Source organism: Podarcis bocagei, assembly GCF_964188305.1.
Source record: "Podarcis bocagei genome assembly, chromosome: 3".
NCBI lineage: Eukaryota > Metazoa > Chordata > Lepidosauria > Squamata > Lacertidae > Podarcis > Podarcis bocagei.
The window spans coordinates 25371614-25443702 of record NC_138127.1 but is presented as its reverse complement, the minus strand read 5'-3'; the positions used below and the strand labels follow the sequence as shown (position 1 = coordinate 25443702).

Genomic DNA, 72089 nt, shown 5'->3' with positions numbered 1-72089 from the left:
AACCTCTCCCCTGAAAGATGTTGGGCTCTCTTCTATGTGTGCATGATGTCCACGTAAGAATGCCCCCTCATTAAGGTGACTGTTCATAGGATTAAAACAGTAAACTTAAATGGTTTCTTGGATCATACTATTGCTCAAAAGCATTGCACAACTAAGCTCTTAGATTTTGTGCCCCATATTGCACGATTCATTTTAATGAACATTTAAATTTTTAATATCAGAGCTCATTTTGTTTATTCAGGATATTAAAGACAAAGTTGCTCAGATTCCTGCCACACAAAGAAGCACAATGCTGCCAGATGCCTGCCCAAGTAATTTTTTGCTACCAAAATGAGGAAACTGCATTGCCGTTGGATGTCATATTGCCTTTCAGTGGTGAACCTTGCTCAGTCGCTGCCTGCCTCCCACTGAGCTCCATCATGAATTGCTACAAAGCAAAACAGCTTCTTTCACCAGTTTGTATTTGTGCTGTATTCAGAGGAGTGCCTGGTCACCATAAACAAATTCAGAACAAGGGGAAATCATCGGAGAGGTGAAAAATAGCTTGCTCAAGTTTCTGGAGAAACATATTCTCCTCTTATTTACCAGAGCTCAAAGTGACAGCATTCCCCTTTTCAGTCCCTGCTTTGAGATGCTGTTCCAAAGCTATACACTGAAATAAAGTATTTTTGCATTGTCTATTGTACTTGGCTTGAATCGACGAAGAAGCCCCCGCAAAGTCAAGACAGCATCATCAGTGTAAACTGTTTTGAGGGTTTTTTTAAAAAAGAAAAAGACACAATCAAGTAGCATGTAAATTGTATGACTGAATAAATTTATCAATCAAATATTGGTGTGCCCAGTAGCTTACAAGAAAGGGACGAGACTTGGTTCATACACGTTACTTGGTCTCTCATTATTCAGCACTGGGTGATTCATAGCTGAATGTGTGAAGAGTTTCAGGTGATAATAATAAGCTCTGCCTTTGATGTTTGATCTATGATGTCACTCACAGATGGATGTTGCCACTCGATGCTGGTGAAAAATATGAATAGATGAAATAGCCCTAAGAGAACTTGTGCTCAGTGTTTGCTCTGGGGTTATTTTTTTTTGGTTGAAGGGCACAAACTTTCTTTAAAACAACTAAATAAAGAATGTGCTAATTATTTTGTTTTTGTTTTTTTTAAAAAACACACTGATTCGGAGTAGACAGGGCATAACAGATAGATGAAAGGGATTCTATAGAAAATGCAACATATCTTGGGATGCTTTGGGATAGGGGGTGTTAATTTTCACTGAGATATTGCAAGCAGTTTGTTGGCAGCAGGTTCTTTAAAATATTATTTATAGGATACATGCCCAAAAGTTTAAATCTGGATTAAAGGGGGGAGGGGTATAGTCTTAGGATTTGGGAAGATCCCACATCAATAGTTCGGCCACCAATAACAGTGGATTAGTAGTGGATTTATTTTCCTTTATTCTGTAACGCTTCCCCAATGCTACTATGTTATCGCTGTCTGGAGGGGCTGTTTGGGAAAGGAAAGTGGCACGAAAATAAACCAAAAAAGTTGGTACAAAAAGTTGCAGGATATCGTCAGGAGGTAACACAATAGGAACTGACTAGAAAGGAATCAGTGTGACTTCTCCTAAGGTGCAAACAGTCTTGAAAGGAGATTGCATGTGACTGTGTTGATAGCATTATGAGCAAAAACAACCATCACGAAACTGCATTAAAAAGAGTAGCCCATAGAGATACACTCACGGGCTGCACACCTGACTCTGGAGCTCTAGACAAGTGCGGTTTTCAGCCGATTGCTCTGCTTAGGTCCTGCTCATTTTACTGGCACTTCCACAGGTCTTTGTTCCCCTCTCACGTTTAAAGTACCACTTAATAATTGCAAAGAAATTGCTCGAGTACTCAGACATTTCCTTCCTCATAGAAACTGAGCAGACATGGCACCATTTTATTCAATGTAAGGTACAGACTCCGCAGCTGCTTGGCCGTAATAATGAACATTCATTCAGACCCTGCAGCAAAAATGTGAGTGGATATTGAGGCATGACATGCTGCCACTCACACTTGCCAAAGAAAGCATCAAGAAGCTACAGGTTTGAGTAGGAAAAGAGTTTGCTTAACTCTTTCCACTCTGGCTGTTTTCTTGTTTGAAATCTCCTCCCTCCACCAAGGGAAAATATATGGGTAGCAGCATAACAACCATGGTAGGTTGGATGAACCAAGTTCCATGCCACCATTTCCTTTTATTTCCAGGCTCTTTTGAACCACATGCCTAAGTTGCAAATGCAGTGGCATAGCGTGGGGGGTGCAGGGGGGGCCAGCCGCACCGGGCGCAACATCTGGGGGGGGGGCGCACTCACGCTCTCAGCTCTCTGCCCCTACCTGGCTCACTCACTCTCTCTCACTGCAGTGCTGGCTGTGCGAATCCGATCCGAGCCGCCGGGTCGCCGCCCACTGTGGAGGGGGTGGGTGCCAGGCGTGCGGTGCGGAGAGAGAGTGAGGGACTATCTGGGGGAGGGACAGTGCAGTGGCCGCCCAGCGCAGCGCTGAGCGCGGGAGAGAACCACACCAGACCACTCCAGGCAGCAGCAAGAAGAAGCTGGCAGCGGCAGCAGGTTAGGGGGCGCAAATTACTTGCCTTGCCCCGGGTGCTGACAACCCGCGCTACGCCACTGTGCAAATGCAATGCTTGAATTTACCCTAAAGGCTGTCTTTGAGATGCTTTCTTTAAAATTTAGGGTGTCAATGTGGTTTCCAATGGGGGTCAAAGGTGACAACTTATTGTTAAATGGGACAATTGCTAGAATTTATACATTTCTGTTAACAGTACATGGTACCTCGGGTTACATATGCTTCAGGTTACATACACTTCAGGTTACAGATTCCCCTAACCCAGAAATAGTACCTCGGGTTAAGAACTTTGCTTCAGGATGAGAACAGAAATTGTGCAGCGGCGGTGCAGCGGCAGCAGGAGGCCCCATTAGCTAAAGTGGTGCTTCAGGTTAAGAACAGATTCAGGTTAAGAACGGACCTCCAGAACGAATTAAGTACGTAACCAGAGGTACCACTGTATGCTTGTGTATTTCAATTACACACTCGTGTGTTAGAATATTTATCAAAAGATAACAAGAAAATATATAGCATATATGTTTGAATAGAAATATGTTTCAAAATGCTTACGCTTCTTATAGGAAGCTCCTTATCTCGGTTTATCCTATATGAGTTTGTGCATACTCATTTGTATTATGACCCATAAATGAATGTTTCAATCTACCTTGATACCTTCTCCTTGTTAAATAATAACCAAGTACAATTAATAGCATTTCTTAAACACCTAAAAACAAAATTTTGGTCATGTAATTAATGTTAAAACCCTGCCTCCAGGCTAGAAATCGAAACATCATTAAAAACTTCTTCATGGTGACTTTCTTCTTATGATGACTACAATTTACAAATTAGAAATTGGTTCGGTATCAGTCAAGTACACATTACAGTATCTATACCCTTTTAAACATATTCATATTCTTGTAATTGTACCTTATAATCTTTTTTAATCCTGCTACATATTCTTGTAGGAGGACACTGTAACAGTAATAGGAACTTGGGAAGAACAATCAAAGCCCATGGAAATTCAGTAGGACCAGACAAAGCAAATAATGGGGAAATGTTGTAAAATGTTCTCTTTCACCATGATGCCCCCTTTTGACAGTGTAAAATGCCCATGATGGAAGTAAATAAATAAATGAGCAAGACCTGATCTTTGAAGTTTTTATATCCAAACACATCAACGCCTACCCACCCAGGCAAAAGTCAAGGGATAGATTATAAAACAAAAGTTATGGAGGAGGCTTGCTGCCTGCCCAACCATAGACAAACGAGAAGCTAAATAAAAATTGCCCAGAGCATTATCACAGGCTGCTCAGCCAAGGCATAGAAAAATGTTCTAAAGTAGCATGAAATGCAATCTCTACAAATAGAAGCAGCAAACCCCATCAGGACTCAATGGAAAAAGAAAACCTGCCTGAATCTAAGGCCAAATATAGTATGTCAAGAGAGAGAGACTATTCAATGAGTGTAAGACTGAGTTGTGATGGAGGGATAAGCTCATAGCTCATGTACTTAAATACAACACTAAATAAACTCAAAGTTGAACTGGAAACCAACATTTTATTCATTTCCTTTGACTGGGTCCTGAATCTTTTATCACAGAGGTGTGTATTTATAAAAATGAATAATTTGGGGGGGGGGGGAGGGGGGGTTGCAAAATCCTGCCTTGTGGTAGCCTCTCATTCTAGCAGTATATCATATCAACTCTCTTTTAATTTCCCGAAACACTCCTGCATTAACAAAGTCAATCTTAGATTCTTGGTCCACGTAATATACACATCCAGTTTAACTAGTATGAAGAAGAGCCTTTTAATTAATTTATCATTTATACACTTTGTATTTGAGACCTTACTAAGTATCACCAGCTAGGTTGCTTTTCCATTAAGATTTACTTCATGGAAAATGGTCTCTCTTCGTTCTAACAGATAATTTTGGGGTAAAAGCACAATTTAGTTCCTTAATTTGTTGCCAAGAAACAGGAAAATGCAGCATAATGTGTCTGTTTTCCAGTTCTTGGAAGAGCTTAATAGAACATATGGAGAAGGATCTCTCAGCATATCAGCTCCAGACTTGAAACCATGAACTGACAGCTTTCAGATATGATAGAAAATACAGAATATTTTCAGATTTAGTCCTTAGCTAAAGAGATGGCTACTGCAGCAAGATAAGCATTATGGCAGAAAAAGATCTACAGAGTCTTGCAGCACCTAAAGGATTAGTTCATTTATCGTAGCATGAGTTATCATTGGAAAAGTATCACCCTCAGGCAATCCTACATGTTTGTATGATTTCCAAGGGTACTAAGGGTTTAGTCGTGGGCATAGGCAATCTCGTCCCTCCAGCTGTTTTGGGACTACAACTCCCATAATCCCTAGCTAACAGGACCAGTGGTCAGGGATGATGGGAGTTGTAGTCCCAAAACATCTGGAGGGACGAGTTTGCCTATGTCTGGTTTAGTGGATATTCCTCCAAAGTATTTCCCACGACCCCATTTGCTCTCTCAGCTGTCAATCACAGTTTATTAAGGTTTTAGAGTGATGTGGTTCAAACGCTCCCTTCCCCAGTAATGGTTTTTGCCTCTCCTTCATTTCCCAGAGCCAGTCTTTTGTGGAACAGCTGCTTTGGGTGCAAAACAATAAGTGTGTAAGTGACAATTGCCAATCTGAAATAGATGGGGCTGGTATGGCATTGACAAAAGACTTCCAACCTGAAGTCCAACCCCCTCCCCCCACATGCCTGCTATGGCATGCTCTAGGAGTTATCCAGCATCGAGGACCCAAAGTGTTGCAAAACTAAAACAGGGAGCAGAAATTTCATTTTGCTGTGAGAGAACATCGTCTCCTGAAACAACAAGAGAGTCTTAAGTTTCTGAGATGATAAACAGTTTGAAGGAGGTTTCATTGTCAAACGTGACCAAGTGCAAATAGCTATCATATTTTAGAGCAAAAGGGGCATTTCAGGCCTGAAAGGAGCATATTTCTTTAATCTGGGGGAGCGGGGTTGTATCACCCTGGGGAAATTGCTTTTAGTGTATTCCTCCACCCCCACCCCCTGCCTCCGTGTTAAACCACCAAGTAGGAAGACTGGCAAATAAATTGAGTGATTCTTGCTTGTTCTGTTTACTCATTGATTATGAACACTTCATTTCTACATTTGAAGTTGCTTGATCTGATTCTTCGCAAAAGAACAGGTTTAGACAGATTCTCTATATGATACAGAGAAAAGATTAAATAAGGGAAAGTATCTGGTAAATCTCCCACACAGCTTCTCAGTCACACTTCAAAAACTGTTTGTCATGGCACATATTGCAAAATAACATTGGCTGAGGCAGCCAAACTAATTGTCAACAAAAATGATAGTGTAAATGAATAAAGAATGGAACCATGCCAGTACAGTTACAGTGGCCATCTTTCAAGCATTTCCCATTTTTCACTTAGCAGCTGCTGCACCCGGTATGGCTGCCACAGGGAGACGGCTTTCCATTGTTCCATGCAGCATGGCAAATTCTTCCCATGTAAACTGAAAATGCTATACAGTGGTACCTCTGGTTACGTACTTCATTTGTTCCGGAGGTCCATTCTTAACCTGAAATTGTTCTTAACCTGAAGCACCAATTTAGCTAATGGGGCCTCCTGCTGCTCCTGGAGCACGATTTCTGTTCTCATCCTGAAGCAAAGTTCTTAACCCGAGGTACTATTTCTGGGTTAGCGGAGTCTGTAACCTGAAGCGTATGTAACCTGAGGTACCACTGTACTGGCTCATTGCTTGGTGTCAGCTTGAAATGAGGATATTTAAAGCAGTCTCTATTTGCAGGCCATATTGCAGGGGTAACCAACATGGTACCCTCCAGGTATGGGTTCATCCCTTGCCCAAATAATGCATTCAGATGTGTCCTCTCAGATTTATCGCTCTAGTCGACAGTGGTAATCTGTTTGATAATGGGGAACTATGTGGCAAGGGATGCAGTCAGGCAGGAGACATAAGAAAAGGGGACAGACCTGCGAGTATAGGGAGGCATACAAACAAACAAACAAACAAACAAACAAACATACTTAATAGTTGCATCCAACCAAACATTCCTTTTATGGTGACAGCATTACTGTATTGTGCTACGGCATGGCCCAGATATAATCACACACCTGTTTCATGACTACACAGATAATAGTTTGTTGTCAACTGTAAAGGCTGGCATGAAAAAAAAAGACTATTTACTATTTTTGCCGCAGTGGCAGTTGCAGCCTGGCCTGGCGAAGCTGAGGGCAGCGAAATTCCTTCCCGCGTGACCAGCCGACAATGTCATCAGCCTCAGCCAGTCAGTGGGACTATCAGGGATTTCCCACAATTTTAATTTTAATGGACCAATCACAGCCTAAGAAGGCGGGACTTGGGAGTGGACTGGGATGGAGCCTCCAACTTACATAAGCCAACTGCACTTGGAGTCAGCTCCATCGGCTACGGACATCCCACTCACCCTGTATAGTTTGACCTTACCTGAAGGCAAGCAGGCAACTAATGTGCATGTCCTTGCTATGGAATTAATCAGTCACCATATTAGGGACCAGGGAGGAATTTGCTAGTTTGGGGTTTTTGCCTATGTTATAGGAACCATCAGAACTTGCTGGCAGAACAAGGCATTGGGTTGGATCTTTAGTCTAAACAAAAGGGGGTGGGAAGAAGCACTACCTCCCCTCTTCATAAACTAAGTATCTGGGTACCCTAGTAAAGGGGTCCAAGGGGAAGGTTCTGACCAAATGCCCATATGGGGGCTAACAGACTTCTGGCGGTTCCCTCCCTGCAAGAAGTGAGGTTACAGGGAACCAGGCAGAGGGCCTTCTCGGTAGTGGCGCCCGCCCTGTGGGAACGTCCTCCCATCAGATGTCAAGGACATAAACAACTATCTGACTGTCAGGGGACTGCCATCGGAGGAACAGGTGGTGAAGGGGCTCAGGGAGGAAGAAAGAGACTCAACAGCTGAAGCAGGAACCAGCAGGGGGAGGAGTGGATCTCTGAGGGAATGCGAGCAGGAGGGAGGGCTCAGAGACGCTTCCAGCGAGAACAGTGGGGAGGTATCTGAGGCTCCCATAGGGAGACCCACGCCTCGCCGGAAACTGTCACGCCGTGAGTCCAGGAGACGCGTTTCCGTTAAGGAGCTTCTTTGCTGGAAGCGCTTCCGCAGACAGCCACTGTCAGACTCTACGAGTGACTAGAGCAGACATGTTTGAGGAGCTCTGTCACACACAGAGGTTTGTGGAGACGCACAAACTCTGAGGGAGCACGATTTTACGCACAAGCAGCTAATCATCCCATTACAGCAGTCTGACAGTCTCTGTACGCTGCCTGTGCAGGAGAAAGCATCATGAGCGACCCAGCCGGAACCGGAGGAGCAGGGGTTGGAGCTGGTCCAAGCTTGGAAGAAAGATACCGAGCGTTGGAAGTCCAACTTGCGCTGCAGACGGCGAGGCTTGAGGAGAGAAGGGCTCAGGATGCAGACAAGAAGGGGAGAGCCACTCAGTTCCCCAGAAAGGTACCAGGATTGGTGCAGAAGTTTGGGGGGGACCCCAAGGATTACCATGCCTTTAGGACAGAGATGCAATATGCCCTTAATGTGCAGTTTGATGAGTTCCCTGATGAGGAATCGCGAGTTGCTTTCGTAATTGGGCATCTTGAGAAAGGGGCGCGGGACTGGGTTCGACCCCTAATGGCAACGCACAATGACGTACTAAAGGACACGATGAAGTTCTTTCGTGCAATGGATATCATGTTTTCCAGCGATATTGAGGAAGGGGTGGTGCGCAGACAGCTAATGGCTTGCAAGCAGGGAAGCCGATCTGTCCGTGAGTACTGGACTGAGTTTACCATGCTGGTTCACAGATTGGGGTGGGATTTATCGGCGGCACCCATTCAGATGCTATTTGAAGAAGGTCTTTCTTCGGCTGTGAAAGACGAACTGTCCCGGAGCCCCAGGGCGGTGTCTATGGATCAGCTGACCAAATCTGCGCTGACCATAGGAGCGCGCCAGGAGGCAAGAGCCTTGGAGAGGCGGGAAGGGAGAGGGGAACGTTGGAAGGAGTTCCGCATTCCAGACATTCCTGAGCCAGCTTTCCCGCCGGCAGAGCCGATGGAAATCGGAACAGCGCGCGCGCGCGCATTTTCAAAGCCCAGTGAGGGGGCTAAGAAGGAGGGAAAGGGCGCCCGGAAATGCTATCTCTGCCAACAGCCAGGCCACTTTGCCAGAGTCTGCCCCCAGAGGAAGGAATGGCAAGGGATGGTGGGAGCTGTTGAGGGAGGAGAGCAGGGAGAAACAGAGCAGGTAAAAGCCAACGCCTGGTTGCCACAGTCTGGGCACTGCAGCCAGGCCAAAGAGCAGTGAAAGTGCCCGTGCCAGAAGCTCCTCAACCTGCTCTAGTGATTGAAGTGTCGCTAGAGCTGCAAAATGGACACCCCCTAAAAATAAAGGCGCTGTTGGACTCAGGCAGCTCCTGCAATTTTATGAGCAAGGAGTTTGCTGCTGAACACCAGATACAGACGATCCCTTTAAGCAACCCCCTGCAGGTGACCACGATCGATGGCAGGGAGTTGTTGGGAGGAGGAGTCAGCTTGCAGACCGTCCCAATGATAATGAGGGTGGCAAGGCACACAGAACTGATAGCGTTTAATGTGGCCACCTTGGGAGGCGCTCCCATTATTTTGGGAATGAGCTGGCTAGCGCTACATGATCCGCTGGTGGGCTGGCATCAAAGAGTGGTTTCCTTTGGTTCAGCACATTGCTTAGAACACTGCAAAGGGGAAAAGGGTTCAGCAGGGGCCCAAGCCACCCTAGCAGGGACTGAAGTAATGGAGAAGGTGAAGGTACCACCACAGTATGCAGATCTCAGCGACGTGTTCAGCGAGAAGGAAGCTGACCAACTACCCCCGCATAGGCCCTTTGATTGCCAGATCAATTTACTCCCTGGAGCACAGCTTCCTGTAGGCAAGTTGTATGCCATGTCAGACAGAGAAATGCAGGAGTTGCGAGAGTTCATTGACAAGAACCTGAAGAGAGGCTTCATCAGAGAGTCCAAAGCAGCGGGGGGTAGCCCAGTGTTTTTTGTGGATAAAAAGCACACGGACAAGCCGAGACTTGTATGTGATTTCAGGCGGTTAAATGCAGTGACAGAACCAGTGGCTTTCCCTATGCCCAGGATTGGTGATATTTTGACCAGGGTGCGGAAGGGAAAGATTTTTACAAAGCTGGATCTAAGGGGGGCGTACAACCTGATACGTATAAGGAAAGGGGATGAATGGAAAACCACCATGTTCACCCCTTTGGGGGCATTTGAATATCTCGTTATGCCTTTTGGATTACAAGCAGGCTCAGCGTGCTTTCAATCTTTTATGAACCACGTACTGGGTCCTTTGCTCTACAAGAATTGTGTGGCCTTCCTGGATGATGTGTTGGTGTATTCGGAGAATGAGGAGCAACATGTGAGAGACGTCAGAGAAGTGTTGAGCAGGCTGCAAGCCAACAGGCTGTGGGTGAAACTGGAGAAGTGTCAGTTTCATACCAAGGAGGTGGAATTCCTGGGGTACCGCCTGTCAGACAAGGGATTGGCCATGGATCCCGGCAAGGTTCAGGCAGTGCTGGAATGGAAAACACCCAAAACCAAGAAGGATGTGCAGAGGTTCCTAGGGTTTGGAAACTTTTATCGTAAGTTCATCAGAAACTTCGCCCACCTGACGGCGCCCATTACGGACTGTCTCAGCAGTAAAAAGAAGTTTGTTTGGACGGCGGAGGCGGAGCGAGCGTTTGAGGAACTGAAAAGGGCCTTCGCCTCTGAAGGACAACTTCTGCATGTGGATTTACAAAAAAAGCTGAGGGTCGAAACAGACGCATCTGACAGAGCCATAGGGGCGGTGCTTCTTCTTCTGCAGCCGGGGAAGGAGGAGTCAGAGTGGCGACCGTGTGCCTTCTTTTCGCGAAAGCTGAACAAATCCGAGAGGAACTACACGGTGTACGACCGGGAACTTCTTGCTATTCATGAGGCTTTCCGGAGATGGAGGCACCTGCTAATTGGTGCACAACATAAGGTGCAAGTGTGCACGGACCATAAGAATCTAGAGTATTGGAGAACTGCGCGAGTGCTCAACCAACGGCAGTTGAGATGGGCCCAGGAGTTCTCCAAATTTAACTTTGAGATTTGTTACGTGCCAGGCCCAGAGAACGTTAGGGCGGACGCTCTCTCACGCAAACCTGAATATTTGGAGGGGGAGGGAGCACCCGAAGAGACCCATGTCATCCCAGAGGACCGCTGGGTGTGTGGGGCGGCATTGGTGGGGCAAAGGGAATTGGTAGAGGGAACGGTGCATGATGAATACGCCCAGGACAAACTCAGGGGTCTCAGGAGGGAGGGAGACAAACCCGGGGGTTTTGAGGAGAGAAACGGGGCGTTGTACTACAAGGGAGCGTTATATATACCTGAAGGGGAATTGAGGGAGAAGGTACTCAAGCAAATGCACGATAGCCCCACAGCAGGGCATTTTGGGCAACACAAAACCATGTGGCTAGTTACCAGGGAATTTTGGTGGCCCAAGGTCAGGGAAGATGTGCGGGAGTATGTGAGAGGGTGTGACCAATGCCAACGAGCCAAGGGGGAGAGGCGGGCACCGGCAGGTTTATTAGAACCACTACCCACACCTGAAAGACCATGGGAAACAGTGGCAATAGATTTCATGACTGATCTGCCAAGGTCTAGAGGGAAAACAGCCATCATGGTTGTGGTAGACCTGTTAACTAAAATGGCCCACTTTATAGCCTGCTCACATGCGGTCACAGCAGAAGAAACCGCTAAATTGTTTGTAGAAAATGTGTTTAGGTTGCATGGCGCCCCCTTGAGGGTGGTTTCAGACCGAGGGAAACAATTTACTTCCAGGTTCTGGAGGAAGCTCATGAGCTTACTGCATGTAGAGGTTAATTTCTCAACTGCCCGTCATCCAGAAACCAACGGGCAGGCGGAAAGAGCTAATGGTGTCCTCCAGCAATATTTGAGGTGTTATGTGAATGACAGAGAAAATGATTGGGTGGAGAAGCTGGCGTTGGCAGAATTTGCCTACAACAATGCAGAGAACGTGTCCACGGGGATGAGCCCCTTTTTGGCTAATCACGGGTGCCATCCCCGAGCCTTCCCAGGGGGGGAAGGGGAGAACTGGAGCGTTCCAGCTGCAGAACAGTTCGTTGAAGAAATGGAAGCGATCCATCGCCGGCTCCAACTTAACTTAAACAGGGCTAAGGAGGAATATAAGAGGCAGGCAGACAAAAACAGAAGGGAAGGTGAAGGCATTAGGGTGGGGGACCAGGTGTGGCTGTCAACCCAAGGGTTACCATTCAAAGGGGGTTGTAAGAAGTTAAGACCCAAAAGGCTGGGCCCATTTGAAGTCACGCAGCAGGTCAACCCAGTGGCTTTCAGACTCCGGTTACCGAACCACATGAAGCTGCACCCAGTTTTCCACAGGTCGTTGCTGTCACCGTATAAAGGGGACAGAGAAGGGAGGGTCAATAGGGGACCAGCAATGGAGGAGAAGGAACACAGCTACCATGTAGCGGAGATCATCGATTCCAGGTGGAAGGGAGATCAAGTAGAGTATTTGGTAATGTGGGAAGGGGAACCGGAGTCGGAAAACACCTGGGTTAGGGCAGAGGATGTCAATGACGAAGTTTTAATAGAAACTTTTCATCAGAGGTTCCCACGTAAACCTCAGCCTGTAGCGAGGTTCCGGAGGGAATACTTTGCCACCACCGACGAAGAAGAGGAGTTGGAGGGGTTCACAGATTCCGAGGAGGAGGAGGATTCAGCGAGCCAGGACGGCGATCGATGGAGGGAATTGTTCGAGACGTCTGAAGATGAAGAAGATTCTTTTCGGGGTTTTACCTCTTCACCTCCCAGAGGAGAGGAAATGGGAGGGGGTGAGGGGGGCCCTGGAGGGGAGGTGGATGTCAGGGGACTGCCATCGGAGGAACAGGTGGTGAAGGGGCTCAGGGAGGAAGAAAGAGACTCAACAGCTGAAGCAGGAACCAGCAGGGGGAGGAGTGGATCTCTGAGGGAATGCGAGCAGGAGGGAGGGCTCAGAGACGCTTCCAGCGAGAACAGTGGGGAGGTATCTGAGGCTCCCATAGGGAGACCCACGCCTCGCCGGAAACTGTCACGCCGTGAGTCCAGGAGACGCGTTTCCGTTAAGGAGCTTCTTTGCTGGAAGCGCTTCCGCAGACAGCCACTGTCAGACTCTACGAGTGACTAGAGCAGACATGTTTGAGGAGCTCTGTCACACACAGAGGTTTGTGGAGACGCACAAACTCTGAGGGAGCACGATTTTACGCACAAGCAGCTAATCATCCCATTACACTGACTTTTAGAAGACATATGAAGGCAGCCCTGTTTAGGGAAGTTTTTAATGTTTGATGTTTTATCGTGTTTTTAATATTCTGTTGGGAGCCGCCCAGAGTGGCTGGGGAAACCTAGCCAGATGGGCAGGGTATAAATAATAAGTTGTTGTTGTACTCCCCAAAGTAGGTCCTTGAGGAATCACCCTATTTGATGTGTGCCATGTGGAATCCTTAACCCAGGATCAATCCTGATGACATAATCAGTCAGTAATTGAGCTGGTCAATTCAGGATACATATTCAATACCTTTGCCAATGTCTACTGACACCTGTAATCAATAAAGTTGTGGCCATTTGAATCCCAAGATGTTGCCATGTTGTTTTTGGTGCTTCCTGCTTCATGGGCCTGCAAATGAATATGAAATGTTGGGATAATTCTCACCACAAAAATAGAATCATAGAGTTAGAAGTGACCCCAAGGGACTTCTAGTCCAACCCCCTGCCAAGCAGGAATCCCAACTAGATCATACATGACAGATGGCCATCCAACCTCGGCTTACAAACCTCCAGTGAAGTAGAGTCCACAACCATCTGAGAATGTTCCACTGTCAAGCAACTCTTACATAGAAAAGATATCCATACCAGCAAATGTGCTTTCCCTGTCCCACCCGCTGTGTATGCAGATGAATGCACAAAAGCAATAACTTATTTTCAGTCTCTGTTGCAAATACTGTGCAATATGAGCAGGAGATAATAGTCATCCATTTCATTAATTCAGATTATTAAGATCTCTTTAAACGACAACCTGGTGAAATCTCATTTACAAAGGAATAGCTAAGTAGGAAAAAGAAGTCATGTTTATATTTTCATCATCACCAGACTAGAAATTTATGAACCAATCATTCTACATTTTATGGTAGCTGATATTTGAGGGCAATGGATGAAATATGTATTTCATACGTCAGTTCTGAAGACATATTGAATCACCTTAAAATAAATATAATGGACTGTCAGGTCTGACAGTTTATTATTTTTAAAGGGATTTGATGTATATCTTCAAAAACGATGTATGAAATACATATTTTATGTCAGAAAACTGAGCTATAAAACAGTTTGCTGCACAAATTGCACCTCAGAATGAACCACAGAGGAATTTATTTTTTAAAAAATGATGATTATTTCAGACAGGGCCATACCATAGAATGGTCCATAGAATGAAGGAGCAGAGCGGGGAAAATAGTTTCTACCAACTTTCCCACTTCTTCCTTCTCAGGAATGTTTTTGCTAGTGATCACCTCTATTTAAAACCATTCCTTCTACCAATGTACTGAGCTAAAATCACTGAGGGAAATTCTTTCACAATGCAAAATAAAAAGACAGCATTTCCAAAATCAAAAGAAATCTAGTCATAGGATACATGACTCCATATGGCGTGAACCCTTTTAAAGGAATTGCTGAGGCTTCTTAATGGTCTGTGTGCAACCATATGAGTTCTGTACCTGTGTGGAGCCTCATTTGGGTGCTGCAGTCTGGAGTTCCCCCTCACCAGTGGACCAGACTGGAAGCCTGCCGCTCCAGTGAAGCTCTGCCCAACAAGCTGCCCGTGATTAGGCAGTTCAAACTATGATATTTGGCACACATCCCATCACAAAGCGTGCACTATTCTTGATTCAATGTGCTGCCCGCTTCTTCGTCATTTCTCGCCTAAATATTCAGAATCATCTCTTTGTAACCTCTTTGTACAGATGTTTATGTTTTGGAAATCAGAAAACCAAGGGCATTTGGCGTCTCTCTAAAAAGAGGCACGATTTGCAGCAAGCATCTTATTCATTTAATGCAGGAAAGAAAAATAACAGAAAGCCAGTGTAATCAAAACAAGTTTTTCATCCTTGCCCTGGGGAAAACAGAGTAGAACACAGGATAAATTTCATGTTTGTTCAGCCTTTTCTTTGACTTTGGGGTTAGATTTTGAGGCAGTGGGAGGGAAATGTTTGCTTTTTCTACATCGAGGTGGGGGCCAATAGCAGTCCTCCGGGGCTCTCTGTCTGGTCCTCAGGATTCCTCCTAGGTCTTGCTCTCCCCCAAGCATTGCCCCATCTCCACTGGGCATACCAGACCTGCTCAAAGCCTTCCTAAAGTGCTTTTGCACCTGTGATAGTGTCATGTGCATGCCCTGATGGAAGGTAGAGATCATATGTGTGCATGAGCAAAAACCTTTCATTTTGCTGGAATGTAGCCTACTACACAAAGATAGCAGCCTTATTCATTGGCCCACCCACTAAAAGGTAAAGGGACCCATGACCATTAGGTCTAGTCGTGACCGACTCTGGGGTTGCGGCGCTCATCTCGCTTTATTGGCCGAGGGAGCTGGTGTACAGCTTCCGGGTCATGTGACCAGCATGACTAAGCCGCTTCTGGCAAACCAGAGCAGCACATGGAAACGCCGTTTACCTTCCTGCCGGAGCGGTACCTATTTATCTACTTGCACTTTGACGTGCTTTCGAACTGCCAGGTTGGCAGGGACCGAACAATGGGAGCTCACCCCGTTGTGGGGATTCGAACCGCCGACCTTCTGATCGGCAAGTCCTAGGCTGTGTGGTTTAACCCACAGTGCCACCCGCGTCCCTTGGCCCACCCACTACCCCTGAGCTAAAAAGGGTTCCTCAGCCCTGATCTTCATCCTTGCCATAGACAGCAAACCCATTCCTCACAGGAACCAACTGCTAATTCAAACGCTACTAAAAATAAATTTGCAAAAAATAAATCAATCAAATCCAGTCAAAACCTTACAAGCAGAGCCCCAAATGGGAAAGTGGAAAAAAAAATTAACTTGATGTCAATTAAATCAAGCTGTGCTGCTTTCTTGTTTCGTTCATGCAGACGTTAGATACTGCAGAAGTCTCCAGGGAACAAACCTTGTGAGCATGGAAAATCAAATTCTGAACAGAATATTAAGATTCTAAGTGAAATGACAGGCATCTGAGATATATGTGGGGTCGGTGGGGGTGAATAAATGGATTGAAATTCCTCAGAGGTGCAGCAGTCCAGGAAGCTATACCAAACCGTATAGTTCAGAGTAGCTGAGAAATATTTTGCCAAATAAAATATGCAAGCAATTACTTCTTTTACTTCAAAAGGACATTGAGAAAAACTCAAATAGATTTTCCTAATCTAATTTCAAACCTGAATTGATTTGGTTGGTGATGGGGGCTAGGAGTGGAGAACCTTTCCTTCTTCTATTTCTCTATTAATTGGTTCATTGCTGATCCTGCAGCTCTCAAATATATATAAGAAAGACCTGCATGCTTTTAATTCTTTCATATTAGCCTACCTTAAAAGTACAAATTCAAGGTGCATCAAGGGTCAGCCTCATTAAAAACTTGCAGTCTTATACTTGGAAATATTTCACCGGCCTTGGTAGTTCTAACTACAGGGTATGTAGTTTAGGGATTAGAATAAAATTCCCCTCGCCTTTCTTGAAGGATAAGTGGCTTAACATTTCTCTCATTTACTGGCTAATCTGGGAGAACAATGTTCAAAACAACATAACCTATAATGTTGTGCAAAACTGTGGTGCTGCTCTGGTCCAATTATATTTTGAGAACTGGAGTTAATTACGTTAATGTGGCATCGAAAGCAGTAAATTTCAGAATGTAATAACTCAGAAGGGAGTTCTAGGCAGTACAAGAAAAACAACAGCTCAATAGTTCCCTTGCGCTGCTTGCCTTTCATTAAATACACCTAGCTACAGCGGACATATACACAGTCATACCTTGGTTCTCGAACGCCTTTGTACTCGTACGTTTTGGCTCCAGAACACCGCAAACCCAGAAGTAAGTGTTCCAGTTTGTGAACATTTTTTGGAAGCTGACTGTCCCACACGGCTTCTGCTTGAGTGCAGGAAGCTTCTGCAGCCAATCGGAAGCTGCACCTTGGTTTTTGAATGGTTTCGGGAGTCGAACAGACTCCGGGAATGGATTAAGTTTGAGAACCAAGGTGCCACTGTACTTGGGTATCTATTTTGAAAAGCTCATCAGTGTAGCATTTACAGTATACAGCATCTTGGCTGTTGAATCTCTTTGCGGTGGTGGAACCAGCACAGGCACCCACAGATACACAGACCACACACTCTGTGATAAAATAATTTAGTGTGTACCGGTGTACATACTATTTTGCAAGAGGGTAAGAACTACACCTGCAATTAAACCTTCAAAGTCCTTGCTTCACATGTTGTTCTGCATCTGTGGTGGAGCGGACAAGCCTTCCTCCTTCTCGTGTACAAAGGGCTTCAATGGGCTGGAACCAGCCCGGGGCAAAGTTGCCAAGCGTCTTCCAGAATATATGAAGGAAGAAAGTGTTAGCTAAACTTTGGAAGAGGAGAACCAGGCTCTCTCACAGATGTTTAAGCAAAGAAATCTCTGCACCTCCTTTTGCTAGTGTTCCTTACTTGCTCCAAGTAATTAAGCATGGAAATTATAAAACAACAAAAAATACTTAAATGATGAAATATGCAAATGGTGAAGCTCTCTCTCGTAATTACACATTGACTTTGCCAGTCATTGTTCATTTGCTATAATTTGCTATTTTATATCAAACATTGCAAAGGGAAATGCAGCTCATGCTACTCAATAAGATTCTTCCATTTGTGGAGCATAATTAAAACGTCTTTTGACACTACAGCTTGAAGGACCAAGTATGTATAGTCCATGAACTCTATATTAGTACCGTTAAAAAGAAGTCAGTGCAGCACACCTCCATGTCTACTGCTGAATGTGTGTACATCAGGCATAGGCAAACTCAGCCCTCCAGCTGTTTTGGGACTACAACTCCCATCATTCCTAGCTAACTGGACCAGTGGTCAGGGATGATGGGAATTGTAGTCCCAAAACATCTGGAGGGCCGAGTTTGCCTATGCCTGGTGTAGATGAACAAGTGCTGTACACACGATATGTGACTGAGCTGTACATCCTTTTGGGACCAGAGAGTCTGTTCTCCCTTACAAAAGTAATCCCATTTCATTCAAAGATGGTGAAGAAAACTTTGGAGTCTGCATATATCAGAAGCATTATCTATTTGAAAACTAACCTGCCAATTCCACATGCAGATAATTGACATTTTTTGCCTCTTAAAGCAATTACCTTCTTCAGGTTGGGAGCTGGATTCTCCCCAGCTGAGCAGCTTGGATGTCAAGACCCCCTTGTATGGAGGCAGGTGAGGTGCCAATTATAAAGAAATAATTTGAGATGCTACCTCTGCACTGGAGTGACTTTAAAAAATACATGGAAGTAATCCTCCTTATGGCATATTTTTTAAAGATAACGAGCAAAGACACAAGTTACTAACCATGGGTTATGATTGCCATAAGGTATTATCCTAACATGTTGAAACGTAGCAGAGGAAATATGGGAGTGATTCATCACAGGAAATACGAGTGTAGGTTAGACGTTGCCAACCTAGTGCCCTCCGGATGTTGCAGAAATACAATTCCCATCATCCCTGACCATTCGCTATGCTAGTTGGGGCTGATTGCTGTACAGTGGTACCTCAGGTTAAGAACTTAATTCATTCTGGAGGTCTGTTCTTAACCTGAAACTGTTCTTAACCTGAGGTACCACTTTGGCTAATGGGGCCTCCCACTGCCGCTGCGTGATTTCTGTTCTTATCCTGAAGCAAAGTTCTTAACCTTAGGTACTATTTCTGGGTTAGTGGAGTCTGTAACCTGAAGTGTCTGTAACGCTTCATGAAGTTGGGGAAGGGTGGTGCAGATTCTAAGGAGACTATACAATATCACTGCATGCCCTCCAACATTCCTCAGATGAAAATAGAGACATTTCCCCCTCCCCCCCACAACTGACCCTCCTTGACCACCCAATCTCTTATCAGATTTCTTATCTACACACCAACAAATTAATTTTAGAAAAGGGCAAGATTCGATGCAGATGCACAAAGCATTTAAAAAACAAGAAGAAGACTCCTTGCACTTTGTTCCCCCTTTATTCATGCCCAGGGCAGCTCTGCCCTTGGCCTGCATCTCATAGCCAGTGCATCACATGGGACTGGGCGTTGGCAGAAGTCTCTCCTCTTCTTTGCCTGTTCTCCAGCAGCTGTTAGGAGCTGTCCAAGGGATGAGGCCGGCAGCAGTGGCGATGGAGAGGTCATAGAGATGCAACAGGATGCTTTCTTGCCACGGCCACTTGGGACAAGCACTGGCTCATCCTCCTCCCAGCAGCAGGGAACAGGGACATTCTGGGATCAAATCAGAAACTGGGATAGCTTTTGTAATTCTGGGACTGTCCCTGGAAATCAGGACACTTGGAGGGTATGTCAGTGGCTGGCATGCCTTTGCTCCAAGGAACAATACATTTACACATCCTCTGACTTTTCCATATTTGTAGAGCTATGAGATAAATAATAAAACAACCCCCTCTCCGAAACTGTGTGTTGTTTTTCAGGAGAGAAACAAATGCTCTTTTCAATTCACCCCCCCCCCCCGCCGCCCTCAATAATCCTGCAAATATCACTTGAAACCTCCAGTTATTCCTCACTGACTTGCTCACTGTCACACAAACTTAACTCACCAACCCAGCAGCTGGGCTGCAGGATGTTCTAGGCTGATGCTGTGATTGACCCTGGCCTGCATGACAGATGTCCCAAAATGACCCGAGTTGTGGCAAAGAGTGATCCTTTATTTGTCAATTGGAGAGCGGAGAACGTGCTCTGGCGAAGTCTGCTAAGCAAGTGAGATCACTGGCCAACTTAGTGTTAACAGGGAAAATTTGACAGGGAAAAAAAGAACGCCCCCATATTTTTTTATTATGGATAAAAAGACTAGATGACAATGAATATATTCGTTACTTAGTGGTAAATAGCAGAAGCTTCTTAACGATAATAGTGCATCACATTTTTGCATTGTGAGGCTTTTTGAACAGAGGAAGTGAGGTATGAAGTGCCAAATTTCCACTTGCTGCCCTGGAAATTGTGCTTGAGATTTTCCTGGTGAGCAACGGCCACAGCAGTGATAGAAAACAGTAAGCGAAGATTATTTATTCACTTCTTATTTAAAGTTTTTCTATGTTCATTATCCAATATCACTACCATAAAATCAAATAGAAAAGGACATTGAACTTCTTCCAAATCTGAAACAGGCACTATATGTTCTTCTGTTCTTCTGTTTCAATACACTTTTCATTTCTTCTACTAATTGCTTTATGTTTTTGGCAGCTGGTTCATTTTATTGCCATTATCATTTGTTTCTATATCAAACAATCAAATTGAAATACAGCTGATCTAGATATTGTTTGTCATATTTTTAAATTATGAATAGTTATAACAAGTTCAAGTAACCCTTGCCTCAAGTATTTCCACTAAAAATGGCACTGCAATAAAGGTACGCTTGGTGTACAATACTGTATTGTTGAAGCAGAGAATTTCAGGATAATTTTTCCCATTTATCCCCAATTAAAATTCTATACTCCGGATCTAAAGCAAACTCATCCAGCTAAAAGCCATAAAATCTTATACTCATTAATGTGCAATCAAGACTTTCTATCTTTTTATTCTGTGTGGAAAACTACAGCAGTCGCAACATCGGCAGGGAGTCCTATAACGCAACTGTAGAATATTTTAGAATGATTAATCTATTGCAGCAGTAAAAGTCTCCAAAAGGTTATTAATTAAAAGAACTAATCTTGCATTTTGGGACTGCACAAATAATTGCTAGTAAATCCAATACCTCGGCTCACCAATGGGAGTTTACTTTAAATAACCTCTGAAAAGTATCTGACAAAGTTAATTGTGGTTCAGAATTTCCAATTTATGTAGAAGTAGCTAATAAAAAAGAATTTGTGTTATTTATCACCGCTGTCTTAAAGCTGTATTAAAATCCTATCCACAGCCAGTGTTTAGAACTTTTTTCTGTCATTCTTATGTACAGAAGTGGTTTGCACCTGTTCTATTCAGTTACCGTATTTTTCGCACTATAGGACGCACTTTTTCCCCTCCAAAAATGAAGGGGAAATGTGTGTGCGTCCTATGGTGCGAATGCAGGCTTTTGCTGAAGCCTGGAGAGCGAGAGGGGTCCGTGCGCACCGACCCCTCTCGCTCTCCAGGCTTCAGGAAGCTATCCCAAGTCTTGCAAGCCCGGCGGGATGTCCCGCGGGCTCGCAAGGCTTGCGGGCAGCAGCCTGCACCCAAAAGCTGGGGACAGCGGGGAGGCGCAGAGCCGCCACCCCGCTATTCCCCGACCTGATCTGGAGGCTGGCGGGGGGAGAAGCAAGCCTGCTTCTCCCCCCCACCATCCCCACAACCTCCAGATCAGGTCGTGGAAAAGCGGGATGGCGGCGCTCCGCTATCCCGCTTTTCCCCGACCTGATCGGGAGGCTGGCGGGGGGAGAAGCAAGCCTGCTTCTCCCCCCCACCAGCCCCACAACCTCCAGATCAGGTCGTGGAAAAGCGGGATGGCGGCGCTCCGCTATCCCGCTTTTCCCCGACCTGATCGGGAGGCTGGGGGAGGGAGAAGCAAGCCTGCTTCTCCCCCCCACCAGCCCCACAACCTCCAGATCAGGTCGGGGGAAAGCGGGATGGCGGCGCTCCGCTATCCCGCTTTTCCCCGACCTGATCGGGAGGCTGGGGGAGGGAGAAGCAAGCCTGCTTCTCCCCCCCACCAGCCCCACAACCTCCAGATCAGGTCGGGGGAAAGCGGGATGGCGGCGCTCCGCTATCCCGCTTTTCCCCGACCTGATCGGGAGGCTGGGGGAGGGAGAAGCAAGCCTGCTTCTCCCCCCCACCAGCCCCACAACCTCCAGATCAGGTCGGGGGAAAGCGGGATGGCGGCGCTCCGCTATCCCGCTTTTCCCCGACCTGATCGGGAGGCTGGGGGAGGGAGAAGCAAGCCTGCTTCTCCCCCCCACCAGCCCCACAACCTCCAGATCAGGTCGGGGGAAAGCGGGATGGCGGCGCTCCGCTATCCCGCTTTTCCCCGACCTGATCGGGAGGCTGGGGGAGGGAGAAGCAAGCCTGCTTCTCCCCCCCACCAGCCCCACAACCTCCAGATCAGGTCGTGGAAAAGCGGGATGGCGGCGCTCCGCTATCCCGCTTTTCCCCGACCTGATCGGGAGGCTGGGGGAGGGAGAAGCAAGCCTGCTTCTCCCCCCCACCAGCCCCACAACCTCCAGATCAGGTCGTGGAAAAGCGGGATGGCGGCGCTCCGCTATCCCGCTTTTCCCCGACCTGATCGGGAGGCTGGGGGAGGGAGAAGCAAGCCTGCTTCTCCCCCCCCCACATCCCCACAACCTCCAGATCAGGTCGGGGGAAAGCGGGATGGCGGCGCTCCGCTATCCCGCTTTTCCCCGACCTGATCGGGAGGCTGGGGGAGGGAGAAGCAAGCCTGCTTCTCCCCCCCACCAGCCCCACAACCTCCAGATCAGGTCGTGGAAAAGCGGGATGGCGGCGCTCCGCTATCCCGCTTTTCCCCGACCTGATCGGGAGGCTGGGGGAGGGAGAAGCAAGCCTGCTTCTCCCCCCCCACATCCCCACAACCTCCAGATCAGGTCGGGGGAAAGCGGGATGGCGGCGCTCCGCTATCCCGCTTTTCCCCGACCTGATCGGGAGGCTGGGGGAGGGAGAAGCAAGCCTGCTTCTCCCCCCCCACCATCCCCACAACCTCCAGATCAGGTCGGGGGAAAGCGGGATGGCGGCGCTCCGCTATCCCGCTTTTCCCCGACCTGATCGGGAGGCTGGGGGAGGGAGAAGCAAGCCTGCTTCTCCCCCCCCACCATCCCCACAACCTCCCGGCTTCAGGAGAGCCCCACCGCCAGCCCCACAAGCTCGGGGGACAGCGGGAGAGGCGCAGCGCGCCATCCCGCTGTCTCCCGACATGGTTTGGAGGTTGGCGGAAGGCTTCCTCCTCCCCCAGCCCCGCAAGTTCCCAGAGCGATGCCAAAGCATGGCTCTGGGTCCCGTTCTGGGGGAGGGGGAAGCTCGGGCTTCCCCGCCCCAGCCCCGCGCCTGGGGGGGGGGATAATTTTTTTTTGCCTTTATTTCCCCCCCCCCAATCTAGGTGCGTCCTATGGACCGGTGCGTCCAATAGTCCGAAAAATACGGTACCACTGGTTTTTCCATCTTTCCTTTAGTCCATAGGCACCAGCTCCTAGGGGCTGAAGCACTGTCGGGGACCCCAATGTATGTGTGTGTGTGTGTGTTTTTAGGGGGCCAGGCCCCCAGAGGTGTAGCAAGGTCAGGTGGTACCCGATGCATAATTTTTTTGTCACCCCCCACCCATGTCTCCTTGGCTGTCAGCCAAGCAACCCCCCTTCTCCCAGCTTGCTGTAGGCTTGGGAGTCACAGGCGGGGGGCGCACCGAATGTCACCCTGCTTCAGAGAAGACACCTGTCCTCTCCCCTGCCTGCCTGTTTGCCTGCCTCCTCCACCAGGGAGCCTGGGCAGTGTGGCAACCCCCCGCCCGTGACTCCCAAGCCTACAGTGAGCCAGGGCAGAAGGATGGAGCTTTGCTGCTTTGCCGGTGGCCCTGACGGCCCATCAGGGCCGCCGCTTGCCATAGGCTTGGGAGTCATGGGCGGAGATGTGTGCTGAATGTCACCCCCATTCAGGATGACACCTGGTGTGGCCTGCCCCCACAGCACCCCCATTGCTCCGCCCCTGCAGGCCCCCTCAGTGTTCAGAGGGTGTTAGGCTCTGGTTGAATGCTGTGGGTCTGCATTGGAAAATAGGAAAGGAAAGGGGCAATATTCTCAGGGCTAAGAACAAATACAGTGGTACCTCGGGTTACAGACACTTCAGGTTACAGGTGCTTCAGGTTACAGATTCCGCTAACCCAGAAATAGTACCTCAGGTTAAGAACTTTCCTTCAGGATGAGAACAAAAATTGTGCGGCGGTGGCGCAGTGGCGGCGGGAGGCCCCATTAGCTAAACTGGTACCTCAGGTTAAGAACAGTTTCAGTTTAAGAACTGACCTCCAAAACGAATTAAGTTCTTAATCCGAGGTACCACTGTACAGTACACACACACACACACACACACACACACACACACACACACACACACCCCACTGCCCCTTACAAATCACCAAAACCTGCTAGTTTTCACTTGCCCTTATACGGAACTAGATTTTCTTCTCCCTCACCTGTTTTAAGCTTTTCTCTTCCCCTCAATGCCTCATGGCCACCTTAAAACAGTAGAATGTGGAACAAGAGCCAGAGGTAAACACTCTGAAGCCTAACATTCCTCCAGGGCTGACTTGAACATTCTCAAAGACTTCAAACGAATCTTGCTTTCATATATAATATAAAAAAGTTGCACTACGTTCTACAGTTGAACCTTGTCAATCTCTTTTGCTTTCCAGGCAGGCAAGGTGAACCAGTTGCTGATGGCGCGGCTGCCACATGTAACCTTGCTTTGTTTCCTGCAAATCAACACACATCTGTGCCTCTGAATCACAGTCCATTTATCTGAAGCAAAGGAAATGTTCTGCTGAGACTTTGATATGCAAGTCTTTTCTGCAGCATTTTTGACAATTACTTTTATGATTTAAAATGAAACAAAGGCCAGAAAGCGAGGGGGAACTTTGGGTGTTGGTTCTGCAGCTTCTTCTTTGGGGAACGGAGAAAACGATCACTTTTCAGCAGCTGACTGTTTATATATTCCCCCTAGTTTGCCAGTTTCACTTGCATTATTGCAGGGAGAGGAGTTGGTTCTTCTGCAATTCTTAGATGAATAATTATGACTATGGTTGTATACGCACAAAACTCTGGAACTGTAATCATTCCCTGGTTGACTGGCAGAAGGAAAATTCCCCAAGGGACAACCTCAGCCTGGAAATTACCTCCCATCTCAAAAGCATCTAAACTCTTAAACCGTTTGGATGTAATGATGATTTCAAACAATAATTTCTGAGGCAAGGCTCTTTGCAAATAATTTCCAGGAGCAAAATGCACCAGGAGAATTGCAGTGCAACAGGCTTAATCTATGGAACAATTGTAGTGATTGTTATTTAGGAAACAAATGAAGACTGTTCATGTAAGACAGACTACCAATGTAGCGATAAGTTATCTGAAAGTTCTGATGAAATGTTTCACTTGGCTCTGGGCTCCAAGAGACAAACAGGAGTTGGTAACTTGGGACTAGTTTTCATAGAGGTGGAAAAGCAGTGACTTGCCTGTAGTCTTTCAGACTGCAGGCGTGGGTGGTGTTTGTGGGGGTGTTACTTGATGGAAAGCTAGCATACAAGGGAAAAGGTTCTGTTAACCTAGTTTTCTATATGAGGGGCTGGTGGAATATGAATTACTGCCTGCAGTCTAAATTGATACAATCCAGGCAAAGGTCTATCAGGGATATAACAATGGTTTGGGCGCAATGATGGCTACCATTTTAGGAATGCAAAATCAACAGGATTGTGTTTTAAAATTCTTGCCTGTTTTTTCCTGGACGACCAGGTGTATGCCGAACGCCAACTTGGATCAATTTCTACATATGACAGCTGTCATAATGATGAAGGATATATTCCCTTTCATTTTAAATTTGATTATGGTTAAATTAACGAACAGCAAATGCCGGCAGATTGCACACATATTCTTATAATAAGTAAAGAACTTTCTATGCCCAAGATGTTATCCTTTTATTTTTTGCTATTTTAAAAATGGACAGTACATTTAGGGCCCGGGGTTATAATTGTTCGACCTTATTGGGTTAGGAATGGCAAGAGATCCTCTCTCCTTCCACTTAATTCCACTTAAACCAGTACACCAATTATATATATATATATATATATATATATATATATATATATATATATATATATCCATCCCAGAATAAGTGAACAGTGAAAGTAACTGCTTTGGCCATTGTTAGCCATGTGAAATTAATACTTGCTTTTCTCTGGTGTAAGCCGCTGTCCACTGTGGCCATACATTATAAATGGAGGGCACTTTAATTTGCTTCTACCATGGTATTTGCAGCAGATCCATTTAGAGCTATAAAATGAATGAGCGTGAAAAAGAGATGAAACCACATTTCTCTGGAATAATTTGTTTTTGCAAAGAAGCAGGTATGTGGTATAATTAAGCAGGGATGTCAGTGAACAAGGCAGGGACTTTTAACAGGTGCATCTTAATTATCCATAACCAACGAAGATTAAGCAACAAGCAAATGATCCCCTGGACTGATGCCTGTATGAAATAGGCTGTGCTTATTTGCACGAGACACAGCTGTCATTTCTTAATGACAACTGAAGGGAAACAGGCACCAAGCTGCATCTAATCATTTTAAGAAAGAGAGAAATGTGGAGGGAGAGTCGGAGGAAATCACCAGTCGGGAATTTAGCATACAGCCTTACTAGCTTATTTGGGGCAGATGTATGCCTCTGCCAGGGCTGCTTCCTTATGAGGGCCTTTGATATACGATATATACGATATACGATATCTTTATTGTCATTGTCCCATACAGAACAATGAAATTGAAAAACTACATAAAACATTCAAAACCCCCTAAAAACTCTGAAACCCCATTTAAAAATACACTATACTATACTATAAAATACACTATACTAAAAAATACACTATACTATAGAGACCCATTATGCTGAGTTTAGAACCAGAATTGCATTTGCGTAGAAACTGTTTCTCAGGTGGCTAGTCCTGGTCTTTATAACCCTATACCTTCTTCCAGAAGGCAGAAGCTGAAAGAAATCATTTCCGGGGAGCGCACTATCCTGTGCTATCTCTGCTGCTATCTTATGACACCTGGCAGCATAGATTTGATCTAAGGTGGGAAGAGTGCACCCAATTACCGTATTTTTTGCTCTATAAGACTCACTTTTTCCCTCCTAAAAAGTAAGGGAGAAAGTGTGTGCGTCTTATGGAGCGAATGCAGGCTGCACAGCTATCCCAGAAGCCAGAACAGCAGGAGGGATTGCTGCTTTCACTGCGCAGCGATCCCTCTTGCTGTTCTGGCTTCTGAGATTCAGAATATTTTTTTTCTTGTTTTCCTCCTCCAAAAACTAGGTGCGTCTTGTGGTCTGGTGCGTCTTATAGAGCGAAAAATACGGTATTCTCTCCGCAGTCTTTACAACCCTGGACAGCATTGTTTTTTCCCTGGCCGTTTTTTCAATCCAAGTCAGTGATTTTCTTCAAGAAAAATAAGTGCTGGACCTCACCATGAAGTTGTTACAGTAAGTTGTGGGGCACCTCACATTCCCCACCTCTCATTCTCTTATATTCAGGCAGATGGCTAGGGCTGCATGGAAGGGCCCTCATGCAAACTTGTGTGTGTGCATCACTATAGGCCTGGTTGGAAAGCTTAAAGCCTTCCTTTGCTTAATGGGAGATGGACTGAAGAAAAGGAAATACGATGTGGTCATGCCCTGTATTTCACAGCTAGGAGTTAGGTGGAGTCATAGATCTTTTTAAAGAAGTGTAGACTTGCACACGCTGGCCAACTTCTATTTTGGATTGAAATGTTCATTTTGGCCTTCTCCGAAGTACGTAAAGTTTCCTATGGCTCACCAGAACTCAGACTGCAGACTTCATTTCCCACTATAACCCTCGTGGGTAGTGCTATTTTGGTGTGGTGTGTGTCAGACTCACAGCTGAAAACCCTCTAATTTTAATTATTTATAAATTGTATTTTTATTAACAACCAACAAGACGAAAGAAACTACCAAATAGACTTGTGCAATTCTTAAATACAGTTTGCTACAAAAGTGGTAGCAAACCACTTTTGTACTGTCAGCAGGTTTAAAGAAATGTTTCCCCTTAAAGATGGTAGAATCAAGGCTTCAGAGACAGATACTTCCAAAAGGAAACTAACCCATTAATCATATGTCTTCCCTTCGCTGCGGCAACCCTCATTAATTGATGGTTCCCACTTTCCAAAGTTCTGGGAAGCTCTTCAAATTCTCCCTCTGGAATGCAAAGAGAATCAATGTGCAGCCCAGTTGCCGCTCCTGTTGCATTGCCAATAGATATCATGCCATTGATGCAGCTGTATCTTGCAGACAAGTTGTGTCTCAATGGAACATCTCAATGGAACATCTCAGTGGAAAAAGCCCTAACACACATGCTCTCCTGAATGGAAAGCTACATTCTCACAGACTGTTGATAAAGAGACCCCTTCTCTTCATGAAATCCATTTCATTGCTTCGTCTGTTGAATAGAAAACACCTGAGTTTTCTGATTAAGGTGTCATCCTCAATTTCACCATACATGGAAGCAGAGCAGCGAGCACCCACTCCTTGGTTGCACATAACGTCTAATGCTGCTTTCTTTCCTAGCATGCCATAAAACTATTTCTTCGTATGAACAGTGAAGATGTAAGAACCATTTATCATCCTCCTGTGCTGGCTGCCATGATGCATTACTTTGTATATTTTTCCTTTAATCAACAGAAGTCATTGGCAGCCAAACCAGGCTGGGACCAACAACAGACAATATTATTGAAGAAACTCCTTCTGTGATCTTTTTATGAAATGTAGTATACTACAGCTGCTGCTACTACTAATAAACCAAATTAACACGGTGGGGAATAAATATCTCAGATTATAATGCAAACTGTAGCAAAATATATTGTTTAAACAGTGAGAAACCAATCCCCCCCCCCTCTCCAGTATGGATGCTGATCATACCCATGCTCTCACAAGCATAATGGCCAGATTTGATTATATTATTAATATTTATTTATTTATTTATTTATTCAGTTTGTATACCACCCTTCATCCGATGATCACAAGGCAGTTCACAACATAAAAATACAAAATGAGAACATGAAATACATAATAAAACAAAAACAAGCCAATAACCCCCTTCCCACAAACACATTTGAAAGGCCATAGATTGCTTAATCAGCCAAAGGCCTGGCTATAGAGAAACATTTTCAGCTGGCACCTAAAGATATGTAATGCAAGTGTCAGGCATGCCTCCTTGGGAAGAGCATTCCACAAATGTGGGGCCACTGCAGAAAAGACCCATTCTTGTGCTGCCCGCCTATGGAGGATGCACACAGACTAGGACCACAGATGATGGCCACAGGATCTGGGTCAGTCCATTCCAGTTCTCCTGCTGCAGCAACTCTTAGGAATTGTTCTATTTTAAGTCATGCTGTTAAGGACACAGATAGAACATCTGACAAGACTGAGATGCTTCCCCATTGATTCTTTCCCCCTATGATGCTTCCATTTGAAACATCAGTTCTTAAATCTCTGTCTTCAGCAGTTGGGTTCTCAATGAGTACTTTATACCACTTGATATTTAGGAAGCTGGCAGATACTTTCCCACTACAATTTCTTAGAGACCAATCTAGAGCAGGACTCGTCTACTAACTTGAAGATTAAGCACTCTCTGCATAGGTTCACTTTCTGGATATCTGCCTCAGTTGCTTCCAACTATTAGGTGACTGTGATATGATCCACTGTTTATCATCACTGAAACACACAGAGAGGAACTCAACGAAGTGCTAAGGCCATTGTTCCAGATTCAGGTAGGTAGCCGTGTTAGTCTGCCGCAGTCAAAATATATGTATCTGAAGAAGTGTGCATGCACACGAAAGCTTATACCAAGAACAAACTTAGTTGGTCTCTAAGGTGCTATCGGACACTTTTTTAATTTTTTAATATATTTTGTCCATTGTTCCTTCATTTCAGCTTGCCAGATGAAACAATATCCCTCTCCTTCCTGCACATGCCTAGCAGAGGAGAGAGGAGAAATCCCCATTGCGCTAGTGGAAGTCTTTGCATGGGCTTCCACTAGCAGGACTTGTTGGCTGAATCCAGCCTGGGAGGTTTACCTGAAGGCTGCCATAATTCTGAAAGCCAAGCTGCTTTATGTGGATGCTGGAACAATGAGAGCTGGCATAGCAGAGCAACCACAAGAGTAAGCTGCGAGTCAGCAAATTAACGGTTCAAAGCGACTATGAATTCAAAATAAGTGACCTTAGGTGAGCTGCTATTTGCTCAATCTTACAGTCTGATTCTGTATATGTGTACTCAGACGTGTGTGTTTAATAGGGCTTACTCCCAAGATTGCATTTTTAGCTCCTGACAGAAATCAGTGGCACCTTATACAAGTCTACCTAATATGCCCGTTGTAAGGATTACTGAGATAATGTATACAAAATATTTGAATTATGCTGTATAAGTCCTGAGGGTGGTAGTCAACTATGTTTTATTCAGAGTAGTCCCATTGAAATTAATATAAGTTTGGTCAGAGGCTAATTCAGTATAAAACTTAGTTGAATAATAAAACAAATAACAACACACACAAAAACCTTCATGCAAAATCCTGTAATTCAAAGGTGTACTAAGAATACATGCCAAAAATTAAAATTAAATGATAAATATAGCAAGCACCTTTAAACATCCATGAACAATTCTATAAGTTGCTAAACCTAAATTAAATAGGCTCATACTGACACAATACTATTCCCCCCCCCACATGTCTGGTGAATCTAAAATATTAAAATTCAATGCAAATAATTTCAGTCCCTTGAATTTTTCTTTTATACGCATGCCATTTTAAACAGTGCTGGCTCCTGATCATGCCTTGTGCATGACAATACATGCATGCAGCTGTTTCATGAACACAACTCTCCACACATGGGACAAAGGCCCAAAGTGATGAGCTAGGTGTTTGGTAGTATAGGAATCCATGCATGGATAATGCATGTAGAAGAGGCAGAAAAGGAAGTGGTAAGGTATTAAACCACAGGAACAATTGAGCTCTCCAAAATTTGGCTTGGACTGAATAGTTAGCTAATCCCCCCCAAAACAAGAAGAGATTGTTTTTCTGATCCCACCTCCACACCCCATTGCCCAGGAGCCCCATAGTGCTGAAGCACATTCCCGTTTACTTTTTTTAAAGCTGTAAGGTGTGGTGGTGTGAGCAGCAAAGAAATTCCTTCTCTCCCTTCCTCTGACACTGCAAGGATTAGCAGTGTATGTGTTGGCTCATAGGTTACATAGTTCCCTCCAGAGGTGCCAGCTTCTCCAGCGTATTAAGGGGGCAACGACACATCACTTCCTGATGTCGTGAGAAGCCAGGGGGCAGAGCTGAACACCCTCTGAAAATTGAGGGGGCCTTACTCCCTCAAAAACTACATGGCGGACAAAACTGCCTTGGTCCCCAGGAGTTGGTGCCTATGGTTCCCTCAAAGACTGCCGCAAAGGGAGGAAGGCAGTGGGGGAATGGGAAACCACTCTTTTCTTTCTATGGAATCTCCTGCCTATAGACAATCCTGAAATATATTTACAAATCTGGTGATTTAAGCACAGCTGAAAGGCGGCATGGAAGGCTCTCTTTGGGGCACCTTTAAACTTCAAGTACAATAGCTCTCCAGTGTCAAGGTGAAATCTATAACAGCTAAATCTTTATGACAGCATAAAATCTCAAGCACCACAGTACCTCATTGGCATGCTGCAACTCACCAGCAAATCGACTGACTTCTCCAAAGAGCAGGGATACGCTGCATCATCCAGTCAGAACAAGGGCATGGGGCAGAGATTCCTGCATCTGAAACGGAGTAAAAAAAATATCAATAGGTTTCACATCATTAACGTTCAACCAGGAAAAAGTAGCCATAAGTTAAATAAGAAAATGCATTGGTACCCTCAGAACATTTATGAAACACTCAAAAATGATGACATTCTCAGAGCGAGAGAAATAAAGGTAAGAGTAATAAGAAATACAAGTTAGGTTTGCTCCAAATATTCTCCTGACTTGGTTTTTAAGCAGGAAACAACTATCTGGGCTGGGGGGGGGGAGGAGAAACATTTCCCAAAGTGGATTTTAATTTTGAATATTTGTTTTTTTTCCAGTCCTGTTTTGTACCATCATTTTTGCTAGCTAATAGTGCAGGAAAGTCATTATAAAAATTCAGTATCAGCGCTCTTCCCTCCCCTTCTAGGATTAGTCACATTGGTGATCCCTGAGTGAATGTGTTGAAGAATCAGCATCCTATGTAGTCAACTGGGTTTGGCTACGCCAAGGGGCAAACAAAGAAAATTCAAAGAGTGTGACACAAAAGAACATGTGGCGATTTTTGAAGCAACTGCAGAAAAATTGTCAAAGGGTGCAGTGGGAAGTTACTTTTGGCCACCTCCTAGAAAAAAGTAAGTACTTTCATTTTAGCCCTAATCCTAATTACAAGAGTGTGAGGCACAGATTCAGTACATAATCTACCTTTGCTAGATATTAAAGCATGAATATAAAAATTCTAGGCAGTTCCAAATTAATACCTCACGAGTTATACTACTGCCCACTAGGGCATTAGACAGTCCTCTCTCTCTATGCCTTTGTCCTGTGAGAAGGCCCCTTCTGAAAACTTCAAAAGTCGTTTACATTTCAGCTTGGGGAGCTGCGTTTCAAAGATAAGTTCAGAGGTTCAGCTGGACGTGTACAAGCCCTGAGGCATACCTAATGACCTCTCTGGAGTGTGACCACTGTTTTATAGCAACAGTATCATCCATAATTCTTGTTTAAACCTTGGACATGTCCCAGATCAGCAGCTTCTTGCTCCATCAACTTCCAGTTTTCATTTTTAAAAAATGAAAGGCTGCTTCTGTCTGTTCCCACTGCCCATGTCAGAGTTGTGTCTCATCTTTTACACTGGGATTGTTCTGCCTTGCCAATGGTTGAAGGAACAACACTTTTCCTAGTTGAGAGAATGTGAGAGTGAATAAGCCATTAGCTATGTGGCTGGTGTGATGTGCAGCAATAGCACTGCTGGAATGGACAATAGTGTGTGTGTGGGGGGGGGGGTGTGATTCAGGAATTATTTTAATGAGCATGGTTTCTATCAAAGGTACAAAAGTTAAGTGAGTTGGTCCACCCTGCATTGTGCCTGCACAAACTGATTAGATTTTACCTACGTAACTGACTGTCAATACTTGACATTTCACTGCTAAAGCAATTAAATCTGTCAAGGAGTACCGTTCACAATAATACAAAGTGTCAAATATGTGGTACAGTTCACAATATCACACGGGAGACTTTTCATATTAAATACATATATATTAGAATCCTGTTGCAGACTACCTTGGAACTTTCCTGCTTTGAATTATGATTTTATAGTCAAAGAATTTTTAAAAAAGGAAATCACATTTGAAAGATTAAAAGGATTTTGTGCTAAAATATTCTGTGATGATGCCTGGGGTCTATTCACATAATTCCTAGAGCTTTTAAAATGCAGCATCTATTGAAAGAGGTACATTATTATAAATGAAGTAACTGAAAGAATACCTTTCACAGAAAAAATACCTTACCATTCACCTCCTCCTGATTCATCTATTTTAAATGTAAGACAAAAAACATGAACCAGTTTTTAAAAACAAACAAACAAACAAACAAACAAACAAACAAACAAACAAACACCTTGCTGGCCTTTTATCAAGTTTTAGACTAGGAGAAGCAAGTAAACGAGCAGTTTATGTGAAAATGCCAAACTAGCCAAAATGAAGGATGGTTTTTAGTTTCACTTTTTCCATTTCAATACCTTCAGGGTTACAGTGTGTACAAAGCTTTAGAAGGTCACAGGTTCACCATCCTTCATTTAAGGCTTTAGAAAGGTTAAAACCAGCACTTCAAATTGTGCACAGAAACAAAAGCCCCTTTCTCCAATAACCTCACAGTGACTTGATCCTGTCAACGACATGGCTGCCATGTTCTGAACCAGCTGATGTTCCCAAAGTCTTGACTGGATATTACTTAATTGTGGCAAGGTTACAATCAGCCAACCACACCTACAACCAAGCAGGCTCTACTATTTATTTAATTTGGTTAGAAAGATTGGTGGCATAAATAGTGTTACTTCCAAGAAACCATGGTTGAGGCAGGGAAACATGGATGGAATTTCAACAAATTCAGCAGCTCTTACAAGTGTTCACAAATGTTCAAAGGGAGCAAGAAAAGGGCTGTGGCAACTACAAAGCTTCCCTCATAGTTCACCTCATCCCATCTTGTTAAAAAAGAAATCCTAACTCTGACCTTAATCCATCCTACATCATCACAGGGTTAGGACCTTTTTCTCAATGTTAGTGTGTTCCTGCTGTGCAGCCACAAGCCTTCTGCTACTGTAGCCCAACACAGATTATCGGACTGAAAATGTGCCCACAAATCTTTGATTGATGTATTTAAATATAGCTTTATTTTTTTATCTATGCAGAAATAGAACATTTCAGCATGAAAGGAAAGCTAACTTTTATTCGGGGGCATTTATAGATTTTTGTTTTTTAATGATACAATTACAGAGTTCCCACTAACGCTAGTGTTTGATTACATGCCTAGAAGCAGAAGCTAAACGTTGTAATGGTAAGTCAAGCCAACATTACCACAAGCAAATGTTTTGACTTGTACTTAAAACAGATGAAAAAGATTGCTGATGGGAAGAGTGCAAGGAGGAGGGATTAGGGTGGGAGGAGAAATATCAAAGTTAATAGCCGAAGGATGAAATAAAGCATGAATAGAATTTGAGGGATGGAGTCAAAAAACAGAAATGGGGCCAGGGGCGGGGGGGCCGGGGGCCAGGGCCAGGGGGGGGGGAGGAGGAGGAGAAAAGAAAGCTCCCAGTTAAAAAAACACATGATTTCTTTCATATCTGGAAGTTAACCAGCAGATTAATAGAGAATGGCATCAATTCTTCCATCCAGGATGACAAATCACTCACATTACAAAGCCTATCTGGTCAGATTAGGTTCTTAAAAGTGCATGGGAGGTTAAAGGAGATACTGTGCTCAGAACAAAACTAATTCTGTTACATGCAATGTGAGAGACAGCAATTGAAACGAAATACAGTGAGATCTTGGTTCTTGAACGGAATCAGTTCCAGGAGTCTGTTCGACTTCTGAAAAGTTCAGAAACCAAGGTGCGGCTTCCGATTGGCTGCAGGAGCTTCCTGCACTCAAGCGGAAGCCGCGTCAGATGTCTGGCTTCCGAAAAACGTTCGAAAACCAAAACACTTACTTCCAGGTTTTCAGCGTTTTGGAGCCGATCTGTTCATCAGGTAAGCAGTTCGAGAACCAAGGTTCCACTGTACTCAAGAGGACTTTTCCCCCCTACATAGAATTCCAACTTGGGGAAGGGGGACCTTAAATCTTTTTATGATCTCTTCTTATTGCAGGGAAATGCAACTTGTGACCCATCAAGCCAAATGCAGCTTAGCACCATGTATTGCAGCCCACCAGATGCTCAGTTGTCTCCCCCATTTTTGCACTCCTAGGCAGTTAAAAAGAGGACCAGGATATTGTCACGGACCTGGAAGGCCAGAATTCATGACTGGTGAGTTGCTTTCCACTTGGTTGGCCACAAGTGGTAAAGAGGCCTGAGTTTTCAGCTGCCCTGGTCAGCTTGCTGACTTCCCGCCACACTAGCTTTCAGTGGGTGGCTGTGCAAATGCTGACAGCTTGACAAAGCACACAAAATAGCATTTGCATGGCACCATCATCTGTTGAAAAGCTGTTCTCCTACTGGGATGTCAAAAGGCACCAAGTCTGGCACATGCCACTGGCATTCCTACAAGCAACTGAGTGTATAGCAACTCCAGCTGGAAGTCACTGCTGACTGACTGAAAACCGCAGCTGTCGCACATGGAACCGATCATGAGTATATGCCCTTCGGTGGGAAAAAGGCCAGCTCAGTCTCTTGAGCAGGAGAAGGCCATGCCAACAGTTTTGCTTGACTTAAAATCACAGAATACCTCTAATATTCACTTTTATTGTCACTTCCTTAAATAAACTTGCATAAAGACTATTTTAGAAATGTCTAATGAACGCTACTACTTTGAAGGAGTTATTACAGCCACTGCAAGTCCACCATGAATGGAGGGACAGCCAGACATTGTTTATGAAGACTAAACCCCTGTGAAGCTAGCATGACAGCAACAGGATTGCTCCCCCAGCTTGGAAGTGCAAAGGAGAAATGAAGCATTAACCTCACAGTTATACTGGTCCTCAGGTGTACACATCATGTGTAAGAGACAAGACCCTCCCATTCCCCTTTCCATCTTGCTTATCAAGGTGAGCCTTCTGAGAGAGACTGGAGGTGGAGTGGTAGGCCCATGTTCTCTTCTCTAAAGCAGGGCTGGAAAACCTTTGACCCTCCAGATGTTGTTGGGCTTCCATTCCCATCAGCCTGAGACAGCATGACAAGAAATTAGGGGTGACGGGAGATTTAGTAACACATGGAGGGCCAAAAGTTCCTTAGCTCTGCTCTAAAGAAACACTGTGATTAGCTCACATCTTCTTATAAAGGCCCACTATGCATGACAAATGCTGATCCAAATTTCTAATAGTTGCTTATAACATTTCTATCCCACCTTTCTTCCAATGAGCTCAGGTGGTGTACGCAGAATTATCCATCTTAGTACCTCAGTAACAATATGGGGATGAGATTGTGTGAGTGCTCAAGGTCATTCAGTGAGCTCCATGCTGAGCAAACATGTGAATCCAGGTTTCTCCATACAGATAATCTACATACAAACCACACTGGCTTTTCTACACTACAGTGGCTCTCAAGCATTATGAAGTCTACTAATTTGCAATATATTTCCAGTTTTGGCTCCCAAAGTACATGGTCTACGTAGACTGATTTGATATGATTAATGATTATCCAAATGGAGTGCAATAGCCTGTCAAAACAATGAATATAAGAACAGAAGGTTCATTTCAAAAACAGTCAGGCCTTCTTATTTAGGTTCATAGGTCAAGCTAGGCAGCCTTCCCCAACTTGTTGCCTCCAGATGTTGTAGAACACAATTACCATCAGTCCTAGCCAGTCCTAGTCAATGGTCAGGAATGAGTGTAACTGTATTCCAAAACCTCTGGTGGACATCATGTTGGGGGAGAATGAGCTAGAGTGTCACCAGTGAAAATAGCCTCTTGTTTTATTCCTACAAACCACAAAATATATAGCAAGAAAATCCCCATTCTCTGTACATTTTTTTTCTAGAGGGTCTATACGCAAACAGGATTCTCTGTTCATTCCACTGAATACATTTTGTGTTTCTCAGAAATGTGGTTCTTTAGGCTGTCACTCATCATTACCCGGAAAAGTAATTGAGACAGATATTAAAACACGATCTTGTGGAATTAATGAAGAAGGTTATCAGTCAAATGAAATCAAATGAGAAGAGCTTTAACTCCCCTTCTATTTTCACACAGAGAAGAAAATGAACTGCAGACAAATTTTTAATTGTTATGGGCTAGACAAGATCAAGATGACAGACAAGGAGCACCACAGTGCAGGGAAAAAAGAAGACAGAGCCAAGGTTAACAATAAATAAATCAGACATGCAGTCCCTAACCCTCTTTGTACTTAAATCTCAAGGATCACAATTTTCATTAAACAAATGATGCACCAAGCAGTTTGCAGGACGGATTCAAACACATACTAGAATTGTAGGTTTGTGCATCTGAAGTGGATTAAAATGCACTGTCGTCCTAGCACTGAGTCCCTAGATGGACTTTGGGCAGTTTGAAAAGTGATGGGGAAAACAAACCACGAGCCTTAAGTCAAGACCCAACCTTGGCTACAGCTTGTAGTTTCTCTGGGGGAGATAAGCCACAATCCTGGGTTTGAATATCACGCCAAGCCAAACCATAGCTTGGCTCCAGGCAGCACAACAGCAGGAGGACCAGGAGAGGAGAGGAGTGAAGAGGCTGCAGTTTTTATTGCAAGGATCTGCACCCTTGTGTGTTTATGCTTAGCGATGGTTTGACTTAAGTGCTAAGTGTCAATCAGGCCACTTTGTATTCAGTGACACAGTAACTATAATAAGAAGAATAACAAGTGTCATATATGTATCGCTTCTAAATCTCATAGCCAGTGGGGGAGCAAGTTGATTGGGCGCCTGGGAGCAGGACACTCCAGCCAGGGCAGGATGCTCCGTGGGGCCTCCAAGGAGTCTGTTGCCTCCTCCCATTCAGCCGCCCTACAGCTGAGGGGGAGGTGGTGGGCGGACCGTTTGGGGCAGTGTGAAGCCTGCGTGCATAAGCCTCTTCCAGGAAAGACGCATGGCTTAAGTGCGCTGCAGGCCCCATGGTGAGTGCTGCCCAGCAGTTTGTTACCCCGCCTCAGTGGTGACACCCGGGGCAGACCACCCCCACCACACGCCCTTCCTCCACCCCTGCTCATAGCACTGGTGCTGTGATGTTACAAGTTTCAGTTATTATTTCAGCGAACTGAATCACAATTCTGAACCTTTAAAAGTAAAGGTAAAGGGACCCCTGACTGTTAGGTCCAATTGCAGATGACTCTGGGGTTGCGGCACTCATCTCACTTTACTGGCCGAGGGAGCCAGCGTACAGCTTCCAGGTCATGTGGCCAGCATGACTAAGCTGCTTGTGGCGAACCAGAGCAGCACATGGAAACGCCATTTACCTTCCCGCGGGAGCGGTACCTATTTATCTACTTGCACTTTGACGTGCTTTCAAACAGCTAGGTTGGCAGGAGCAGGGACTGAACAACAGGAGCTCACCCCGTCGCAGGGATTCGAACCGCTGACCTTCTGATCGGCAAGCCCTAGGCTATGTGGTTTAACCCACAGCGCCACCCGCGCTGAACCTTTAGGACTATTTAGGACTATTAATTAATTTAGGATTATTTAGGACTATTAATATTTACGACCATTAATTTAAGGACTGCTATCTAGGTGGCTGACTGCCTGGAAGTCTCATCTGGTGAGATAGTATTTGCCCATCATCTGCCAATGACCAACAAATTCTATTACATCCATTGAAATTATGTGGGAACTCATTGCAAACCAGATTAAGCCATCCATACTAGTCCACATATTTAAAATATGAGTGTCTTCTTAACTGGACAATTTGCCTTCTGATCCAATGACACGAGGAGAGAGAGATCATCCCTAGGTTTAAAGGAAAATATTGTTCATGGATTCTAGCTAAAATGGGCCTGTGGACGTAGCTAAATGACAAGACCAAGGTGACTCTTCCCAGTTTCCAGACTCTACAGTAAACACAGAATGGAGCTCTCAAAGGGTTCACACAATGTAAAGGTCATAGGAGCCAACTCCTTGGGGCAGTGGGGGCTTCGGCTCCCACAATAAAATATTTAATAAAATGGCCAAAATATTTAAAGGTTCTGCCTCTGATGGGCATCCCTTGCCAGGGATGCAAGCAGGCAAACAAACAAACACCAACTGCACTGATCTCCTTAGCAGAAGCGGTACAAAATTGGAGAGATGCAGCTTCCAATTACCTCCCCTCTTTAACAGCACATTTGCAAGAAAATAGCTGAAAATAGCTGAAATTAAAGCATGTGGAAAAAACCTAAAGGGTATTTCCAACGTTTCATTCAAATCAGTCAACTACTAATCTAAATATGGCTACTTCAGAGAAAGAGAACAATCAAAGGAGGAATTTTATGTTAGTGCTTTGGAGAAAGAAAGGCAGATGGCTAGGAATGATAAAAAGGTAGCATTTTACAGGGAATGGTCTGATGCAGTACAAAGTATGTGGGTGTCCCTATTTGTGCATTTTTGGTAAAAATATGGCAATAATTTGCAGAATAATAATAATAATAACATACAAATTCAATGAGCTGTACAGCATACTGAAGATGTTTGTCCATTACTTGATAATGAGCAAGCTTCACATCTCAGTTGTAAGGAGGGGAGAGCACTATTGTAAATACATATCAAATATTCACAAAATAATCATCTCAAGTAGGAAAAGGACAAAGAGAACATGTTGGAAATGAAGGTGAATTCAATGGTGCTTATTTAATAAATCAGTTTTCCATGGAGTTGGGCTTTTTGTTTTAGTTTTAAACACTACTACTAGGACAAATTACTATATTTCAGGTTGCATTTGCCACTGGAAAAGAGTGATATTTATGAATAATTCATCTAAAAATTAGCTTTCCCTCAATGCATTAAGCAGCCTCTCTTGATAAGGGTGATCTGAAATTGAAAGAATACTCAAGCAGCAAGTATTTTTAAGGGCAGGGGCATATGAATGCCAATAGAGATCCTGTTTCTACTATTCAGAGGACTTTATGTTATTCATAGCTATTCAAATTGAGTTGTTTTCTTTTATCGGAAAAAGAGACCACAAGCTTGAATAACAATTATAAATATTAACATATTAACTAACCAAGTGACATTAGTGCCCAAAAAAAGAAAAGAAAATGCAACAAGCAAAAGAAAAAAGGAAGGACTTCAGGAACTGCATCAACACTAGAAGAAGAGGAGTTTGGATTTGATATCCCGCTTTATCACTACCCTAAGGAGTCTCAAAGCGGCTAACATTCTCCTTTCCCTTCCTCCCCCACAACAAACACTCTGTGAGGTGAGTGAGGCTGAGAGACTTCAGAGAAGGGTGACTAGCTCAAAGTCACCCAGCAGCTGCACATGGAGGAGCGGAGGAGCGAACCCGGTTCACCAGATTACAAGTCTACTGTTCTTAACCACTGCACCACGCTGGCTCTCCACACTAGTATCCAAAGTGCATCCATAGAGTCCCCCAACCTTTGGGGGCCTCTGGGCAAAACCTGGAAATCTAAGAACCGATAATGGGCAGTAAAATTATGCTGCTGCAGTTCCTGTGGAAGTAGCTCCATTAGGAAGCCATTTCATAGCCCCAAACAGGCAATGCCCAGAATTTTCCTTCCTTTCTCACTTCCCCAAAACAGGCCACACACACACACACACACACACACACACACACACACACACACACAGAGAGAGAGAGAATGGGAGGGTTCTCCTTTGCTGGAGGTATTTGCTATATATTCAGTGGTCTGTTTGCCTGAGCTTGAGTCTGGACCAAGGATTCAGAGCCCCTGTGTTTTGATTCAATACATGATACCCAATCACAGAACATTTCAGGATTTGGGCCTCTGCCATTGGCCCTTAAACTCTGAGTTATGATTCACAGCTTGGAAGTTTAGACAGCCAATCACGTTGGGAGTGGGAGTGGCCCAGGCCTTCAGAAATGTATATAAGCAGTTGCTTTGCCCCTGTTGTCTAGTTCTGTTAGTTCAATAAAGTTTCTTGCTGTTATCACTTTGTCTTACATTGTGGGAACCCACCTACACTTTAATATTTATGTGGCAGCCACAATCTATCAAGAATGTTATGCTTGGATCCTGCACTGTAGTCCCCGTGTTTATTTAGCAGCATCCTGTACTAGATGACCTCTGAGGTCTGTAGAAATGAAAAATCATGGGAGACGAGAGAGGCAGGTGTAGCTAGGCGTCTGTCAGGGCGGACCCTGAGAGCCTATTTTATTGAATATTGCAAGCATTGCCACAGGTGGGCCTGTGGTTGATTGGTTGATACATACACACAGAAACTTGTAATTGGTTAACATAAGTACTAAGGCAGGAATTACATGTGAAAGGTGGGGATTACATGTGATCATTTATCATTGATGGAGAGAAGGCTGAGAATCGGAGCTAGAACTAGACAGGCATGAAGCCTCCTAATTGAATTGTAACTAGGGATTAATTGGCACAAACAATATAACAATTGGGTTCTATAGTTATGGTCAGCTAGGCATGGAGAGCAAGTACAGTTTGTTTTCCATGAGCTTAGGATGTCTGTTACTAATGATTGGTCATATCATGTAACAATATAACAATCAGGTTCAGCTAGGCGTGAAGAGCAGGTTCGTACAGTGTGTGCAAAAGCAGGGAAAAGCCTACAAGCAGAACTTCTCAGAAAGCATGAGAAAAGAGGAGCAAGGCTTCCCCAAAATGGAGCAGTTTTGTGCAGAAAGAGACTTAACAGTTATGTGCAGAAAGAAGACTTCCCTTTATCTCCCCCTTTCTTTTCTTGTTTGCGAGGCATTCTGGGTAGATAAGGCAAAAATATTTCAGGATTAGTGGTGTGCCAACAAATGCCCAAAATAAGTTCGCCAGGGTCGATGGGACAAAAATATTTCGGGATACGTGGTTTGCCAACGCATGCCCAAAATAAATCCGTCCAGGATCGATGGGACAAGAATACTTCAGGATACGTGGTTTGCCAACGCATGCCCAAAGTAAATCCGTCCACATCTCACCTTAGGTTTACTGTTGGTGTTGCCATTTCGCAAAGTAGGCGGCGAGAAGTTTATTAGGTGGTTGAGGGGGAGAGAGAAGCCGAGAGAAAAGGCTTATGAGGCCAGGAACGCATTGAAGGAAGCAACATAACAAAATTAAGATGCATATAATGACAAGGGCATATTGAAAGAGATTACGAAGCCAAGTAAGATTAGGTAGTAAGCCACTGGGTGAAAGAATCCCAGAGGCCAGAAAAACCAACGTCTTGTTTAATGTGGTGTGTGAGATTTTGCAAATGAGAGATCTGCTTTTGGATGGCTTTGGAATTATCAGTAATATTAAAACAGCACATGTTGTCCACTTGTTCACATCCATAATGATGAATCATCAATAGATAATCAATAGCACAATTTTGTAAAAGTCCATTATGTAGTCCACTCTGTTCTTTATTCAAAAGGTGAGAAGCTTGTGAAGTAAAATTCAGGGCTTTTTCTGCAGAATAAGCTGAAGAATTAATGTTCACACGATTCCATACAGCCAATCCAGGGACTCCTAAGAGAGAAACAACTAAAGAGATATATTCAGACCTACTGAAAAAGGAGACAAAAGCATCACAATCGTTAGTCAATTTCACAGAGCGGCGATATCAAGAGTGGGATAAAGGATCCAGAACTCCTGGAATAACCTGGATTCCTTCTTTGGCCGCAGAAAATTTGGGTAAAATTAAGCCTGCGACTTTAGGAGGTAGTGGGCCTGCCAATTGGGTGGTCATAAGCACAATTTCACCAGGTAAAAACAGTGTCTTTGGTTTTTTTTATTAATTAAGTCGATGGTAAAATCAGAGCGTGTATCCTTTGAGATGGTTTTAATAGTGGAGACTAACGGCGGAGGGGGGCTCCCTATTTGTCCTGGCCCGGGAGTGGGGCCCCTAAGGAGTTTCCCGAACTCCTGCACTGATTTGCCCAATGATAGCCTTTACCGCACTTTGGGCATTTCTTGGAAGGTTTAGCCTTATTGGCATCACCATTCCTGTTTGCACCCCTGCCAGGGGCTCTGCATTGTTTAGAAAAATGACCTGGGCAATTGCAGTTGAAGCAGTTGCTATTCCATCCAGCATTCCTGTCACATAAGTGGATTTTAAACCGGAATCAGCAATGGCCCTTCTTAATTCTCGCATTACAGAATAAGAAAGGGTTTCATATAGCACCTGTTGTTGTGCTGTGCCTGGGTTTGCATAAGAAATAGGGAAAGCAGATGGCAACACCCCAGCCCACTCAGACTCTTCCTCTAAGGATAGGAGCCCTTTCTGCCTTGCCTGGGAAAGTGCAACACGGACAGCTCCCGTGAAACAGGCAGGAGCTGAGGCAGGCAAGGGAGGGGTGGAAGGAGGGAGGGAAGAAAGTGGGGGGGAAGAAAGAGGGGGGGAAGTGGATGTTGGCTGAGACACAGCTTCTGAAGAAGCGGATGCAGGCAAAGGAAACATAGGAGGGAGGGAAGGGGGGATGGGGGTGGTGGTTGTGGGCTGAGGGACAGCTCCTGTATGAGCAGATGCAGGAGGGGGGAAGGGGGGGTGGATGGGTTGGAAGCAGGCAAAGGAGGGAGGGATTGGCAGGATTGTGCAGGAGGCAAAAGCTTAGGATAAGGAGGGGGGTTGTCTCCAACAGACAGAGATGCAGGGGCCGAGGGAAACGCCTGGGACGCCTGAGGTCCAAATTTTGCCACGGCATCTGCGCACTTCTGCCAAGTTAGCAGACAGTGGATAGGAGCCCTGGGCTCTGCAAAAAAGGTTTTTCCAATCTTTTGCCATGCCTCTACCCCCAAGGAGCCTGCCTCAGGGTACCAGGGGCATTGGAATGCAATCTCACATAACAAACGTTCAATTTCCTTTAAAGAAACATGAGCACCTGCACCTCTCTGTCTGACTAAATGAAGCAGTTCAGTAGCATGCACTTTCTGGGACTTTGTAAGCTCCCCCCCCCCATACTCACGGTGTAGCCGGCTAAGACTTCTCCAGTCGAGTGAAGTATGAGGCTGGCTGACTGCTCGGCTGCGCAAGGGATCTGGCACGTCGGGGTCACCAGATGTAGAAATGAAAAATCATGGGAGACGAGAGAGGCAGGTGTAGCTAGGCGTCTGTCAGGGCGGGCCCTGAGAGCCTATTTTATTGAATATTGCAAGCATTGCCACAGGTGGGCCTGTGGTTGATTGGTTGATACATACACACAGAAACTTGTAATTGGTTAACATAAGTACTAAGGCGGGAATTACATGTGAAAGGTGGGGATTACATGTGATCATTTATCATTGATGGAGAGAAGGCTGAGAATCGGAGCTAGAACTAGACAGGCATGAAGCCTCCTAATTGAATTGTAACTAGGGATTAATTGGCACAAACAATATAACAATTGGGTTCTATAGTTATGGTCAGCTAGGCATGGAGAGCAAGTACAGTTTGTTTTCCATGAGCTTAGGATGTCTGTTACTAATGATTGGTCATATCATGTAACAATATAACAATCAGGTTCAGCTAGGCGTGAAGAGCAGGTTCGTACAGTGTGTGCAAAAGCAGGGAAAAGCCTACAAGCAGAACTTCTCAGAAAGCATGAGAAAAGAGGAGCAAGGCTTCCCCAAAATGGAGCAGTTTTGTGCAGAAAGAGACTTAACAGTTATGTGCAGAAAGAAGACTTCCCTTTAGAGGTCAATGATTATGGGGCCACACTAGTACACTTAACCTCAGGGGGTGGGGAATCCATGTTTGTCACATTTAAAACTCATTCAGCATTAAGATCCTTTTCCTCCCTGCACACCAGAGCACAGGCTCACTTTTCTTTTCACATTGTTTGCTCTTTTGGCATTTGTTCTCCTCTCTGAATCTGCTGGTTTTCCTCTGTCCCCAAACACTTAGTTTCCACACTCATTTAGTTTCCATCCTCAATCATCTCTCCAGACTGGCTTTTTGTGCTAGTCAGAAAGGAAGGCTTTTTAAGCATTTCCCACACATTATCTGTTTTAATCAGGTTTTAATTGGCTGCTTTAGAAATGCATTTTTAACTAATTGTTACACACAGAGAGCCTTTGGGACCTACCCACAATTAAAAGCTTTAAAATCCCAGTTTCGGAAAAGAAAGAAACAAGGACTGTAGAGAAAGATCCTCATAAAAAAGGGCTCTCTAATGAGCCAGCTCTCATGTATTAAGAAATTTAAAATTAGAAATAGCAAGTCAATTCACAGCACCTCCTTGTTATTGTCAATTACAGCTTTCTGGTCCTCAAAAGAGTTTTAACAACTCTGGGCTTGTCACATCTCTTTCAGGCAACCATTAGCCGCTCCAGTAACAGAAAATTAATTCGCAAGCTAGTTCTTTGGCTTGGCAGTTTCAAAGATTTGGGAGTTCCAAGTTTTGGCCTGTAAAGACAGCAAGCAGGTTTCTTCAGGAAACATTTGCCATGAAGCAGCTGAAAAGGCAGGCTAACTTGCATACAGTGTCAATGACCTCGGCTGCTTCCAGATGACCTGTTTATTGAGCAGTCACCCCAGTTTATCTGCACAAGGTTTGTGAGGAGGTATGGCGACATCAACTATTTATTGAGCGTTCATTCTGCTTTGTTTGCAGGGAGGTGATATGATGTTGCATCAAGCAGTTGTCACCCCCTCCCACTTCTGTGCGCATTTCACTGTCACGGCAAAAAGCCTGCTTTGCGGAGCAGGGGAAGCAGGGTTGTGGCACAAGAGCACCAAATCAGCTTTAATTGCACTTCCTGAATTTGCCAGTGTGCGCCTTGAATTCCACCTGAAAACAGCGACATTAAAAAACAAAGAATATAACATTGGACTGTTTTTGTCTTGCATGATGTTATTCTTAAAATGCCATTGTTGTGTTTGAAATGGTGCTTTTCGGGGCTATGATGCTTGTGCAATAAAGTCTGCTACTTTTCCATTTGCATGTTTTTCAAATGACACGTGTATTTTTACTTTTCAGAAGTGTGCACGTTATCGGTGCACGCGAAAGGCTTCTCTATGATTTACATGCTCAATGCTGGTGATTGTACTTGTTGTGATCCATGTGGGAGGCATGTTCGCAACCCGCAGCACCACATCTGTGCACGTGCGTGACACAATTCGGCGCTTCAGCGCATGCGCATGATGTCATTTTGTGCTTCTGCACATGCGCGAGCACCAAAACCCGGAAGTAACCCATTCCAGTACTTCCGGGTTCGGCACAGTCCGCAACCCGAAAACGCACAACCCACAGCGTTTATAACCTAAGGTATGACTGTATAGCAAGGCTGGGTATTGATGCCATTACTTACTGCACATTGACTCACAGTCTTTATCCCTTGAGAGGTAGCTATGAACACAAACTTTTCCCGTATAGGTGCACTGGGAGATTCCTCCCCTTGCCCCAGGTTAATTCTTTACAGTCATTTAAAGATTCCTGTGCCTCAGTTTTTAATAGAACCATGGCTAAAATGTGCGTTCCTGTTGCCTTGGGAAACACTAGCATTTAATTCATGTCACTACAGAGACTAAATCCTACTTATCCCATTAACACAAGTCAACACTAAACATAGAAACACCCCCAACGCTCTCCCCAAGTAACTGTTCCACCCGGGAACATATGCATTCTACGCTAGTCTGATAGCCAAATCAGATGTGGCATTACTTACATGAATATATTTAAGGTGGGTTTGGAGTTTTGCTTTGGTTTTGTTATGCAAATTTCAGCCGTGAGGAAGCCTGATGGGGAAGGCAGCGCTTAACACATACTCTCTCAAATAGCAACTTCCAAAAGATGATTTTGTCTGACCATGGCATGGAGAGTTATGTTTTCTTCCCTCCTGATGCCCAGGTGTTAATTTACATTGGTGCAATTAATGTCATGTCTAGGTACACTATGAACCTACAGCTTTGCTACTGAAGCCCTGCCGCTGTATATATTTTATTTGTAGCCTGCGTTTCTTCCATCTTTAAACCTCAAGATGGCATACAAAGGGTTTTCAGGCTATTTCCTTCCAGACATTGAACAGTCCTGCGAAGCTTCAGCGAGGCAGCCGCATTGTGTGCCTTGGGTCTCATTGCTTTGGGAAACTGGCTTATTAATTCCAGTGACAGGTATGGAGAAAACCATTTGAACAGAAATGAAGTCAAAAATTAAAATAAACTCTGCTGGTCTCTCAAGGCCCATTATGCGCTCTCTCGTTATTATACGATAACGCCAGAGACTGTTTTTAGATCTAGTGCTCTTCAAGGTAATGATCGCTATTTGGATTGTACTGTTGTCTCTAATAAAAAGGCAGATGAGTAGGAAACTCATTTAAGTTTAATACAATTAGCAGGCGGTAGGCATTTGTGATCCCTTTCCAGCTCTCCCTGTGTGTTTCCAAATAATAGTCCAATAAATTTTGAATGTTTTTTAGTTGGTGCCACTGTTCTGTCATCTTATAGGATATTCTTAAAGGCTGATCAGAATGTGCCTGACTTTCTCAGTCATACCCATAAATCCTCTTGAGACTCAATTAATTTAAAGCAATGGAAGCTCAGTGGCTTTCAACTTAAAAGGCACTGGAGAGACACAGTAATCTATTTTTAAATATTATCCATCCTTGTGCTGGGTAGCTCGCAGAGTGGCAAGAGAGCCAGCTAAAGTCACCGAGGCTATTCACAACCTAAGGCAATTCATTATATTGGAATTCATATATGTGGAATGGCGTGATTCCACATCTGCAAACCAGCTTATTATTAGTGCTGAGCAAACAAACAAACCAGCATGAAAACTTACTGAACACGGATCTTATGCCACCCCCTTTGAAATGACACCTGCCCAACACCTGGGAAGATCCTCTCACTCATCCAAGGCACAGATTCAAGATTAGAGTACTATAAGGGTTCTCGGTTGTCAGCAAGGTGCTGTTTTTAATATCTCTGATAAAAGTTATGCATAATACATGAAAGAAGACTAATTGCTAGTTCACCACTCACTCCCGAGTGATTTATATTGTGGGTAGCAGTTTCATTTTTGAAAAATAATCCAGTAATTTAAAAAATCCTATTATTTCTTAAAATATGCGAATACTTCTTTTAGCCATGAAATAATGTTAGCCTTAAGACATATTGAAGAGTTTGAGTGAGGAAGGTGTAGGAACATGAAAAGGTAGCATTCCTATGCACAGTTGCTTTTGTTCCAATCTCATTTAAACTCGGTGGGATTAATTTCAGAGTAAATGTGAATTGGATTCGGCTGCACGAGTGTGATCTCTAGGCAGTCACACACTTGGCAAATGGTTTCGTCTGTGTGGTAGTGGTTGTTTTAGGGTGTATAACGGTGTTTTGCCTGGTTTTTTTGTGGAGGGAGAGGCATGTGGGGGGCAGAAGATTAAGGATTCACTTTTGGATATCACTCAGTGTTCAGCTAAGGCTAATTTCAGCTGCAACATGCACCACCCAAATAACCATTTCAGAGAAGAAAAACTGGGAGTGTGTACCTGCACAATAATCTCTGGGCCGTCCCAAAACATAAACACACACCTCCAAGAGAACACCTTCCTTTGAGGCAGCATAGAAGTGTGTCCAGCCTAAACACTGCCCCAAGGTTTATTGCACCCCTGTATACCCCAGGTTCCTTATTCCACACTGGCAATTCTTAGCCAGGGGCCAGGTACCATGCCTGGTTGTGTCTTGTGCCAGACACAACTAAGAAGGCTGTGATGCTGAGGTTTAACAGGTGGTGATGCTGACACAGCACAGGAAATTTACAAGATTAGCTTTAGGGATACTACCAGCGTTGTGTCTCTCGTAATTGCTGTTATAATAAATGGCCCTATTAGACGTTTTAATGTTTGAAAAGCTGATTTTCCAAAAAAGAACCCATTTGACTCCCCGCAGAGATGACATATTATATACAGTACTCTCACTTTCCAGCCATTTCCAGTAATAATTGAAGATGGGAGGGAGCATTGTTGGCCTGTTGTTTCTTTTGTTGGTCCAATTGCTCTCTCAAAAATAGTTTCTTTTGCAATTATTTTAAAGTTTAAACTAATTATTATATGGCAAATACATTGTGATTGGCAGGTGACATTAGACAAGGTTGTGTCAAAGCAAGTGTTATCCCACACTTTCTAGTGCATTTCCCTCTTACATCATAATAAAAAGTGGGGAGAAGTGGGTTTGTTGAGCAAGACCTTCTAATCAACTATAACTGCGCGACCAGAATAAATAATAATAATAATAATAATAATAATAATAATAATAATAATAATAATAATAATAATTTATTATTATTATTTATACCCTGCCCATCTGGCTGGGTTTCCCCAGCCATTCTGGGTGGCTTCCAAGAAAACACTAAAATACAATAACCTATTAAACATTAAAAGCTTCCCTAAACAGGGCTGCCTTTAGATGTCTTCTAAAAGTTTGGTAGTTATTTTTCTCTTTGACATCTGGTGGGAGGGCGTTCCACAGGGCGGGCGCCACTACCGAGAAGGCCCTCTGCTTGCCTCACAGCGAGGGAACCGCAGAAGGCCCTTGGCGCTGGACCTCAGTGTCCGGGCAGAATGCTGGAGGTGGAGATGCTCCTTCAGGTGTACTGGACCGAGGCCGTTTAGGGCTTTAAAGGTCAGCACCAACACTTTGAATTGTGTTCAGAAATCTACTGGGAGCCAGTGTAGGTTTTTCAAGATCGGTGTTGTCAGGGGTTCAGGAGCAGAGGCGAGGGCAAGGGAGGAAACAGAGAGCGAGGGGGAGGAGGCCGAAGAGAAGATGAGTGATGACGACGACCCGAGATCTCCGAGTCTTTCCAGTGAATCAGAAGATTCACAGAAAGGAGCGCCAGTGGCCAGAGCAAGGGGGGAGCCTAGGGGGACACCCCAGGAAGAAGGGTCCAGAGGGGGCTCAGAGGGCAGCAGTTGGAAATCGGGGCCCGCGTCACCAACAGAGCGCAGTGGAGAGGAAGGGCGCCAGGTATCGAGCTCTGGCAGCTCGCAGCAGGGGGGAGGGCACGAGTCAGGAGTGGCCACACCTCCATCGGGGAGCGAAGAAACGGTCAGGAGGAAAGTGGAAGGTTGGGCGCGCGCGCCAAGTTCAAATGCACAGGAAGGTGGCGCAGCAAGCAGCCCGGAAAGGGAGCCAGGTCCTAAAGCCCGACACAAGGAGACAGAAGGGTCCGGGGGGTCCGCGTCAGAAGAGTCCAGGAAGGAAGAGACCGCGGGGGGCAGAGGGACCCAGAGAAGAACGGTCAGGCGGAAAAGGTGGAGTAAGGCTAGGGTATTAAGCTGGTGTACAGGGGGCGGAGACTCAGACGGAGCTTCGCCGGTCTAACCCATAAGACGTAGAGCTGCACGCGGCAGCTTGAGAATGGAAACTGTAACTCAATAAAGACTTTTATAAAGTGAACGCTGGCTAGCGTGATCCTCTGTGAGCTAGGATCTGGAAGCAGCTCCGACAGGTGTTATATGGTCTCGGCGGCCGCTTCCAGTCACCAGTCTAGCTGCCGCATTCTGGATTAGTTGTAGTTTCCAGGTCACCTTCAAAGGTAACCCCACAGAGTGCATTGCAGTAGTCCAAGTGAGAGATAACCAAAGCATGCACCACTCTGGCAAGACAGTCCGCGGGCAGATAGGGTCTCAGCCTGCATACCAGATGGAGCTGATAAACAGCTGCCCTGGACACAGAATTGACCTGTGCCTCCATGAACAGCTGTGAGTCCAGAATGACTCCCAGGCTGCACACCTGGTCCTTCAGGGGCACAGTTACCCCATTCAGGACCAGGGAGTCTTCCACACCTGCCTGTCTCCTGTGCCCCCAAAACAGTACTTCTGTCTTGTCAGGATTCAACCTCAATCTGTTAGCCGCCATCCATCCTCCAACTGCCTCCAGACACTCACACAGGACCTTCACCACCTTCATTGGTTCCGATTTGAAAGAGAGGTAGAGCTGGGTATCATCCACATACTGATGAACACCCAGCCCAAATCCCCTGATGATCTCTCCCAGCGGCTGCATGTAGATGTTGAAAAGCATGGGGGAGAGGACAGAACCCTGAGGCACCCCACAAGTGAGGGCCCAGGGGTCTGAACACTCATCCCCCCCACCACTTTCTGAACACGGCCCAGGAGAAAGGAGCGGAACCACTGTATGACAGTGCCCCCAGCTATGTGACTGGTGTTGGCTAGCACAATAAACTTATTGATGATAGTATGTGGTGCAGTGGATAGAGTGTTGAACTAAGACCTAGGAGAACAGGGTTCAAATCCGCACTTGGCCATGAAGCTCACTGGGTGACCTTGGGCCAGTCAGTCACTCTCAGCCTACCCTACCTCACAGGGTTGTTGTGAGGAGCAGGGGGAACCATGTAAGCCATCTTAAGCTCTGTGGAGAAAAAGGTGGGCTCTAAATGCAATCAATCAGTCAATCAATCAATCAATCAATCCCACCTGAAAATGGTAGCCCCCAGGAAGTGCCCAAAGTCACAGACCCCAAGAGCACTGAGTGTCAGAGGCAGGCCTATACTCTGTGAAGGAACAGCTGACCTGACAGATAGCCTCCCTGGCTCTCTGGTTAAGTGAAAAGGAAGAACTGAGCCCAGGAACCCATGGAGAATATTGTCTCCAATTAGTGTCTTACCAGCAGCCACAAGTCTTTGTTAAGAGGCCTTATATCACAGCAATGCTGAGGTTTAATGTGAACCGGGAATACTCTCGCCATCGTTTTCCAACAGTAGGAAAGAGTGGTTCTATCAGGTGTCTCCTTATAAAAATAAAAATCAATGCATATGCCTAGCTTTAGATAGCAATTGTCCTATTACTGTGACTTACTGTCTAGAAAAGGTTGAGATATTTTTTGTCACAAACTTTTAATCCAAAGGCACGATATGGTGAACCTCTCATATGCGTCTGCTAAATATCACCACTCTAGACATAGATAACCAAAACAGAGATATACTTTTACAAGCAAAGATTTAAGGAAAGAAACAATAATAATGTGACTGAGACATTTTTCTGAGGAATGGAAAATTGCCACAGGAGTGAACCAAAAGAGATGAATCTCTTTTCAACTCCTGCTGCCTCTCCAGTTGTGCATCTTCAGTATCTCTGAACAGAGCACCTGTTTGCCTCAGTAAAATGAATATGAAACTAGACTTAGAATTACTACATTAACTGACACCCACAGTTATTCTCAAAGTATAACTCATTTGGTACTACAAATTTCTCTTTTAAAGTTTCAAAACATTCTTAGTGACATCCATTTAATTGGTTTCCCAAAAAATAAAATAAAAATGCAACTACTACCTAAGCCATGACTCTTAAATCTTTTTTTAACAGGTGTTCAGTGGAAACACACGCAAATTTAAAGGGGTAATGAAGACTTTTGAAAGAATTTTCCTTGTTATGCTATAATGAAAGCCTGAGGAAGCCTCTTACAGTGTTTCATAGACTGCCACTACAGTATTTCAAAACGGCAAAAGTATTTTCAAATGCTGAAGTTCCTTAAAACTCTCAGCATATGTAACTCGAAAGCTGAAGCTACCTGCATTTATATTTCTAACCCTTGAGCTGGCGTGGAAGAGCTCAACTCTCCTATGGGGTAAAATATCTGGCATGAGCTAATCTTACAACTCATGCATAATATGCTCTTTGAGCAATTTTCAGATCATGCCATAACTGATGCTAATAGTCTTGTTGAGCACCCAGATTGTCAGCGTGCTCATTAGATGGCTTGTAATTTTCACAGACAGCTACCAATGAGCACACCAGGAACTCTGAGACATGTCATTAGCACTTCTCAGTTATGCAAGTTAACCTCCACAAGATCAAAACCTGCACTCTGGCTTCATTCCTGTCACACAGCACTATGATGTCCCATGACTGCTGGCAATCCCCAGTATGGTATGCATTTTGCCCCTGCAGGAGCTCCATTACAGAAAGAGAGGGTAGGAAAAGGGATAGAAGACCAAACCTGCCCTAGAATCCCTTGTGCAGTCAACCAGAATCTGCCCTGGAATGCAGCCTGGCAAATTAGCAGCCCTCTCTCACCAAAGGGCTGCAACACAAGCACCACACCATGCCTTGTTCCCAGTTCCCAGCCACTCCAAATGCTTGCCTTGCCGCAAACAGTAATTGCATGAATATGTAAATTTTACTCACTCTGTTGAGATGGTTGCTGTTCAAAACAGTGGCTACAAGTCTTTCCAGAGAGACTTCCAGATTCTTGAGACACCGTCCCAAAATCTGTCCAACTACATCTGCATCACTTAATCACTTTGTTATGACTCAAACTGCCTGAGTCATAAGATGTGAAAAGTTGAGTTCTGGAAGAACTATATGAAGCAACCAGGTCACTGAGCAATTTAGAGATAGAGTCAGATATCGTGGAGCAGTTCCTTCTACATTTTCCCCCAAGTCTGTTCTCAGACCTCCAGCCTATGCCAGTTCAAGGAAATGTTGTGGGAACTGCACATGAGAAACCAAGGACTTGCTTGTTATGGCAAGTCAATATTGGCCATGCAGAAACATAGCCGAAGGTAGGTAAGGTTTCTAGTGTATCAGCTATATACTTATTTGAGGTATTGTATCCAGAATCATCAAAATGGCCTAAGCACAGCTCCATATGAGTAGGTAGCAGAGCATCACCTATGGAAGTTGGAATCCCTGAAACACAAACACAGTGAGCCACTGTATTGCAGTAGGAGCAGAGTCAGTCTTGCAAATGAACATAAAACCTCAAGAAGATTCCTGCTGGATCAAGCCAAAGGCCCGTCCAGTTCATTCCCCTGTTCTCACCATGGCTGACCAGTTGCCTATGGGAATCCTGAAAGCAGGAGCTGAGTGAAAGAGCACCCACCCCTCTGGTGACCTCCAGCAGCTGATATACAGAGACATACTGCCTCCAACAGTGAAGGTAGAATGGTGATATCCAGGTTCAAATCTCTACCTAGTCATGGAGCTCATTTGGGTGACTTTGAGCATTGAGCTAGTTACTTTCTCAGCCCAGGATATCTCTTTTGGCTGTTATGATGCTCAAATAGCCATTGATGTGAGGAATACAATCCATATACTGTATGCAACTTTGAGCTCCTTAGAATGGTTCCTGGTGGTAAATCTGTGGGCCTTGAGATGTTTCTGGGAAACAGCTGCCTTCTTCTCTGATCTTTGACCATGCTCACTGGGGTTGATGGGAGTTGGAGTTAGGGTTGCCATACGTCTGGAATTTCCTGGACATAACCGGCATTTGGTCCTCTTAAACAGCATCTGAGCGGAATTCGCTGGAATGTCCAGGGAAATCCAGACATTTGGCAGCCCATGTCAGAAGTGTAGATTTTGGTGAATTTCATTTAAAATAGCTGATTTTGAGATTTTGCAAAAAAAAATATAATTATTTTTATTTATTGAATTTATATACCACCCTATACTCAGACTGGATGACAGCCAATAAACTGAAGCTCAATCCAGATAAGACTTAGGCACTGTTAGTGGGTGGTTCCCTAGACCAGATGGGTGGGAGATTGCCTGCTCTTGATGGGGTTACACTTTCCTCCCTATGTTAGAGGAAAGGAAGGGTAACAATGCAAATAAAGTAACAAACCAAACAAAAAAGCGAAATGTCAGTCTGTCCCCCACTGGGGGGCAGATAGCCGCAACCAATGCCTAAGCAACCACTGACATTTTTTGAATTTTAATAAAGTTGTGGCCAAAATTATGCCAAAAACCTGAAACAAAAATTCTGTGTGAAGTGTGAGTTTTGGGGTGGCCTGGGGATCTTGACACGCAACACATGTGTTTGCAAGAACATATGATCCTGGGAGGCAAAAGGCAGGAAGCAAGAGCAATCCATTGCTGGCAAGTTATGTGCACAGTGAAGGAAGTTGCCACTTGGTAAACAGAGGATGCAACATATTAAAAAAAAACAAAAAACTTCAATAGAGAAGCTGAAAGTTTCAAGAAATTAGGCTTGCTACAATTCTTAGCAGTAGAAGTAATGAAGGCAAACATGCAAGAAAAGGTCCCTCTCTTTTCACTTTGATCTGACTGAATTAATAACTTAAAAGGTGTTCTAAAGTAAAAGGAATACTCAAGAAATGCAGCACAATGGATGAAAAGCAAAAGTGGCAAAAACACTTTGAAAACCGGATTGCACTTCAAACAGGATGTGATTTTGTAGGCTATGCCTCGGTGACAGTGTGGTTTCAGAAGCAACTCACTAACCATTGCAACTGCATAAAAACAAAGATTCTCTGGGAATATAATGTGTTAAACGCTGACCCTTCCGTACACATTCTAGGCACCTTGATGCAATGGGGGAAGGGCAAAGGTTCAGAACATGAGGAAGAAATTGTCCTGATTAGTGCAAGTAAATGAGAAGTTTGAAAGGAATAGCCTTGTGATCCCCAGCACCTGGTATTCAGAGGCATGCTGCTTCCCATATGGAGGTATGGGAAGCTATTAGTAGCAACTTATCTTCCATGAATTTCCTGGCAAGAGAGACGGCTGTTCCATCCTTTGCTTAGTGGCTTAGCATGGGAAGACAGGCTATAGTTGACTTACTAGATCAGAGATGTCCATAGTCCAACCTTATGGAGATGGAGCAGGTTACAGAAGGACTCGGGTACCACATCCAGTGGCATTAAATGCCAATTACATGCGCACACAAACATACCCCTCTAGCTACCTATCCCTCTTTTAAGAGAAAATTTGCAGGGGGAAAATGAAAATGAAAACATAAAATACGTTTGAAAATTATTCAGTTAAGCAGAAACAACTCAGAGGCTATGAAAGAAAGAAGGATAATAACAAGAAGATTTAAAGAAGGGACTATTGACACTCAAGGCAGTAGAAACATGAGATGATTGGACCCCACTGAACTCAAAGCATGGGAACCCCCAACAAAAAAGTTATAATTTTGCAAAATATTTGGACTTTATGATATGTATTTGTACAATTTGGAATATTTAATGTGATTTGATTGGTTTATTAAAATGGAAAACTTAATAAAAATTATTTTTAAAAAAGAAAGAAAATTATTCAGTTAAGCAAGACATGATGTCCGGAGTTCATTCAAAATGGAAATTACCAATTTACTATTTTCCAAACAGCATCCAGGAAAAAAAGTTTGCTTAAGAAGCTGCTGCCTCGAATGAATACCTTCAGCTTCTACAGCTTCAACTCTTGACTTCTGCTTGGAATCCTGTCCAGATACTATTTTGGACATGCACTCTGCATATTATTCTTTGCTGCTTTTATCTGCTGGCTTTGAGTGAATAATCTCTAAAGCCAGCACCAACTGTGAGGTTTTCAAGTACCGCATCACATCTTTATCTTTCATTTCTGTAATAACAACAACAAAAGCAAAGCCATATTAGGGTGCTTCACCCTAATAAAAAAGTTATTTCCTGTGTTTTATTCATTTAAAGGAAATAATCCAGAAGCAGATCAGTTTTCCTAGCCCGGGCAAGGCTTAGATCAATCAATGAGTGCAATCTCCAACAGCAAGAGGAATGAAACATTTACAAGTAGCATCAATAGAGTGTCAAAAATAAAATGTAGTCTGACAGTTTGAAAGCAATTGTGTGTATCACAGGATAATAAATATTTGCTAGCAGGTCGAAGCCTTGCTTTGGTGAAGCTATAGATGCTATTTTAAAAATAATAAAATAATACAAGTTTATAAGTTCATAAAAAAGAATAAGTTTGTTTTACTTAAACAAAGTAGAGCTTAAACAGAGTAGAGTCATTGAAATCAATGGATCTAACTTAGTCATGTTTGTTAATTTATGAGTAAAACTCAGTTGAATACCATCCATTGAATTAAATGGGTGTGTTGTTAGAGAGTTCTGGGGTTGTGTCTGAGTCCATGGACTGTGACACTTGAAATATGTATGGTGGTAAGAATGTGCTCAGAGGTGCCAACTTCTGAGAAAGAATGGAGAGGGGTGCCAACCGTCGCATGACACATGACATCAACATCCCAATATTCCTCCACCCCTCCAATACACACCATTTTCATTTTCATAGGGCAATTCCCAGAATGTCTGGTTTGAGTCTCAGTTATCTTGTGGACATCACCCCTTTATTCATCAATTAAGTTTGAGAGTGAGAAGTGAGGGAAGGAGGCTGAATAAGTAGAACACATGGTGACAACTCCATAGGGCTGAGGGGTCTTCAGCACCATCAAAGTCTGTTGGGATGGGACTGAGCCCCCCAATCTTGAGAGTCTGGGGCTTTCTGGACCTCACAGTGGTTAGCCTTGCCGCCAATGTTGGGCAGAACTTGGCTTCTCTGTTAGCCCACAATTTTCGGCTATCAAGCAAGAGGGAGAGGAGGAATAGAATGGAAAGGTGGGTTAAAAGGGAAATAAGATGCGTACATGAAAATCCTAAAGCTGCAACCTTCTGTTTACTTATCTCAGAGTTAGCACCATTCCACTCAATGGGACAAGGCATGCAAAGAGTTGCATTACTTACTAGTTTGTGTAGGGGGCTAAAGAGTTTAGTCAAAGTCCCAGCTCATCAAGGGCACTAATCATAATACAGCTCAAGACAGTGACTTTGGATCAATACAAAATTATATCTACACTTGTGGGTTATGGTAACAAAAAGTTTGGAAACCACCAATTCTGCAGTCCCGGAAATCAACTGCTGTACTTTTGCTTTGTTTCCCTTAAAAATACTATCATGAAGAGCAGCATGATCTATCCAGTGCTACGCAGTGATAAACAGGCTACATTTTCCAAGAAGAGATTTATTCATGTCGTCTCCTGTTCAATATTTCGTTTCACCTACCATTCATTTTAGAAGGGAAATGGAAGTAGTTGTCAATTTTCATTTACTGCTTTCCTGCAATATATTTCAGTCTATTGTTGCACCAGTCAAGCAGTTAAGGGCGAAATCTTCCAGTGCCCATCCGGCATAGGGACCTTGCATCAAAATTGCTCACACATTCCCAGGCTCAAGGTCCTTTCCTGCAGGGCAGTTTGCCAAGTCTTTGCATGGGACTTTTGAGCTTTGCCGGCAGAGCTCCTAAAGAATCAGAAAACACAGCCGCACCTGCATTTTTGCAAGTCCTCCTTGAAATATGTGACATCCAGTCTACATGCAGCTGGGAATGAGGACTGTGGTTAGGTTCATTAAAAAAGAAATTTAGCTATTTGTAGAATAACCAAACTTACTGCTCTTACCTGCTTGGCTGTGTGTGTTTTGAATGTGTGCAATATATTGAACACATTTTCTTTTTCTCTAACCTTTAATATTGTTATCATTTTTGTTGATAGTATCAGTAATATATATGTAAATATGGATTTGTATGTTAAAGACCACTTTCTTCTGTTTTTTCTTGTTAACATATCAATAAAAAAATAAAATTTCATTTCAGCTACAGACTCCACATCTACACATAGCATCAGAGAGTTAAATAAACTGGGGGGCATTTATTCTTTATTTTTTTATCTAGTCTAATTTTATTTTTGGATTTCCTGTATCCTCTCCCAGCTGTCCCTACAACATAGCCTTTTAATTTAAGAGAAGAGTACAGTATAGCTACCAGTCCAGAGTGAAATTCCAGGAATCAGAGTCCTGTGGTCTTAGACGCATGTTACTAGAGTTCAATCTGGTATTGGTAGTCATGGTATCCTCTTCAATTAAGCTGAAATACACCAGCAGAAGACCAGTGAATGCATTACAAATATGTACAGTGGTACCTCAGGTTAAGTACTTAATTCGTTCCGGAGGTCCGTTCTTAACCTGAAACTGTTCTTAACCTGAAGCACCACTTTAGCTAATGGGGCCTCCTGCTGCCGCCACGCCGCTGGAGCACGATTTCTGTTCTCATCCTGAAGCAAAGTTCTTAACCTGAAGCACTATTTCTGGGTTAGCAGAGTCTGTAACCTGAAGCGTATGTAACCTGAGGTACCACTGTATTTACAAACATATTTTAGCCCTGCCTGGTCAATACCCTTCCACCCTTTGGAGCAATTTAAGAATCTGATTCTCTTTGCACATTTGCTACACTAAAGGGCAATCATTTGAAAAGTCTCACACAACACAACTTCAGTGGCAAATATTGGAGGTGGCTTTGATTAACACCACATGCTGACAGAGGAGAACTGTCTGGGAGTAGGGGATAGGAGATGCAGGCTTTGATATTGGTAAACTGAAGTGGTGAAAAGAAAATTAATGGGTACAGTAAGGTGGTGGAGCTACAGCAAACTGTTTTTAATAAACTATTTCCCCATATTTTAGAATAGGGGTTCCCAACCTTTTGGGGCCTGTGTGCACAACTGAACATTTAAGAAACCACTACAGGCACAACAAAATACCCATTTCATACAAAGAAAAAAGTAGAGATGCTCCATAACATCACCCCAGGAAAAACAGGCAATGGATGTTTGTGCAGAAACACTTTCATGCCTCAGAACAAATAAAACATAGTAAAAGAAAAGAGAAGCTTCCCTGCACCCAATCAAAGAACCTCTTTTTTAAAAAATGGCTCCAAGGATGCCATTGCAGCAGTAATACACTTTAGCAGCAATCTTATGGGGACCTTTGTGGGAGTAAAATCTGCATTGAAGTCAGTTGGGATTCACCTAACGAGCCTGGCCAGCAGAAGCCCTGAGGAAGGACTTCCACTTGCACAGTGGGGTTTCCCCCCTCTTTCTACCCCACCCCCTGAAATCGGCTGAGAGGTGGGTCAGGAGAGCCCCCAGAATGTGGTGGGGTGGGGATAGGAGGGGGGTTATTCTGCTTGGCAAGGTGAAATGCTTACACAGGTGGCAGATTTGTCATAGAGAAACACTGAATTCCATCTAGTGGCTTTTACTTTTGTGTAATCGTGTTTAGATAATTTCAATTAAAGTTGCAATTCGAAGCATATTCTCAGGAGTTATCCCACTGCTCAGGACTGTACTGTCATTTATTGCTGCAACCAATTTAACTTTTCAGCCGGTGATTTCCTAATAAAAGTCACTGCTCTACAGCTTGCAGAGCTGAACGTAAAGCCTTATGGTACTCCACAATACCCACTTCCTTTCAATACACTTAAATAAATTACTTGAAACCCTTCTTGCACATCAATTGGGGGGAGGGAAGGCTATATTGCACAAGCATCACATAACTGATTCAAGCGTGACGTGCAGTTTGTCCAAGCAAGCTTATTCGATACAGAGAAAAGAAATAATATACAGCTCCACTGCTAACATTTGTTAGCAAGAGAAATTGGAGCACCAGTTCAGAGTCACTGACATTTCTTTATGAAATCAACCAACTCAGGAAGCATAGCATTTCAAGGAGTAAAGCATCTCAGAAGAAGTATTTGTTTCAACCAGATGAAAATATGAATGACAAGCGAGCTGTCTGTAACACAGACTTCAGTATTTGCTCTCGGTTGCAACACTAGAACATTTAATTGCACAGGCCCCTGTAACATCTAATGGGGAATACCCAGTTTCCATACAAAGCTATGATTGCCCCTCCCCATCGTCATTTTCCACTCAGGGACAGTTTGCAGGTGAATTCATCTGTGACAGCTAAAAGGAACATCAGCTCAGCTTCTTTAAAAGTACAAAAGTTCTTTTTATAAAGCAAATGGCTGTGAAAGCAAATTAGGAATATGCAATTGTAAAAAATAAATACATTTTGTTCTAAATAGTCTACGGCAGACAACATACTCTGCATGAAGAAAAGCCCTCCCAGGATTCATCTTCAGTATAAGGATCTCATGTAGCTCCTGGAAAAGCCTTTACAGTGGTGCCTTGGGTTAAGTACTTAATTCGTTCCAGAGGTCCGTTCTTAACCTGAAACTGTTCTTAACCTGAAGCACCACTTTAGCTAATGGGGCCTCCTTCTGCCGCCAGAGCACAATTTCTGTTCTCATCCTGAAGCAAAGTTCTTAATCTGAAGCACTATTTCTGGGTTAGCGGAGTCTGTAACCTGAAGCTTATGTAACCTGAGGTACCACTGTAACTGAGTCTTGGAGAGCTGCTGCCAATCACAACTCACAGCACTGAGCTCGATGAATCAATGGTATCTGATTGTACCATTGGTCTGTCCATAATAATCCACAATGAGTTCAGTAGATAAGCTGGTTGGGTTTACTCACCTCTGTCCTTCAGGCTTCTCAGCACAGATAGAAGGACCAGGATGTGGGGTGTCCTAGCCTTCCAGGAATTCCACTTTCCTTGCTAGTTGGGCTAGGGACTAGGAACAAGGGTTTTGCACCTGGCAATGGACCATAGAGACAGCGTGAGGATTCTGCTGGGGTTCTGCCCATCCTACTGCCCAAATTTCTCCCTCCTTGAGCTTACTATAGATATGATCATGAAGGTGGGGTTGGAAAACTCCCAGAATGTGGTCCTGAGGAATTTCAACATTCACATTCATGATCCCCCATCACTTTAGGGGGTGGACTTTTAAAAAATGGCATTAAGGGCAATGCTGTTTAGAAAGGGAAGACGAGTCCTAGACAAGAGAGATAGACCCTAGAGAAGGAAATGGCTAGAATACACAATATGGACCATAACTAGCCAGAACAGCTGAATGATAGGCCATCTGAAAGTGGGGAAGCTGCACTGCTATTAAAAAGAAGAAACTGGGTTTTTTTTTAATGAGCTGTGAAAGAAAACTAAAGCTGAACAGGGAAAATAGAAGAGGAAGAAATTCACAACACTCGGCTATTCTCCCATAAAATGTAAGTGAACAAAGCATAACTATTCCACAATAAATGCTCAGTGTGGAAACAGCCTAAGTACAGGAAATAGAAATTTTTGAAAAGTCTCTTTCTCTCCACATTGCTGTCCTCTTCTGCCATTTCCAGTGTTGAATTTCAGATTCGAAACTCTTCAGGACCAGCACTCTTTAAAACACAGCGGACACTAATAGCACTATATAAAAAATAAAAATGAATAGCCCTGTCCATTAAACTATGCGCAGAAATATATCTTTTTAAATTACATATTACCTGAACTATATGTTAAGTCATGCAGTGACTGGCAGCTGCAGTCCTATACACAGTGGGAGTAAGTCCCACTGAGCTCAGGAGCAGACAAATTAACAATGTAGGATTCCACTGTACATGCCACTCGGCTGGCACACAACGTCTCTTAACTGTGAAAGTTGGTGACATTACAGTGTTACCGCTGCGGGATCAGCTGTGAGGAATCTACAGGGCCACTGAATGAAGCACAAGAAACTTGACAGGCCTAATGACAGCTGAATGACACATCTTTCCAACTTGCACCCTCCTGCATATATTCATAAAAGGTGCATCTTCTAGGAGATGATCATTTCTTATGCTCAAAATATAGGAGAACAATTCTCAAACTATCCACCTCAGCTTTTGTGATGCAAGGCACTTTCAGAGATTTCAAATTAACACATCTTCGGGGGGAAACTTCTCAAACCCTTCCCGTGCTAGGTATTATGACAGAGTTTCTGAAGCTGAAGAAAAATGGGGTGAAATCTAAGGTTAGGATTTGAAATGCAGATTCAATCACATCCCACAGATTGATTCTTGCTGAATTTAAAGAAGAATCGCGGGCAGGGGTGGTGCTTTCACTGCTTTGTAATAATTACTCCCGAGTTCCCATTTCCTCTTGTTTCTAGTGCTGAGATGACAAAATGTGCTATGCAGTTAATCAGCCCAAATGACTAACTCTGGCACATGAGCTACCCAAGGCAACAAAAAAACACACGTATTTTTTTAGTTCAGCCACATAAAAGAATTGTTCCTCCTTTAGTGGGAATCATCACCCTTGCTCCATTCAATTCACCACTCTCTGTCTTCTCAACTTTCCTTCCTGGCTTTGCTCCCTGCTCCCCATCTCAAACCCTGCCCAGATAACCAGCTTTCTTCTATTATTAAAGGTTTACTTTGGATCTTTACTGAGCAAGATACATGTGGAGTCCCCAGGGCTCAACGCTGCGTTTACCTCAAAGGCAAATCAACAGAGATGATCATGGGTGTTCATCTCGCTTGCCCTTCTTCTCTCCTCTGTACTGTTGAGCTTAGCTACAGGCTATACTAACGGAGAAGGAAAAGATCACTCAAGTTGTTGAGCTGAAGGGACACACTTTCCCCAGCCCAGCTATTAAATGGCCTTTTAACTATTCAATAAACCACATACAGCCCCAGTAATCAGATTCTGGGCTAAACAGAAAGCAATAACTGAATTACGCAGGGATTGTGCTTGTCTGCACTCTCCCCCCATCCCTTCCCAGTTAAAATCTGTCATCTCTCCTGAAATATACTCAGAGTCGCAAAGTGATTTCATGCTCTTTATTCAGCTCATAGTGGTGAGGAGGAATGAATAAAAGTCCCCTCACAGTATCTGCTTTATATACATTATTTACACAATGGGCTGCACATGATTGGCTAATTCCGGAATTCTACTGTAATCCAATCAGGTTGTGGATTCACTTCTATCTGGAGCAGGATTGGGTGGTTCCTGCCAACCAATCATACTGCTGCATTGTTCTAGGACCAATCAGACTGCTGCATTCTGAATCCTATTGTTCTAGGACTAATCAGACTGCTGCAATTTGGATCCTATTGTTCTAGGACCAATCAGACTGCTTCAGTTTGGATCCTATTCAACTCAGTACATAACATCTCCAGTGCTAGGAAAGAAAGAGACAGACACGCATTCAGACTAGCCGTATTGCCACCCTTAGTTAAACACAGCTCCCTGCTATGGTACCAGTAGATGACTATCAGCATTCATGTGTGCTTTTGCCATTTCAGGGATCACCTGGAGTAGTTGCAACTCAACCCAGGAAAAATATACCACTGTTTTAGCTCTTTTAATTTACTTATTTTAGATGTTGTTACAAATTTATATTCGTGTGCATGTGCATGCATGTTTAAGAGAGAAGTTACTTTGCTTTTATTCCCCCCCCCCAAATTTTCAAAAAGAAAACATTTTTTTAACAACACATACATATACACACAGACATTTACACTTATTTTCACAAAGCCATGTTCATATCAATACCTTTATGGGGTTCTCTTAACCCCAGGACTTCCTCCTATTCCTTCCCTTGTTTCCAGAATTCTTCCCCTTTTAACTGCCTCTAATTACTTTATCTAACTTTGCAATATGAACTTCTTGCTGAGTTTTAAGGTGGAACGGGGAACAGCAATTCCTTTTCCCAATGGCAGGCAGCGCCACCATTGGCCAGCATTCAGTCAAATGGATGGAAAGGGTTGTGTAGCAGTAAGCCAGTGATGGCCAAACTTGGTCTTCCAGCTGTTTTGGGACTACAATCCCTGACACCAGGGATTCCTAGAGACACTGATTTTGAATCCCTGGGGTCAATGGGACTGTGCCAGAGGGTAAATAAAAACCTTGTCAAAAGAGGACAAAAATGGGCCTAGAAGTTTGCAAGGTACAATAATCAGGAACTATGAGCCTCAGAAATTAAGTACCCGGTACATGGGCATGTACAGAGTACACCTCCTTTGCCAATGAAGAACCTATGTATTTGTTATAGCATCGTTATTATTTTCACTTTTTAATTTTTTTATGCTTTATGTTGCCTAGTGATGGTGACTGATGATTAATAAATATTAATTATATACAGATATTTCTTGACATTTTTCATATATATTCCTAATTATTTGGTTGGGGTCAGTGACGTCTTTATAAGCTCATGGGGGGTGGCAATAAACTCAGACATTTGGGAAGCCCAGGTTTATATCCTGGAACATTATTCTGCTCCAGATTTGATTTTAAGCTGTATTTTAATCAATTGTTTGATTTATGTTTTTAATGTATCATATATTTTGATGTTAGCCGCCTGGAGCCTGGTCCTTGGTGGGGTATAAATAATATTTATCATCATCATCATCATCTTGATACACTGAATTCTGCAGGGTTTAATGCTGTGTATGCATGGTTAGTATTAAAAAGCTGGATAGCACAATTTAATTAGAATAAACACAGGTGATTTTTAAAGCATTCTAATCAAAGACCTCTTTGTTTTTTATTTCATTCCTAAGCCTTCCTAAAAACATATATGGCAAATAATTGACCTTTAAATAGGGAAATCAAATGGAAGCTTTTAAATCCTGTTCAGAAGACTATGACTGCAAACCAACAATCAGGATGAGATTATACACTGCAGATAATTTTAATCATTCATTCATCAAAGTTATTTATTAGTTGCTTTTGTGGGTCAAGCCTTACAATCTGATGCCTTCCCTTCTAAAACTAGTGGTGTACAATGAGGCTGAAACTAGCTGCTCCTATCTCTCTCTGGTAGTTGCTAGTAAACTAAAAGTTGTGGTGTAGCAGAATTGATGGCGAGTTTAGTCATCCTCATTGACTGCCATTTGAAGGAGCCAAGATGCTCTCAGTGTGACAACACATCAGTTGTTTTAATACTTGACGCATAAATGCCACTTAGTTCAGTGTCCAAACTCTCCCAATATCATCTAGCTTCAGCCAAAGTGATAACGATTATTTAGTTAGTTCATTGTTCAGCCTTCGTTTTCTGAGGATACAAATGAAAACTTGAAGTGCCGCCGCGGTGCAAATAATGGAAAATTTGACCAATAACATTCCAGATACAGCCGTGAAATGATTTCTGTCCTAACTGTCTTGTCAATTAAAGTAGCACAGGAAGATGACAAATTGCTTACAGGTTGTGCTCTCTTGCTGTCCTGCACAACAGTTACCAAGAAATTGACCCATCATTTATAATTAAAGTGGCATGCAGTATGCAGCAGTAATAGGCACATTTTTCAAATGGGACTGTAGAGCGATGCAATTAGAATAATGCAAAAAGAATTCCAATAAAATTGGTTTAATTTGGGCATGTAACACAACACTATTTTTCTCCATAATAAATAACAGCATCAGTGGGGCAGCTCTACAATCAGGATGGATTATAATCTGACCAGCATTGCCAATTAAGCACCTTCTACCACACAGCATCATCTAAGAACCAAGAAAATTCAAGTGCCTCTTTTTCCAGAAACAAATTACACCCCACAGATGTATTTACAATGAACAGATTACCCGCCACATCTGTTTCAGTGATTTAAGACACAAGCATAAATGCTGCCTGGCTAATACCTCTTTTTATGCAAACACGCTTCCAGGAACAATTATAATACCACATCAAAGTTCAACATAGAACTCACAATGAAAATAGCAGCTAAGGTATTCCATTAGGTAAAAGGTAAAAAGGTAAAGGACCCCTGGATGGTTAAGTCCAGTCAAAGGTTACTATGGCGTTGTGGCACTCATCTCGCTTTCAGGCCAAGGGAGCTGGTGTTTGTCCACAGACAGTTTTCTAGGTCATGTGGCCAGCATGACTAAACCGCTTCTGGTGCAACAGAACACCGTGACAGAAGCCAGAGCGCACGGAAACGCCGTTTACCTTCCTGCCACAGTGGTACCTATTTATTTACTTGCACTGGTGTGCTTTTGAACTGCTAGGTCGGCAGGAGCTGGGACCGAACAACGGGAGCTCACCTTGTCACGGGGATTTGAACTGCCAACCTTCCGATTGGCAAGCCCAAGAGGCTCAGTGGTTTAGACCGCATCCATTCCATTAAACTCTGAAGAATCAAGAGTTTTGAGAATTTTACAGAAACTGATTATTTGGGCAATAAAAAGCTAAATAAGATCGCAAAATGTTTCAGATATGGAGCACACCACCACATTAAACTGAATATTTGCCGCAGGCCTGTATGAATGGAGTGGTAACTGCAGCAAGTGACAATGTACACAGTGCCATGGTGACATCTTTTCACTTCCAAAGGCTACTAGTATAAGGTGGTGTCAGGGGGCAGGCAAGTGGCCCCAACACAAAATTACCTTCCTCCCCCACCAGTCTTCCCACTGTTGCGCCTCTCTGGCTCTTTCCATATACAGTGGTACCTCGGGTTACATACACTTCAGGTTACATACACTTCAGGTTACAGACTCATCTAACCCAGAAATAGTGCTTCAGGTTAAGAACTTTGCTTCAGGATGAGAACAGAAATCGTGCTCCGGCGGCGCAGTGGCAGCGGGAGGCCCCATTAGCTAAAGTGGTCTTCAGGTTAAGAACAGTTTCAAGTTAAGAACGGAGCTCCCCAACGAATTAAGTACTTAACCCGAGGTCCACTGTACCCCAAAGGTTTTTCCCCCCCATTATCAATAGACATATATGGCACCTTTCTCCACAGGTGCCTGATAGGGACAAAAGTGGGGCAGGGATGAGAACTTCAGAACTGCAAATCAAATGACAAGCTCTACTGACACTCAGCTCTTCTCTATTGTTTCCTTTTGAGGGGGGTGGGATCTGTAGCATTTCCCCTTCCCATATCTGGCTTTCCTTGTCCTCTAAGTTTTCTCAGGGGAAAGCTTTTCAGCATGGCCTTGCAGCAACCGAGGATGCAGATGGCGCTGTGGTCTAAACCGCTGAGCCTCTTGGGCTTGCCGATCGGAAGGTTGGTGGTTTGAACCTGTGCAATGGGAGGGGTAGAGTGCTTGAGGCATGCAGGAAAACAGGGTGGGGGGGCATCTTTTGATAGAGTGGCTCCGGTAACCCAGCCAGATGGACGGGGTATAAATAATAAAATAAATTATTATTATTATTATTGTTAATTGGTTTTAAACTGCATTGTGGGTTGTTGGAGTTTTTCTTAATGAAGAAATGATCTGTTGGGTGTGGAGGTGTTGATATTATTATTATTATTATTATTATTATTATTATTATTATTATTAGAGATTTTTGTGAGCTGTTTTGAGCAATTTTGGGTGAGAAAAATGTGTGTTATGCAAATGTATGTTATGCAGTGGGAATTTTGGCCCTGACAATCTATTGGGATATAATGGGATCTGTAGTGTAAGAGGGCCTCCAAGCATGTTCTCAGGGCTGCATGAATGATCAGTAGTAAAGCAGAGTGGGAAGGTGAAAATGTGCAAATCCTATTCAGAGAACATACGCGTCTGCCAACACCTGGCAATTATAACTGAATCAGAAAGGGGGAAAATAAAATAAAGCTTCGATCCTAAACACGATTACTTAAAAGTTAGCTCTTAAATAATAAAAAATCCATAGGACTTATTAGGACTTATTTCAGAGAAAATACATTTAGGATGGGAGTCTTAATGTGAAATATACTGTTATTTCTTTTTTCTGAAATCCAATGTCTGGGATATAATTCTCTCTCACACACACCCTGAAATACGCTCTTCTGTCTTTCTTTGCCGCCACCCCAATAAATAAATTTATTTTATGGTGCTGCAGGCCTTTATGTCTACAGGAGGGAGGATCGCAGCAGCTAAGGAGACGAGTGCTGCCTTGCTGTGCAAGGACTGCCATATCAATATATTGCTATTGTTGCCTTTTTGAGTGGGTCACTGCCATTACTGCTGTGTTCAGTTACTAAGTTGCTGAGAAATAGTGGCAGGAACTTTGTGCTCCAGCTGCAGGGGAGGAAGATAAGCGAAGGCAGTTAGTTCACTGGTGTTGCTTCCTTGGAACCAGGGACTTTATGGCTTTATAGGGAGCAAGCAGCAGTGGGCCCAGATATTGGGGGGGGGGGGCTCAGCAAAGCGGGAAGGGTAACCAAAGCAAGAAATAAACAAGAACATTTGTTCTGTAGTTCAGCAATTACAAGTCTATAATTAACAAGGCCATAAACCTGAGGTGTTTTATGCGACTAGGGATTGAGAATAATTAAACCAATCCTCCCTTGTCCTCATTTGCCAACCAGAAAAGTCAGTCTCTCCATCATTGTCTTGTAAGGATATTTAACTTAAAAAGAATCTGGAATCAGTGAACAGCAACAGTACCTCTTGCTAATAGCAAGCTTTTAAACTAGTAATAACAAAAAAAGCATCATTACTATCAGGGACTTACACAGAGGGAGCACTATTTATTTGCCTAGTGATGTTGGAGCAGAATAAAGAAAAGAGCTGGTATTTCTGGAAAAGTGATTGGTATATTCTGTGCATGTTATACATCAGGGATGGTGAACATGTAGACTTTCAGATGCTGTTGAACTCTGACTCCCATCATCCCTGACTATAGACCATGCTGGCTGGGGCTGATGGGAGTTGGAGTCCAACAACAGTTGGACAGCCAAAGTTTCCTCATTCCTCTTACTCTGGGATTGTATGTAAAAAGAACTCTTGACAACTGCTTATATGAGAGAATTGCTGCCATCTCACCCAATATATTATTTTGCTCACTGAAATTACTGCTCTCTTTTTAATGAAAGATAAACATTTTGATTAATTGTTCTTCAGCACATACTGCATAGTAGATTATAATGAATTTGTAACTGTCTGTGCCTTGTTATGTTGATAATTATGATGACAGAAATACAGTTGAAATACACGCAAGCCCCTTTGATCTCAATTTGCAATTCTAAATGGATGTGTTGAACTAGAATGCTCATGGAATAATGAAATGTTTCTCTGGCAACTTTTCAGACTATCCAGATAAGGCTACAGCTTTCCACTCTAGTTAAAATGTCTGAGAGAATATGGGACATAGCACTTGCCACTAATCTAAGAGCAAAGCACTCAGCCAGATTTGAAGAAAATAATTTTCTCTCATATATATATATATATGTCTATCTATCTATATGGAAGTGGTATTCATTTATAGAAGTTGCCTCTCTGCCCAGATGGCATCAGTATAATCTTATGCCACTCTACTTGAAAGTAAGTCCCACTGTATTCAAGGAAGCTTACTCCTCAGTATTTGTACATTGGGTTGCAGTCTTAAAATATTTATAAACAGTAATACAATTCAATTACACTATAAGCCAGAGATCAGTTAGTGCGTGGCAAGTCTTCTGCGCTCTCTCTCTCTCTCTCTCTCTCTCTCTTCTCTGTGTGTGTGTGTGTTCTACATATAAATGGCCTCAGTCCTGTATACCTGAAGGAGCGTCTCCATCCCCATTGTTCAGCCCGGAAACTGAAGTCCAGCTCCAAGGTCCTTCTGGCAGTTCCCTCACTGCAAGAAGTGAGGCTACAGGGAACCAGGCAGAGGGCCTTCTCGGTAGTGGTGCCCGCCCTGTGGAATGCCCTCCCATCGGATGTCAAGAAAATAAGCAACTATCTGACTTTTAGAAGACCTCTGAAGGCAAGTTTGATGTTTGATCGTGTTTTTAATGTTCTGTTGGGAGCCTCCCAGAGTGGCTGGGGAGGCCTGGACAGATGGGCGGGTTATAAATAATAAATAAATAAATAAATTATTATTATATGTTATGGCAGAAGATAATAAATAAGTTTTCTGAGTGAGAATAGTGATGTATGTAGGGTTGTGTGCCGCAATACAGAAGAGGAAAAGCACCCAACTAATGGAAACTACACAACAGCAGCTTACAATACAGACAGTGGTACGCAGGGCTATAAACAGTGAGTACTCTTTCAAAACACACACACACACACACACACAGAGAGAGAGAGAGAGAGAGAGAGAGAGAGAGAGAGAGAGAGAGATTGCTCACATTGCACTCAACATTGCATTAGCCATTGCTCACATTGCACTCAACAGGCAATAGATGGCTGTGACAACAGCACTTCCTACAGGATGAATTGCATCTTCCAAGAAATGCACGTTGCAGCTTTGAGGGCTGCTGAAAATTAGCCATCTATGTTCCTGAAGTGCATGCTGTAGGAACTTCAAATGTCTAGATATGCACAGCATTAAAATATGTGTGTGCTTTTCCTGCACAAAGAAGAAGAAGAAGAGTTTGGAATTGATATCCCGCTTTATCACTACCCTAAGGAGTCTCAAAGCGGCTAACATTCTCCTTTCCCTTCCTCCCCCACAACAAACACTCTGTGAGGTGAGTGGGGCTGAGAGACTTCAAAGAAGTGTGACTAGCCCAAGGTCACCCAGCAGCTGCATGTGGAGGAGCGGAGACGCGAACCCGGTTCACCAGATTACGAGTCTACACCATGCTGGCTTGTCTGAGTACGGCCAGAGGGAGCCCTATTCAGATGTTCCTTTCCCCACGTGATTAACACTGTATGAAAGAGAGAAGGGTTTGTGCTCAGGCCCTCTTCCTGTTCCCCACTTTCCTCTCCATTATCTTCCGGGCATTGGGGGGGGGGGCATCTGCAGCACAGAGTTGCTCTACTTGTCTAGGCTGCTTGTTTTAGAACCTTGATTTACCCAAGTTCTGGTAAATTTCTCTTTCTTCACAGACTATTAATGTGGAGAAGAGAGCTGTGGAGCTTACACCACATTTTACGAGATTCACACTTTGTTAGGGAATATCTTTGCAATACAAGGCAAACGCTGCTCCCCCACCCCCAATTTTTATATTCACACAGAAATCACATTAAAATGAGACAAAGGCAAACAACCAGAGGAACCAGTTCTATGTCAAGATAAAGCACATGGGATTTTGTTTTTACAGAATGTACGCGAAACATATTTTAGCTGGTTAAAAACATCCTTTCCACACCTGTATTTATATATGTTCACAGCTGAGCAGATTTTATTTCCACCCACTCCCACAAAAACGTTCTTAACTGGGCAGATGATAAATGAGAAAATTGTGTATATATGAAGTAGCATATTCTGGAAGAAAAAGCTATAAATGCCAGAAAACAGAATCTGATAAAAAAAGAGAGAGCCATTTCAATCACACCGTAGCTACTGCTTGTGACACACTATGAACTGCAAATGTTATTAACTTGTTTCAATAGACTGCATAAGCAATTCTGTTAACCTTTAGTGCCGAAGGCCAGGAGGAATGCAGTCTTTAGAAACTGTTCCAAACAAACAAAAACAACCCAATTTTACAAGAGATACCAGGCTTGAATGTAACAGATAGTTGAAACTTTGCATCTTTAAGTAGGGCTGTGTATACATTACCAGCTTGAAATGCAGCTACGTAATTCTTTTTCTCAGATTGGATCGCAGCTGGAGAAAGCTATCAAAACACAGCATTTCATGAGAAACAACAGGATGGATACAGGATGCATATGGATTATAGCTTAAGTCATGTGTACGCCAATTCCCAGACCAATAGTGGAGGTACTGTAAATGGGAATGCGTACCAAATTCAGTCCCTGGAATCTGTGGTTGAGATAATAATAACAACAACAACAACAACAACAACAACAACAACAACAACAACAACAACAATTTATTACTTATACCTGGCCCATCTGGCTGGGTGTCCCCA

General features: G+C 43.8%; 1 long non-coding RNA gene across 1 annotated transcript; it reads left to right on the top strand.

Annotated features, from left to right (window-relative positions):
- Nucleotides 1-19859: 19859 nt before the first annotated feature.
- LOC308583441 lies at nucleotides 19860-45742 on the top strand. Its single transcript, XR_014006219.1, has 5 exons — nucleotides 19860-19985; nucleotides 31864-32068; nucleotides 35173-35231; nucleotides 37112-37218; nucleotides 45572-45742. It is a non-coding gene; the product is annotated as an uncharacterized lncRNA (long non-coding RNA).
- The last annotated feature ends 26347 nt before the right edge of the window (nucleotides 45743-72089 follow it).